This window comes from Tasmannia lanceolata, unplaced genomic scaffold (assembly GCF_043159265.1).
Source record: "Tasmannia lanceolata isolate RefF3 unplaced genomic scaffold, GAP_Taslan_0.1 ptg000002l, whole genome shotgun sequence".
In the NCBI taxonomy this organism is placed as follows: domain Eukaryota; kingdom Viridiplantae; phylum Streptophyta; class Magnoliopsida; order Canellales; family Winteraceae; genus Tasmannia; species Tasmannia lanceolata.
The window spans coordinates 41,925,066-41,990,625 of NW_027518679.1; the positions used below are offsets into that span (position 1 = coordinate 41,925,066).

A 65,560-nucleotide genomic window follows, 5' to 3' on the forward strand; every position below is an offset into this window, starting at 1 on the left:
GTATAAAAGACTGAGGAAATCATTTCGGTTCTGAATTTTACAAATCTGCTCTCTTCCATTTTCTTTAAATGCCTCTAATTTCTAATGATAACAGCAGATCCACATTTTGCCATATGCTTTTCTAATTCTCTTCGAATACATCCTACAGTCAAAATTGCATAAAAAAGAAGAAGCAATTCTGTACAGATCATTTGAAGATCAAATCTTTTGAATTGTTGGGTCAGAATTCAATCTGTAAGATGGAACTCTCCCTCTGGCTGGTTTGATACACATTACTTTACGTCTACTTCTACTTACCCTGCATTCAAACATATCCGTGTAGGATCCCACCTATGCCTTGCTTACATGATCGGATGCTTTCGTCCTAATGGAAACCATCAGGCCAACCAGATGCAGTTGAAATCGCCTTGATCAGATGGTCCTAAGCCGTCTATCCATCGAGCCTCGATTAAGCCTTGTTTAGTGTTCCACCAAGAAAATAGAAAATCTAAAATGTGATTTTCATTTTCCTCTATCACGCAGCGCTGTCCATCACAATGGGACCAAGCCTGGTTCTCTCGTGATGTAAGATTAATGGTCTTGATCTTGCATATGTACCCCTATGTTAGATTTTAATCGAACTTAAGCGGAAATCAATCATTACCTTTGGCCATGATGATCAGATGTAATTATGGATTTTGCTGGCGATGCGCCTAATCTATCATGGTTAGGGATGCTCATGGTTAGGGATTGGGGTTAGTTTTCTAATTGCATTAGACTTTTGCTAATCTTGGACTCTAGAGGAGAGTTAGAGTGATCTTTAGTTAGACAAAAAACCCACTTTTAGAAAACGTCTTACTTTTCCTAATTGACTAGCTTTGTAAATGTGGGTTACCCTAGACGTAACAAATTGCTCTGATACCAAATGACGTAGGGTCGAATAGAGGAAGCTAGGATATCAAATGTGAGGATATGGTAGCGAAAATTTAAGCTTAAATGATGATCTTTCAGGTTGAAAAGGGCTTGGTCAAAAATCTTTCTTGAAGGAGTTTCTTAGGGAATCCTAAGGGTAATAATGGAGGTTGGGTTAAGTTAGAATGGGTGTTGGAAGAAGGGTAGCCGGTTATCAAGAAGGTAGATGGGTTTTGGGTTAAAGAGTGGGCTGCTGGAGGAAGGGTGGTAAAAGGTGATATTCGGTTGGAAGTTCTTGAATGTTGAAAGGATCAAGGGGTTGAGTGTATTGGGTTTTGAAATAGTTAAAGAGAAGGTGGTTCTTTGAATCAACAAGATTCAAGAAACGGTTTTGGAGGTTAAGAAAGTTAGGGATCGGTGTTGTAGGGTTTCGGTCAACATGAAATAAAGTTTTGGGTTAGATAAGTGATGCAGGGAGCGTTGAGTGGCAACACAAGATGGAGATCAACAAAAGCAGCAACTAAAATAATCTCATGGGGGTTTGAAAAAAAAATAAACTTGAGGGTTTGAAAAAAAATAAACTTTATAAAATGTCTATTTCTTTCCTCATGCCATTACATTATCTAGAGAGCCAAAACCTAAGAATAGCAACCTTAAATACTTGCCTAATCATTATTCTCAATCTTCTAACTACAACAACATAAATAAAAAGTAGAAACATGACTAAAATATTACTAAAATAGTAATCCCGTAATCTAACTATACCATATCCGTAAAATGCCTAGCCAAATCAAGTCCGAATCGCTGGGCTCTTTAGATAGATAATCGAAAAACCTTTCTTAAAATTGTAAAATCAGGCAAACAGAACAAGATTTGATGCCCAAAAAAAAAATACTACAAATAAAATAACAAAAATAAAAAATAAAAACTTAATCTACGCCGCATGTTCTGCATCAATAAGGATTGCAAGGGTGTTGTGAATTGGTTTGAGGTATCAAGGAATGGTCGAGAATGAAGGGACGACTAATTTGGGAAGAAGTGAGCTGAGTTTTAATCGTAAATAGAACAGGTTGGCGGTTTTTCAAGGGGGTGAAAGTCAACTTTTAATTGAGTTAGGTTTTGGTTAAGAGATAATAGGAGGCTAAGTTTGGGTGCACTTTGGAGATGACTTGTGGCTGGTTAGGAAGGGTGTTATGGACTGAGATAAAAGGGTGGAACAAGGCTGAAATAAGGTAAGATAAGGGAATTAAGTTGGGTATCTTAAGGGGTTGAAACCAAGGCTGTTTGCAGGAGAACTTACGAAATAAATTGGTGTTCGATTGGGCTGAAATAAACGGGTTGGAAGAGGCTGTTTTGGGAAAAAAAGGGTGTAAAGTGACAGCAGTAGTATGGGAAGAAAAGGGCTAGCAAGAAGGTGCACAAATACCTATAACAAGAGGATTGATCGCGGTTAGCCGGCGAGCAGCAGGTGGCTTTCTCTGCAGTGGGACTCGGGGCGGGACAAATCCAAGTAACGATTCCAAGGGACTAAAATCTGAATTTTATTAATCAAAAGCTTTTCAATAGTTTACATTGCATGACCTTTTGTAGAGTTTGCTTTGGAAGATTCATACTCTATCTGATACTCCTAATCCTACCAAAACTAGAAAAGAAGACGAAAGAAAACTCTATCCAATAAATCCTAATTAAACTAGACTTTCATGGACCATTAGGAAATTAAAAACTTTTCAACAAAAAAAAAGAAAAAAGAAACTCTAATAAATCCAAGAATCTTAAGCATTGTGATCAACATGGCCAATTGATTTGGTCGTCGTCTGATATCTTCGGATCTTCGGATGACCGACCTCTAAAAAGCATGATCCGTCATTATTTAGGCCTTGATCGACGATCTTGATTATCGGATTGGTGATTAGAGGGTTCCGGACAGTCTGATCAAGGTTTTGACGATCTTGACCGTGCGGTGAGATGCACCTGCATCACACCCCAAATGGAAACATGTTTTCATCACCATATTCCCTTCTTGTAGGACTAAAAGAATGTCTTTTACCATTTATACTGAAAGCAACTTCGTCGTCGTCGTGAACACGAGAAAACCGAGCAGACTTAAGTGTGCTTAGTTCTCATTGGTGGGGACCAATGATCTGGGACCCGCCTATATTGTCATAGGTCCCTTTGATTGCACCAATGAGAGGACTATAGATCTTGAAATTGAGTTTTGAACACAATGAGTGCATCTTAATTATTAATCTACACCTAGTAAATTGTGGAGAACCATAATTTTGAATGTTGCTTTCACCTTTGTCATTTTACTTACTGTTTAACAGTTCATTATCAAATCAAGCTCTCGCTGCACTTAAATCAAAAGTTAATATTTAATCTCTAGTGCTTTAGCCAAGGCCCTGTTTGTTTCGGATTTTGAAAACTATTGTGAGTCCAAAACTAATTATTGGCCTTAGGCCCTTAGCCTACTGAAGCTGATGTTAAGGTCTATACAGCTTTCTTAAAGTCTTTCTTTGTAGGGGGTGGGAAGCCAATCGAGCAAGAGTATGACTGAAGAAAGAGGCTTCCTAATGTCCATCTGAAAAGAGCTTTATAATATTTCTCTAGCGGTCGGCACACTACCCTAAACCCTATGTGATGTCTCGTCATGGTTGTTGTTCTCGTGAACTTGCCTGCCAATGCTCTGATCGAATGATACTTCACTTTTTTTTTTTTTTTTTGGGTGACGTAGCCACTCTACAAAGTGGGGAATGACACTTAACTCTATCTATAATGCTCTGTTTGGATGCCGGGTTTTTTTTTTTTCCTGGGATTTATGTGAGTAAAGGTAGGAGACAAAAGAGGAGACAATCCATAATTAGAGAAAGATATTATGATGAGTGGAGAGAGAGGGTAGAGAGAGAAAGAGAGAACACCCTTTTCAAGATAAGATTTTGCTGATGTCAGCAAGAAAAAGCTGATGTGACTACTAAACCTTTACCCACATAAATCTTGGGAACAAAAAAAAACCCAGCAACCAAACAGAGCATTAAGGGTGCATTCTTAGGCTTTTCTATAAAACTTGGGAAATGCTATCAGCACTACTGTATTTTGACGAGGACACTCCTCACTTGATTAAAACTACGGAATGGCCCGCACCATAGGATGATCCAAACCGTCCATTAGATGGGCCACAGCCTAAATAGGTTGCGCCCCAAAAGTTATTTCCATAGGTTGATCCTAACCCTCTGATCTATAGAGGGTTAGGATCAACCCTCTAACATTCAGATCGGAGGGTTAGGATCAACCTATGGAAAAGATTTCTGGGGCACAACCTATTTAGGTTGTGGCCCATCTAATGGACGGTTTGGATCATCCTATGGTGCGGGCTATACCGTACTTTTAATAAAGTGAGGAATGCCCTCATCAAAATACAGTAGTGCTGATAACATTTCCCTAAAACTTTTATCCTAATTTGCTTCAAACATTTCCCTAAAACTTTTATCCTAATTTGCTTCAATGTTTACAAACTTGAACGCGAGCCAGATTGATGAGGTAAAAAGAAGTCAATTGGGGCTAGTAAATGACATGGTGCGGTCAACTTTTCATTAACATGGGCAAGTTGAAGAGTTTTTGACTGATTTAAAGTGAAAAAAAACTGGGACTAGGACAAGAACTCGGCCAAGGTAAAAAGGAGTCAACTCGGGGCAGTTTTTAAACAATATTTGCATACTAGGCTTGACACTCCTTTAATTAGCATGCTTGCTAATACTGATATGATTTGTGCTTGTGAAATCAAGGTGACCAACCACACACGCAGGAAAGGGAGGAACCTCTAAGCCAGCCCTCGACAGGGCATGACAGGGGAACAACTTTAAAGAAATCCCCATGAGGACTCTTGGACTCTTGCATAACATAAAGAACCATAGAAAACATACAACGACTCTTCAATTTTCAATTTTTGGTTTATCAAATTCAAACAAAGGCTATTGATTTTGATTTATCGAATTCCAACAAAGGCCTTGTTCTATATATGGAGAAATTATACAGTGTACACGCGTAGCTGCACGTAATGGGGTACGAAGTAGTTACTGCTCTTGGTGTTTGATCCAACGACAGCCTACTATAACCTCTTAGAAGGGTGACACCTTGATTATGCGCAGCTACATTTTTTTTTTGATTGGTAAGCTGGGATTAGGCGAGATCCCGACCAGATAATAGATATACTAATATGCGAAAAGAATTACAGATAAGGAGGGCTGTGCAGGCGACATAAACAAACGAGAAGCAAGGAACAAATAGATACCAAAAAGCAAAATATTAAAACCTGATATAATGCTCCCCAATTCTATCCTGGTGAAGGATATCCACTGGTTCCAGAATTGCCCCATCGAATTGGATATCATCACCTTTTAGAAGGCAGAGACGCAGAGTCGCTTCGATAATAAGTCCGCTGCAGCGTTAGCTTCTCTCCAACTATGAGATATCTTCAATATTGGGCTACAAGTAATCCAGCGCCCAATATTGAAGCTGTGAATATCAGCTTACTTCTGTGAATTCATATCATAAATCAGTTTCCAATATTGGGCTATCCAGTAATCCATTGATACGACAATCCTAACCATCAGATTAACAGGCTTTTCCATGAACATGTGCATGCAATCATCCCCGTGGTTTTAAATTTCGGCCGAAATCTGCGAGGACTGAAACCGAAACGTTCCAAAACTGAAATTGCCTAAATTTACCAAATTTCAGTCGAAATTTTGGAAATTTCGGCCAAATTTTTTATAAAATATTAAATTTTTATTTCTTTACAGAATTTCAGCTGAAATTTCAGCCCCAAAAACCTACATTTTGAGCCCCTTTACTGAATTTCAGCTAAAATTTCGGTTTCGGTGAGGACCGAAATTGCTAGAAACCGAAATTTAAAACCTTGATCATCCCAGCTAGTGAGACTCTTCTATAGTGTGCCACATGTACGGCATAGATTTCACGCATCCAGAGAATATTTCCTTCCTTAGGACTGCATTATATCGAAGGTTTTATGTGGGCCCCATTCATTGAAGCTGTCGCAGGTTTTTTGGGTGCCGATACCAAAAGGGGGAGCCGAAAGCACTACATGAACAGCTGGGAAGAAGGGTGTCCATAGAGGGTGGGGCCACACGTTCCGAGTGTTCCTATGCATACAAGCCAAGGCCCACATTTCACGTGAAGGCCTTCTATTTTAATTCTCTATTCTTCCTTCACCTCCTCCTCCTCCTCCTCCTCCTCCCTCCTCCTCTTTCTGTATTGGGTCTTTGATCATAAGAGACTCGTCCGCTTTGTACATCGACATGATAAGAAAGCATGGATTATTCTAGTTAAACAACTACTATTCTTGATTAATGGAGCTACAGTAATCATCCATGTCTCAATAAAGAAGAGATGCACTGATTACCCTTATACTTTTACTGATCACTTTGGTCAATGGATAACTCCAATAATTTCACTCTTAATCTCATTAATCAATCTAGACCCTCAATCTTAGATCAATGATTATACACTTAATGTCCAGTGGCAAGATTAATGTCTTTTATTGGCGTCTTTGTCCCTGGAACAATATCTACTTTTTTTTTTCTAGGAGTCTCTGTACCTGAATAACTGGGCTTAGCTTTTTGCTAAAGAGTTTTTTAAAGGCCTCCTCCTCCGGAGGGATTCGATCTTACAGTTGGGTCAAATATCAAGGGCGGCACCATGATTATGCACAACTACCATGTGTTTTTACATATAAACTCCGATCACCAAAAGTGATATCATATGTTTATTAGTGCCAATCCAATTTGGTTAAACTAAGAACCATAAACTTGACCAATTTCTTTGGGTTCGCTTTGGCACCATCTTTAATCGTACTTAATTAAAATCTAAATATACATAGGAATTGAGAAGTAGAGTAAGAAATAAATTGAAAGTCAAAATTGAATTTTCAACTACTTAACTTTCATGTCCGTTCCTAATTCACTAGTTTTGATGTATTATTTGTGAACTCGTATCTTTGGGCTAGCTATCCATCGATAATACAATCCAAACTATCAGATCAACAGACTTTAAGATGATTTTTTGTTTTGGTTAAGCTGGGATCAAACCTCCGAACTCAAGGTGGAAGGACAAAGCATTTACCATTGACAAAGACTTTAAGATGATCATGCATGCGAGCATCATGCTGGTGAGACTCAGTGTGCTATGTACCACGCAGCAGAGAGTACTTCCATCCTTTATGTTGAAGTATAAATGATTAGGGATTTGCTAGGGACCATCGTAAAAAGGCAGGTGGGCTGTTACATGTGAGAGCAGCAACACAGGCTCACTTTTCAGCAGATTTTGTCTTTCTCATTTAATTCAACTAAGGTGGCTGCTCTCACATGCAATAGCCCAACCGCGCAATGCCTTCTGCGGTGGTCCGTTGCAAATCCCAAATGATTAAATAACACCAACTCTAACACCTTAAGCTTTTGGAGTAATTGGTTGTCTCACAGGGTATCAGAGCTATTGCCTCGTGGCGGGTCTCGGGTTGAAAACCTATCCACTCTTTGACATTAACAAACCACATTTATGGTCAACCCAAAAGAGGGGCAAAATGTGCCACGTGTAAGGCCAACCTAAAAAAATGGAGGGCCATACATGAGGGGGAGTGTTGAAGTATATATGTTTAAATAACACCGACTCTTTAAGTGCTTAAGCTTTTGGAGCTATTCAAATTAAGGGAAATGAAAAACAGCTTAAGCTTTTGGAGTAATTGGTTGTTTCACACTTTAAGTAGACGTTGCTTGCAGATCGATCCACTCCTGTATATAGTAGGAACTGCGGACTGCATTATATGATCGTTACTTGTATTCCAATCGAGGTTCTTTCGTGTGGCAGAATCCACTACAAAGACGGCATCCCCAGCTTTGGTTTTTGGTAAGAAGAAAATGAAAGGGTTTATGTGGCCCCATCCCTTCAAGCTGATAGACATGGTTTTAAATTTCGACTGTCGAGAGCGAAGCCGAAATCGGGTATACCGGAAATGTTACAAAATTTCGACCGAAATTTCATTTTTCCCGATATTTCATCTGAAATTTACGCCACATATGGATACACACAAGATTTAGATTTGGATTTCTCACATCTGCAGTTGAGATTTAGAACTGGATCAGATCCTTAGATTTCCAAATCAGCTACAAAGGTGAAAAAAAATCCGATTTGCAAACCAGTTCTGCAAGACATTATTTAGAAATCAATATTTTTCGCAATTACATTTCACCCTCGCTGCTCCTCGATCTTGGAGTAGTAGCGAGACGTTCGTCCGTCCCTCTCTCTCTCTCATACAACACGAGCATGATGATGATTGATGTATTTTGTATCCAAAACTCAAATCCAAATCCAAATACAAAAAACATGAGGTATCCAAGTGCGGCCTTAAAGGAATTTCACTCAAAAATCTCGATTTTGTTCATTATTTAATATTTTCCCGAAATTTCGGCAGAAATTACCAAATTTTTTCAGTAATTTCGGCCGAAATGTTATGTGAGATAAAATACTATTTTAATTGATTTCAGCTGATTTCGGCCGAAATTTCAAAATTTCCAGTGAGGACCGAAATGCATTCTAAAACCAAAAATTGAAACCATGACTCTTGTTTTGGGCAGGGGATGAGCTACATGTAGCATAAGGGGGCAGCTGCACCTCTTGAGTTGGGTATTTCCAAAAAATTTCCCACCTTAACTTATAAAGTTCGGATAGGATTGCCCCCCTATTTTTTTTTTTGATGACGAAGAGTGTCCCCACCCCCTTCGGGCGTAGGACTATTCCCTACGGATGAACGCAGGCACCCACCTCCTTCAGGGGTAGGACTATTCCCTACGGATGCACGCAGGCACCCGTAGACCACGCACATCGGGTAAGCTTACCCGGGTGGGATTCGAACATTCATCTCCAGGGGCAAACCCGTGACTTTAGCCGAAGAGCCACACCCGTCCTGGTTCCCCCTTTTTTTCTCCTTTTTTTTTTTTTGCCAAAAAGCAAAGCAGATTTTAGGAAGGTTTTGTTGGACGAAAAGTTAGGCGCATAAGAGAAGGGACCAAAAATTTAGGATAAAGACAATTCTCCTTTAACTTTCTTGTAATTTATAAATTGCCATTATTTTTTAACAGTAACTACAAAATTGCCCTCCAAAGTCACTTTTTTATAAAGTGAGTACTGGATCATAAATAGAGTAGTGCTAATAACATTTCCCTTATTGCAATCAACGGTAGAAAAAAAAGGGTTTAAAGAGGGATAGACATGTACATGAAATCAAGACCATTGATCTTGTAAAAACATCATCCGGTGGCCCACATGGTCTTGGGAGCATCCTAAATGGATAACCAACAAATTTCGAAATTTGATTCGAGTCTAAAACTGATTATTGGACTCAGTTTTGGAATTTTTCCTATTGTCGAATATATTTTTCCACCTTATGCATAGCTTGGATGGGCCCCATCATTTCATACCATGTTCTCATCGTGTGTTGCCCACCAACCTTATGCATAGCTTGAATGGGCCCCATCATTTCCTACCATGTCTTCATCGTGTGTTGCCCACCATTTCCTCCCAAACCCATGTATGTAGTGGGGCATACTATTTAGTTACAATTTATTAAGAAGAATTAGTACATTGTACTAAGAATAGATATACGTGTTAAATGGAGAAATACGTGCAAATTTCTTAAGGGTGGTTATAAATTCACCCCATTCTAGGATGAATTCACCCCGTATTTTTCAAAATGGACTGTACAGCCTAATACCCCACACCAAAGGATGATCCAAACCGTCCATTTGACGGGCCACAACGTAAATGGGTTTGCCCCAAAAATCATTGCCATAGGATGATCCCAACCGTCCGATCTATATACGTTTCCATAATGTGAGTCCCTCATTAGACCGGAGGGTTAGAATCATCCTATGGAAATGATTTTTGGGGCACAACCTATTTACGTTGTGGCCCATCAAATGGGCGCGCAGTTTGGGTTATCCTTTGGTGTTGGAAGTACAGTCAATTTTGAAAAATATGGGATGAATTCATCCTACAAGCGGGGTGAATTTATCACTGTCCTTTTCTTAATACCCTTCAAACAACTTCATAAATATGTTTGAGGAGCATTCGTCTCACCTAATAATTCACAAATTTGATCCACATAACTATAATACATCAAAACATGAAAAATGGCCGAATAAAATTGAGAAAATTTTTTGTAGGCAAAAAAATATAAATGTTTTTTTACATTTAAAGCAATTTGAATTAAAATTTGTGTGAATTTAATTTTTTACTACATATTAATATTATGATTATTTATAACAACTATTTTTTGCCCCCCTTGAAGAAAATTCCTGGCTCCACCACTGGTTTTGGGTGCTAAGAACAGAAAGAGGGGAGGGGCAGCAAAAAACAACAGGGGTGCTGCGGGGCCACACATGCCAAGTGTTCCAATGCATGCAAGCGATGGCCCACATTTCACGTGAAGGTGGTGTCTAGTGTGGTAGGCGACTTTTACATAGAGAATAACAATTTGTAAATCTTCCTAATCCCCACTCAGCCAATAATTTCCTTTCTCCCACGTGCCTTCTCCTTCTTTTAATTCTCTTGTAGGCCCTCTCTCTTCTTCTTCTCTCTTTCTCTCTCCCTCTCTCGGTATTGGGTCTTTGATCATGGGAGACTCATCTGCTTCATACATCCACATGGTAAGAAAAACCCTTCTGGGTTTTCTTGATCAATCATTCTTCTGTATTTCTTGTTCATTGAATTTTGTTTTTTATGGAGATTAATGGCATTTTAGGTGCAACATCTGATTGAGAAGTGTATTCTCTTCAACATGACCAAAGAACAGTGCATGGAAGCTCTCTCTAAACATGCAAAAATCAATCCAATAATCACTTCTACCGGTGAGAGTCTTTCATTTCTTTAATTTATTCTTCATGAATCTGGGTACATAAGAGAATGATCTCTAATTTCTATTTATGGGGTTTTTCCCCTATGGTATACTTTTTCTAGTGTGGAAGGAGCTGGAGAAGGAGAACAAGGAGTTCTTTGAATCCTACTCTCGTATGAAAGAAGAGAAGGTTTCAGAGAATGAGACAAGGGAAAGAATCTTGAAGATGGTTTCGGCTTCCTCTACAGATTCCCACCACTAGAACTAAAGCGTCTCTCTCTCTCTCTCTCTCTAAAGATTCTCCTGGTCTCTTTGTTCTGTTTTTCTAATTTGATTTAGAGAAATGATATTTGCACCAACTTTTAAGTATATCTACCACTCTTACTTGTCTTTAATTTGAAATGGCTTCATTTCCGCTCTATCATATTTTTGTCTTTTGCAGGAAGTATAACTGAAAGGATAAATAAAGGGCGATGATAAATTCGCACCCCTGTAGGATATTTCGTACCCAATTAAACGAGGGTATGTGGCATTTTTTTTAACGTCAAACGGGTGCGAATTATCCTACAGGGTTGCGAATTTATCATTTCCCAAATAAAATGGGTTGTGGGTAGGGGTGGCAAAATTGGCCGAACCGGAACCGAGCCGAAACCGAACCGAAAATTCGGTTTCGGTTTGGTTAAACCAAACCTATTCAAATTTCGGTTTGGTTCGGTTTGGGTATCAAACCGAACCGAAACCGAATATTTGCAATTATTATGAGTAAAGGGTGGCAAAATTGGCAGAACCGAACCGAAACAGAACCGAAAATTCAGTTTTGGTTCGGTTTTGGTTTGGTAAAACCAAACCGATTCAAATTTCGGTTCGGTTCGGTTGGGGGTCAAACCGAACCGAAACCGAACCATTGCCACCCCTAGTTGTGGGGATGTCATTTCAGGTTTCATATATTTCTAATATTAATGGGGTCGGGGATTTCTTTTGATGTTGTCACCGTGTCGCCCTTTTTTTTAGTGTACAGTGTTTTTGGATATTTTTGTAATTTTGTAATTTTTATTAAAAATACCCTTAGCATATAGTTAACAACTAGTTTTAGGGTATTTTAACATATAATTAACTAGTAGTTGGGCGTAGTTTGGTAGGTTCAATAATTTTTACTAAAATATCCCTTCAACAAATATATATTGGGATTTGCTAGGGAACATGGCAGAAGGCATTTCGCAGACCGGCTGTTGCATTAGAAAGCCGCCACATAGGCTTAGATTTTGTCTCATTCCTTTAATTCATCTGAGATTGGGTGTATTTTGATAAGTTGGGGTATTCTGATAAGTTGAATAATTGGGATTTACTAGGTACCATCGCAGAAGGCATTTCATGGACTGGCTGTTGCATTAGAAAGCAGCCACATATGCTTCAAGGTGGCAATTGGGCTGTGCCGGGCGCTAGCACGGCATGACATGGGCTGTGTCGGCACGGCACGAAGACCTGGGCTGTGGGTTTAGTGGGCTGTGGGTTTAGGCATGAGGCACGAAACTGCACGACAAGCGGCACAGTCCTGCACGGCAAAATCAGTTAAAAAGTAAGCCTGTGCAGCTCGGCACGACATGGGCTGAGGGCCGTGCCGTGCCTGACCTCAACCTTTTTCGTGCCGGCCCGCGGGCCACGTTGGGCCGAGAAATATCATACCATGCTGGCACAGCACGGCCCATTTGCCACCTTGACGTATGCTCAGATGTTGTCTCTCTTAATTAATTAATCTGAGGTGGCTGCTTTCTCATGCAACAGCTGGTCCATGAAATGCCTTGTGCGCTGGTCCCCATTAATGTTTTGGGCGTAGTTTATAATTTTTAATTCTCAAATTGAACTTTGTAATAGTAATATTATTTCTCAAATCTTGATATTATTTGTAATTTTGTATACTTTATCATACAAGTTACTTTTAGGGCGATGATATTGTCACCCCCCCTGCGTACGCATTCGCCCCCCTTATTAATGCTTTTTGACGTCAAATCAAGCCAAAAGGGGAGCGAATGCATAATTTAGGGGGGGTGACAATATCATCGCCCTACTTTTATTGTCTACTTTTACTAGCCTACTCTCTTGAGACAAAGATTTGCACTTTTATGACAGTTTTTACAAGGCAAAAATTGGGATGGTAAGGAATGAGGGCTTAAATTTATGAGTTCAAGCCCAAAATTCAAAATGATAATTTCAAACATTTGACCTTAGTGGAATGCTAAATTAATTAAAGAACGCCCTTGCAAAACCGGCGCCTCCATTGGTGATGTGATCCAATGGAGGCATCCTTGCCGCTGTGTTTTGCCAGGGCGTCCTTCGGTTTAGCATTCCTCTTGATGTCCCAAGTAGCAAAATGGTTTTTTTCGCAATTTTTATGGTGTTTGGTAGCCAATTTAGCACCACAATCCCTAGAGATTACTAGTCAAGATTCAAAGGTCAAAGGTAATTACTGCTTGTCGGTGACGTTATACCAAGAAAATCCTACTTATCACTATTCTACCGAGAAAACCTGGATTTTAGGGGCCGTTTGGATACATATATTTTATAAAACCAGGATTGTAAAATCTAGGTTTTAGCTTATAAAGTCAAAGGTTTAACTTGTAAAATCCAAGATTTTATAATCCAGACATGTTGCTATTCTGTAGAGTCCACCTCTCATCGGAAGAGGAGAGTTATGGTGGTGGTTTCCAAAAATAGTGTCTTCATTTATCTTACTTTCAATTTTTTCTTTTTAAATGGTAAATCTCACTTTCAGTTCTTAACTATTAATCTTCTTTAAGTTCCTCAGTAGCTCCAATTTAGTAGATCGCTGAAGTTCTTTTCAATAAAAGTGTTTTATGATCTTCTCGTCAAGCTTTCTAATACTCCACCATGGAATAGGCAATATTTTGTTAGGAGTCGTGGATGAGGAACATAGTTTTTTCTCAGAGGATGGAGGTCGGTTAGGGTCGCGTCGGCGTAAACGCTAACCCAATCTGAAATTAAATCAGGTTGGTTTTTCCTAACCTAACCCAACCTAACCTAAAATTAAATCGTGTTGGATTTTCCCCAACCCAACCCAACCCAACCCGAGCCAAAATCAGGTTGAACTTGTCCAGTTCGGGTTGAGCCCAACTTGAGCCCGACCCAAGTTGCATCCCTAGCCTGGGTCTAAAAAAGGCTACTGATATTGGCACTACATTATTTTGATAATTGCACAAACTTAGTTTATCTGTTACTATTTAAACAGCTGCCGGAGGTTATCAGTTATCACAGCTCCCCAAAAGCTGTAAGGACCCAATTAAAAAAGGAAAAGTCAAGTTTAGTTTGTTATATATTAAAACATTGTAGTGCCAATATTTGTAATTCTTAAAAATTACAACAACCTCCATCACTGAACAAATCAATTTTCGGTTTGTATGCCATTTTCTTACTTACTGGCTAAACCGAACCCGGTTTGTTCGGTCTGATTTTCAGTAAACCGGTCCGGGTTTCTCAGGGTGTTTTAAGCCTTTCTGTGCCTTCTTTCGCTTTCTCAATCTCTGCAGCCGTCTTTTACTTCCCTTTATAATTGTAACAGAGCATAAAGAGAAACATACAAAAGGTAAAAAAAATGGAATCCATACCCAAAACCCATAACTCTCTCCTTCTATCCCTCCCCCACCCTCCTTTCTCAAAACCCAATATCTCTTCTCTCTTTTTTCTCAAAACCCATTTCTCAAAACCCCCAACAAAACTTAAAACCTCATTCAAATCCTTCCATCTCTCTCCAAAAACCCCATCTCCAAAACCCCTTAATAAACCCCTCCCTTTTCTCTTAAAATTCACCCCCATTGCCCTCACTGCAACTGCTCTTCTCTTCGCCCGCTTTCACAAACCCTCTCTAGCAATCCCCCTTACCCAACCCACTGTTGAATCCAAAACCCTAGAAGATGAAACCCTAACCGATACCCAAAAGGAGAAAACCCTCCAAGATTACTTGAATTCCAACCCAGATGATGAAAAATCCTTAGTAGCCCTAATGGGTGTCAAGATCAAATTGCAGAAGGTTACGGAGGCGATTGAAATCATTGATAGATTGATTCTTCTTCAGCCCTCGGAGAAGGAATGGGGTCTTCTCAAAGCCCATATTCATCTTTATGGTGGTGATGTTGAGAAGGCGAAATCTGGGTTTGAAGAGATAATTGATGCTGATCCTTTTTGTGTGGAAGCTTACCATGGTCTTGCAATGGCGATGGCGGAATCGGAGTCTGATAAATTAGAGGACTTGTTGAAGAGGATTGAGAGTGTGATGGAAAGGTGCAAGAAGGAGAAGAAGGAGGATTTGAGGGATTTCAAATTATTAGTCGCGCAGGTTGGTAGATATTTTCAAAAGAATTCATTTTTAGAGAGACTTCCTTTTGTGAAATGGTATTTCAACTAAAAAAGACACCTATGATTTTTGCTAGTTGAGTTTTAATTGAGCTATAGTTCATAAAGCTTTTATTTTACCCTCCCATTTGTTTGTAATGTCATGCGTGCCCGCATTTATAGCGAAGAGGAGGTTTGTTGGTCTTGGCATTTTTTGGGATCCTCACCCCCATTGGTATCCATGCCACATGCTCTTCCTTCTTTGTGGTGGTATGTGATGCAAAACGTGCGGCGAACAAATCTTTTATTATCTTCATGGGAGTGCACGTGTTTATGGATTGAACGAGATTCAAGCTTGGTTGAATTTGCCTGCGGTGTAAAGGAATATTATTGAATCTTGAGAATGAGGATGTAGGGATTGTTGTTTTTGGTAGTGATACCGCTATTAAAGGAGATACACAATGGATCTATTTTAGTCATTTTATTTGTAGCCTATTTTCTAGGCATTGAATCTTGTTGTTTTGGCTTGATTTTGGTATTCTTAAAAGGATTTTCGATTACCTATCTAAAGAGCCCAAGATAACGCTATTTGGACGTGATTTGATGAAGTTATGGACAATTTACGAATATGGTATAGGTCTATTATGGATTTTCTATTTAAATTTTAATCATGTTTCTAATTTTTATTTGTGTTTCTATTAATTGTTTAGGTCTTAAGTTAGCATTTAGGGATATTATTTTTGGGTTTTGGCTATCTATATAGTGTAATGACATGAGTAAAGAAATATATATATTTGAATTAAGTTAATTTTTGAAAAATCACTTGTGAAGAGAGCCTTGGCCCTTTCAGGTGGGTGAAGGAGATTGGCTCCTTTCACGTGCTATATTGGAGTATTTCTCCAAAACCGTGATATGAGTTTTTCAAACTCCCACGAGATGATTTAGTGCATGCTTGTGTGGTTGTCCGACGCTCCCGGTATGTGTCTAGGGCCTCTAGGCTAAAAGTTAGAAAATTTTGAGATTTTAAGTGAAATTTTTGAAAGTTTTTAGAAAACTAAAGGTGTTATTTTAATGAAAGGGTACTTTCATGTGAAATAATGCCTTTATGTCCTTTTACCTTCAATAAAAGAAGGCTTAGGGTCTCATTTTCAATGTGATTTTCTCCTTTTTTTAGTCTTCTCTTTTTTCTTTCAGTATGGGTAGACTGTTTGTCTTGAACTCAGGGTGAAACCCTTGTTCTCGATACTTATTTCCTGGTCTGCAAGAGAAAGTTTCGGCTTGCCTTGCCTACCTCCCATCTTTCAAACTCTCATTTCTAACTCTCTATTTATTTCTTAATTTGAATCTTGAAGTCAACTTGATCGAGTTAGTCGCCTACTCGATTAAGCGCGATGGTCCTCTTCTTGCATTGATATCCACGATCATATCCACCATATGGAGAAGTATTAAAGTCTATAAAAGAAAGCTTTGGCTTTCATTGCCTACCTCCCATCTTTCTAACTCTCATGTCTAACCCTCTTCGTGTTTCTTACTTTAATTATCTGCATCTCCACCATTTTGACCTTTCGCCGTACCAATTTGTCCCAACACAGGTGAGGGTGACTGAAGGGAAGTACGATGAAGCATTGAAGATGTACCAGCAGCTTGTTAAGGAAGAGCCGAGAGATTTTCGGCCTTATCTTTGTCAGGGGATTATTTATACACTGTTGAGGAAGATGGATGAGGCGGCGAAGGCGTTCCAGAAGTATAATCAGCTCGTGCCAAAGGGTCACCCATATGCACAGTATTTCAATGATAATGTGCTTGCAACAAAGGTTTTCTCACAAATGGCGGAGAACCAGAAAGCGGGTTCAAAGAGATGAGGGAAATGGGTCTAGAATCTCCAAGCAAGAGCTGCCAGTTTGGACATAGTAAGGGTAGTCCGTTAATGGGTATTTTGTTTATTTTCATTTTCACATAGGGTTACTATTAATAGAATCAAATTTTTGTTTCTTTATATTTTTCATATTGTAGATCCTTTGATTAATAATCTTTTTTAGTTACTTGTAGTGAATGTTAGACAAGGGCAGTTCACATTTCATATTCAGGTTATATGATTGTTCATGTCCTGAAATCTATGTGATCATCTGTTTGGCTAGTGAGAAGAGAGCAATTTGTTTGCTATTTCAACTCGGATATGGGAGGTTAATGTAGAATCTTCTTGTTTGACCGTGCCTGATTGAATCTCTCTACACTTCAATCACAAAACTTAGTCTTTCTTATTAGTTTGTATATTGGAATCAAGGTACATCCTTTCTCCTACATTCTACCACAGCTTGGGAACTTCAATCGCAAAACAATTTCAGTGAACCATACTAAAATTGGAACAAGGACAATCATAAGAATTTCTAGAATAGTCTATTCAATCTAATTCCAAGTCCAATCTTATACTAAGAGTATCACACCTAAGAAAAAGTGAACTTGCTGGCGTGGTAGCATTGCATGGCCATGATATATAGTATCATACCATGTAAAGCTTGTGTATCACACCCAAACAGAGAAAATTTGCATTCATTCATAAACTTGTCAAGATTTTAATGTTCCCAATTGGTTGAGGACATGCGAGCCACCTTGGAGCTTGGCCAAGTTTTTGGATCATGGCTAGTGTGCCACACCCTAGCTGCATTAGTGGAGTTAATTCTTCAATGACTAATTTATTTTCTTACACTATTTGTTTATTTAGCACTAATATAGGTTTCTTTTTTTAGTTAGGGACTTAGTGTTACATGTTATGACATGTTGCCATTAGTTGTAATTATCAAGTGTGTCTCCTTGTTTTGTGAGGTGTTGCAGTGATTAATCCTCATAGGATCTAGCCGGCAGTGTGTTAAGGAACATCCAAATTATATAGATTGCCTTGGTAATGCTTTGAGGAAGGATCCAGGAATCGAATACCATCAATTCCATTATGCACGACGTGGATTATCCTCCTAGAAAGTTCTTGATCTTGTTAGAACTTGTTGTGTTCTTTGAGCTTGAATATCTATTCTTGTTATATATATATATATATATATATATATATATATATATATATATATATATAGAGGAAACTATTGGTGAGCTTAAGCGCACCAAACTTATGGTGCGCTTAAGCTCCCCAATCACATGGGTCCCACATTTTCCTCAGTGATCCAAACCATTCATTTGCGGCCTTATGATAGATAGGGGGTGTACCAAAAATCAGCTCCATAGGATCATCCTAATCCCTCCATTTGTGGAGGACAAAAAATGGGCAGATTTGTGTCTGTCCATTTTTGTCCTTCACAAATGGAGGGGTTAGGATGATCCTATGGAGCTGATTTTTGGTACACCCCCCATCTATGTAAGGGACTTTCAAATGAATGCTTTGGATCATCCTAACAAAGTGGGCCCCCATGTGATTGGGCGCTTAAGCTCACCAACAGTTTCCTCATATATATATATATATATATATATATATATATATATAGAGGAAAAGGATTGTATGCTCGACTGTACCTAAGGTTAGGTACGGTAGAGTGCCAAATCACATGGGTCCCACATTTTTTTGGGTCATCTAAACCATTCATTTGTGGAGGGCAAAATGGACAGACACTGTTTGTCCACAAATATGCCCATTTTGCCCTCCAGTTTTGGAGGGGTTAGGATGATTCAATGGTGCTGATTTTTGGTACACACCCTATCTATGATGGGGCCTTGCAAATGAATGGTTTAGATGACCCAAAAAAATGTGGGACCCATGTGATTTGGCACTCTACTGTACCTAACCTTAGGTACGGTCGAGTGTACAATCCTTTTCCTCATATTATATATATATATATATATATATATATATATATATATATATATATATATATATGAGTAAACAGTTCCTGAGGTGGCGCTAGCGCTACCTTATATGAGGTGGCGGTTACAAAACATAGGGGCCCACTTTGTTTGGATCATCCAAAGCATTCATTTGATAGGCCCTCACATAGATAGGGTGCCCACAAAAAATTAGGTCCATAGGATCATCCTAACCCTTCCATTTGTGGAGGTTTATACCCATCCATTTTAACCCCCACAAATGGAAGGGTTAGGATGATCCTATGAAGTTGATTTTTTGTGGGCACCCTATCTATGTGAGGGCCTATCAAATGAATGCTTTGGATCATCCAAACAAAGTGGACCCCCTATGTTTTGTGAGCGCCACCTCATATAAGGTAGCGCTAGCGCCACCTCAGGAACCCCTCTCTCTCTCTCTAAAGTTATCTGCACATGAGTGCATGGACAGGGTGGGGGCTCACATTTTTTGGGGGATCAAAACCATTCATTTGGAAGGCCCATTCATGGATAGGTTGTGGCCCAAAAATCAGCCCCATTGGATCGTCCTACCGCTGCCATTTCTGAGGGAAAAAATGGGCAGAAACATGGACACACAGTATCTGTCCATTCCCCCCCACCCCCACACACACCCACCTACACACACACCTTTGATTGGGTTAGGACAATCCAATGGGCTGATTTTTGGGCCACACCCTAACCATGGAAAAGCCTTCGAAGTGAATGCTTTGGACCCCCAAAAAATGTGGGCCCCCACCCTGTTTCTGCACTCGTGTGCAGGAACAACATATATATATATATATATATATATATATATATATATAGAGAGAGAGAGAGAGAGAGAGAGAGAGAGAGAGAGAGAGAGAGAGAGAGAGAGAGAGAGAGAAGTGTAGCTAGTACAGGTAGCTAACTTAGCTACTCCGACGACTTAAAACACAGTGGGCCTACATTGTTTGGGTGATCCAAACCATTGTTGCTGGAAACTCCTTGGGCGGGTGGGAAACCCGTTTCCCCTAAAACGCGTTTCTCGTGGTTGGGAAACTCGTTTCCCCTAAAATGAGGGAAACACATTTCGGAAACATTTCCAAAATATGATACAAAATTGGAGAAATATTTCTGAAACACATGGGAAACATATGGAAAACTTATGTAAATAATGTGTAAACGCATGATAAATTTATGCAACATCCGTAGAAAACGCATATGAAACGTGTAGGAAACATGTGTGGAACTTACGAAAATCATTTTGGAAAAAACACATCATTTCCTAAGACGTTTCTTGTACGATTTTCTATTGTTTCTCGTTTCTCGTTTCCCCTGTATTTTTTTCATGCGTTTCCCGTTTCTGTTTCATGTGTCGTTTGCCGAATTCGTTTCCCACCCTGGTAACTATGATCCAAACCATTCATTTGATAGGCACTCACATTGATAGGGTGTGCCCAAATAATCAGCTCCATAGGATCATCACAACCCTACGATTTGTGGAGGCAAAAATGGACAGATTTGTAAAGGTTTTTACACGTCCATTTTTGCCTCCACAAATCGTAGGGTTTGGATGATCCTATGGAGCTGATTTTTTGGGCACACCCTATCTACATGAGGGCCCATCAAATGAATGGTTTGCATCACCGAAACAATGTAGGCCCCACTGTATTTTAAGCCGACAGAGTAGCTAAGTTGGTGGCTTGTTCAGTTTTTTGTTTGTTGATTTCGATTTGAAGATCCTTGTATTTACACCCTTTTAATCATTCCAGTAACTATAAGAATCTTGTCTTTTTACTCTCATCAATATAGTGACGTTCTGGGATTTCTATGTGGTTTTGGTTTGGATCTTAACAACTAGGTTGTGATCAATGACATATGGAGTTTCTATTTTTTGAATTGGTACATGGAGTTTCTATATTTTTGTGAACCAATCTTGAAGAAAGACACCATGAATATGGAGTTCCGAATTGAGCTGCGAACATTAGCTTTCATCATTGTTGAATTATTTCATAGAATAACACTGTGTCTGGACTCTGTTTCTTTTAGCAAGAAGAATATGAAACTCGCTTGGAACTGGGCAATCTATATGTTTTGACGAATTTCTATTGGTTACATCCAATTGAGTTCAGGTTATTAGATCACATCCATGATTTCTAGATTTCATATATCCATATAAGTTGGTGGCTTGTTCAGCTTTTTTATTGTTGGACATTTTGACTAGTTGCAGCAAATCAAGAACAATCTTGTTATTACCCCGGCCCCGCAGGTATAGGAGGTCTTTTATGGGGTGAGTGGGGGGGTCACTAGATGGTCTTTTTCGGGGCCTATTGGAATCACAGATTCCACTGAGGCTGAAGTGAGGGCACCAAGGAATTAGGTTGATTGATAGTATAGAAATGGATAGCTTAATAGTGGAAGGTGATTCTTGCACTGTCATAAGATGGTTGGAGGGTAGGACCCTCACCCATGGAGGTTTTTCCCTTTTATTGAGGAGATATTGGATCGAGTGGTGGCTTATGATGTTTCTTTTCAGCGCGTCAAAATTTCAGTTTATAGTGAGGCAGATAGTCTGGCTAGAGCAGGGGCCCATCTTTGTGTTCATTTTATGTGGTTCCCCTCTTTAGCTGTTTATATTTCCTTCCCCAACCTTCTCAGTCGGTTTGTTTGTATTTTGTTTGCTTCTTTAATATATTTGCCGCCATTCAAAAAAAATAAAAATATTCACATTGATTCAGATTGTGAGTTGGTTTGACTTGGTTATCATCTTTCTATGAATGGGTTTGACGATGTAGTTTATCTCTTTAGTTTTAGATATATATTGGGCTAATTGTATTGGAATTGGATTGCTGAAATCACATTCCAATAGCAAAGGAAACCAGGATAAGGTGAATAGCCCTAACAAGTGCCAACAAGAGAAACATGAAGGACAAATCTGGAACAATCCAAAAAATCGGGTATGGTAAAGATGTGCCCAAACAAACAGGGGAACACTGATGAAGGGGAAATGACAACTTAGTGGCAGGGTTAGAATGCAATTTTGGCAGTGCAGTTGGAACGTTTATCCTATTGCAGCTCAGGTTTAGCCCCTAGCTTGACAAGTGAATCTAGGATCCCTTTTTGAATATTTAGCTCAGGTAGTCCTCAGAATTGTGTAGAAGTTGAATTTGCCCAGAGCCTCCCAGATGGGGATAGGAAAATCTGATCAGTGGGATAAGAACACCCGATCCTAAATTTGTTTTATGCCCATTTTGGGTTGAAAGAAATGGGGCCTTAAATGAAAGGCTTGATCTATAAGTAGATTAAGAGAAAAAAGTGTAAATAAGGAGGGCTATCACAATCGAGTTGGGTCTTAGATCTGAATCCTGAGAAAAATACTAGTACATTAAATAGAATAGCATGGTGAACAGGGGAAAAATCTGAAAAAAGTGGAACAAAAAAGGGTGGACTGCATGCATGGCTTGACGACCTTAATTGGCAGATACATGACATTCATATGGGTCCATATAGTTTCAGCCGAAATTTTGAACCATGATACAAACCCACAATTAAATGATGCAGTTGCATAATGGTAGTCCAACTGGGTAGCCAAGTGACAGCCATGTGATGGTTCCATTTGTTATCCATGTGGAACATTCATATGGTTGGTCTTGAGTTGTTGTATGGGAATTTGGTTTAAGTAATAACTATGCCTAGTTAGTAGTGTTAGTTTGTTGAGTCTTTCTTTAATTCTTATTGAGACAATGTTAAGACTTATTATTGGTTTTTGTGTTTTGAATTTGATGACGGCCTAGGAGGAAATGGTAGTATCTCGGAAGTTGTCTTAGAAGTTATAGGGTCTTGAGAATAGGCATGGAAGTTATTGTTGAGCCATTTTAAACGTGTCTCGTAAACTACATTTGAATCCGTATAGACATCAATGAGAATGAGGCATAAGTTTCTGAACTTTTGATTGAAATTCTCTACAGCTAATTGCTATAATCTAGAGTTGAGTGATTCCTTTCAAGGGTTGAATGATTCCCCTTCGGCGTACATTGATTCCGGCTTGCTAGTACAGTGATTCCTGACATCTTACTCGACGTCGAGTGATTCCCCTACAATTCGATTGAGCAATTCCGGTTATATATTTCCTATTATTCTTGTTTGTTGGTCAATTCTTTTTGTGTTTTTATTTGTCGGCTACTTGAAAGAAAAAGAAGATCAAAAGCAAAGTTCTTTAGATTAGATAACACATAATTTTCATTTTTTGATACTCATGAGATCTCTTCGTACATAGAGAGTTCAATATCTAAAGAGTCTCATATAATTTTTGAACACACTAGTAGGAAAGATAGACTGTGAGCTCTAGGAGAGTCTCCACCCCATCTGTGGTATGTTGGTCAACCGCATGAACGGTCTTAATAGTGGCATAACCCTTAGCATTTGCATATTTTCCGGTGCCTCCGATGACCGCGACCTGACATTCAGAAGACACAGTGCGGTGGACGCCGAAGAAGCTGAGGGTGTCCGTATAACTTCCATTCTCGAACATGGCGGTGAATGCCATGGTCTGGCTGGTGCCGTCTTCGGAGCTAGCCACATAGAACCCTTGTGCCTTTCCTAGCACGGCTGACCCTAGTTCATGACCTTCAGTCAGTTCATCATCTATCACAGTTAGTGTCCCGAACAAAAGCTTTTGGAGTGTGGCCCCTGCGGGGAGCTGGCCTGCGGTGACGAATGGGAGCCCGTTGCCAACATTGACGTTATTGCCATTGTTTTGAATTACGGTTGTTGGTGATTGCCCGCCAAGGCCGGTGACGAAAGGCATGTTGTTGTTGTTATTGTTTATAATGCCGTTGTTACCATTAGTAAGGGGAACGCCGCCGTTGACAGGGAAGACACCACCATTGGACTTGGCGAATGGTAGTTGACCGTTGACAACCGAGTTGGATGTCATCCCGGTCACGACCCGGGCCGAGGGGTTCGACCCACCTAGCACATCGTGCATAAAGAAGGACAATGAGTGGTGGGTATCTACATTTGCCACGGTGGAGCCTCCGGTGGTGGCCCCACCGACACTTGGTTGGACGCCAGATGTTGGAGTGGATGGCAGGGGAGCGACGGCATTGGTGACAGGTGTGATAGACGTAGGAGTGGATAGCAGTGGAGCGACGGCATTGGTGACAGGTATGATAGACGTAGGAGTGGATAGCAGTGGAGCGGCGGCATTGGTGACAGGTGTCACAACCTGATTGGATGACTCAGGTGGGACGACAACGGGGGTGGAGGGAGGTAGCTCCTCATCTAGAATTCGAGCCGAGGAGACACAAGTGACGGCGAGGACTAGAAGTAAAAGCATGGTTGCTCCCTTGAGGGTGCAAGACATGGGTGTTTGGTTTTCCATTTGATTTGTGAGAAACAGGATAGAGAAATAAGGTTTTCCCTTGGCTTCTGCTCTCTTAGGATGGTGATTGTGGAGGTGAGAGTTTTCTGTATAAATAGAAGGGGATGGAACGACAAGAGAAATCAGGTTGGAAATGGAGTGGGAGGGTTGATTTGGTAGTGTTCTCATTTTGTGATTTGGGTTTTGGTTTAAGAAGGTTTGAAATGGAGTGGATGAGAGGGAGTTGTTAGTGGTTTTCCCTTTTATGATTTGGGTTTTTGTTTAAAAAGTGGTCACTACTGTAAGAATTGAGGGATGGTTGGGAGCATATAATAGCAATGGAGAGGAGATTTGTATATTCAATTCTATTTTCTTGATTACAACCACTTCAAATGATATGAGATGTTACTTTAGTTTAAGATACTGTTTTGTTATGGTGTTTCTCAGACTTTGTAAATGGAAGAAGTGTGTGCACTTGCGAAACGACTCAACGAGAACGTATGTTGTATGTGCACACAAGCACGTTTATGGGCCTCAGCCTTACTTTGGGTGTGTCAATTGATGTGAACTGAACGTGATTCCCTAAGCCCTGTTTGGATTGCCAGAAAAACATTTATGATGGAAAATATTTTCTTTGGAAAATTTGTTTATTTCCATGACTTACGGGAAATAATATGATTATGATTAATTTAAAGGGATATCATCATAAATTAAAGGTCCTTCTAAATAAAAATTGAATAGGATTGGTTCAAGTTATTTTTAGTGCCTTAAAAAGTAGGGGATTTTAGAAATATTTTTCCTTTCCAATCTTTCTTACTTTTCCAGAAAATTCATGCAGATTGCAAGAATTTCTAGAAAAGTTTGGAAAAAAAAATTTCCCAAAAATTCTTATTTTTCAGTTGTTTGATTACAAATGAAAATACTAACTTGAAGCACAACAGTTCAACTTTAATTTAGAGGGACCTTCGTTTTACAATGATATCCCTCTTTATGTACAAGTCACAACCATATCAATTCAGTCTAAATTGTGGACAAAAAAATTCTTAGGAAAAATAGTGCATGAGAAAAATATAGTTGTGTTTTAAATTGAAGGTCCCTGTATGTAACAACTTGAACTGTTGTGGTTTAGGCTACTCCTTTTAAAGTTGTAACCAAACAATGGATAATCAAGAAATTTTGGTAAAGTTATTCCTTTCCGAACATTTCTATGAGGTTCCTACAATTCAAACAGAGATTGGAAGAATTTCCTCATTCGAAGCAACGGACGAGTAAGAAAATTAGGGTTTAGGATTTAGGGTTTTGGGTTTAGGTATCCTATTATTAGCAATGCAATTAATAAAAAAACATTTAAAATCTGTCATTCTTATTGCATGGATTTCTGTCTCAGTGACTACACCACCGATGTCTTCCCGATCAACCTCAAGTCCTCAATTGATAACCAGATCTGGTTGATCGGATTGAAACGTAGACCTGGCAAACAGGTGGGCCGGGCCGGGCCGGGTTTCACCAGACCCGTACGGATCAGGGTCAAACGGTCCAGGTAAGAAATGACCCGGAAATTTACAGGTCACTAATTGGTTGACCCGGACCCTACTTGTGCGGGCCGGCCCGCGGGTCACACCTTTTTTTTAATGATTTTTTTCCTTTTTTTATGAAAATACCTTCCATTATTCATCTCTCAAGTCTCGAGCCACCCTTTTCTCTTCCTTCTCTAAATATTAACACTAAGTCTCTAATCCACTGTGCGGCCACTGCTCGCCACTCACCTTTGCTGTTGCTGCATAATATAATTCAAACAAATGTAGAGAACGAGTGAATATATATATATATATGCTATCATGAATACACTATTTGTTCATCATTTGGTCATTATTGAATTGTATTGTTGTGAAGGTTTTGAATTTCAGTTTCGGAAAGCGTTTCAGTCCTCCCTGAAGCCGAAATTTCGAAATTTCAGACGAAATCAAATGAAACCAATATAGTTGTATTTTATCTCATCCTAAAATTTCGGCGAGGATATTAAATAACGTTAAATTCCATGTTTATTTGGATTTTCCTTAAATTTCGGACCATTGTAACATTCCGAGTTTACACGATTTCGGTTTCGTTCTCCACCGAACCCGAAATTTAAAACCTTGATTGTTGTATGCTGTCATTAACTACACTATGTTCTAAGCACTATCTTTCGTATTTAGAACTTTAGATTAGACATAGGTAAAGGACTAAGTTATGTGAAATTGTATAGACACACACTGATAGTAGACTAAACATTCTAACTTCTTTAGAATTCTGTGTGATTTGAATCTGATGTGGCCCATAAGGGATTTGAATGGATCATGACTAATACATTATTATAGGTGGATCCAATCTGAAATAGATTCGTTGACACCCCTAAAGAAGCAGGGAAGAAGATTCTCCCTAGAAGAGGCGTGTGGAGTCGGCAGGAGGACAAAATTTCGTCATGCATGAAAGATAAATTTGGTCAGCGATCAAGGAGACAAAGGCCTATCAATTTCTTACATCCATAATTCTCATAGTCTCCAAACCTCAAGCATGAAACAAATCCAAGTTTCTTAGAATATTATGGATGTAAGAAATTGATAGGCCGAGACCTCCTAACAAGCAGAGATGATACTGGAAAATGATTCAGAGCCCTGGAAATTTCTAAATAAAGTTTTCAGGGATTACTGGAATTAGTCGTTGGAATTGGCATCCCATTCTGATTCCTCTTGATTCTGAGAAAAAATGAACATAATATGAATCAGATTCAGAATAGGATGCCGATTCTGATTTCTGTTTCAACTCAAAATCCAAAACAAACAGTACAAAAGAGGTATAAAAGAAAGGGACTACTGTATTTTGATGATCGCACTCCTCACTTTATTAAAAGTACGGTATGGCTATGGGCGACTCTAACATTCAAATCGGAGAGTTAGGATCAACCTATGGAAATCGATGAGGCAACATCTATCTATTCTATTACAAGGATTGGAGTTGAATAAATAAAAAACTAACGAGAAAAAAGGTCTCACCTCTCAGCTTCTACAGAGTCTCTGCTCTCTTTCGCCCACATGAGGGTCTGTGACATCTCTGCTCGTAAATCTCAGTCTCCTTGTGTTGAAGAAAGGGTCCCATATTTTCTTTCTGGAAATGTTATCAGCACTACTGTATTTTTATGATCGTCTCCTCACTTTATTAAAAGTACGGTATGGGCCGCACCATAGGATGATCCAAACTGTCCATTAGATGGGCCACAGGTCCCAAAAAATTATTTCCATAGGTTGATCCTAACCCTCCGATCTATAGATGGTTAAGATCAACACTCTAACATTCAGATCGAAGGGTTAGGATCAACCTATGGAAATGATTTTTGGGGCACACCGTATTTAGGCTGTGGCCCATCCAATGGACGGTTTGGATCATCCTATGGTGCGGGGCATATAGTACTTTTAATAAAGTGAGGAGTGACTAGTGCTGATAACATTTCCCTTTCTAATTTCTACCTCTTTTGTATTTCCCTTTCTAATTTCTACCTCTTTTGTACAGTTTGTTTTGGATTTTTAGTTGAATCAGAAATCAGAATCGGAATCCTATTCTGATTCATATTATGTTCATATTTTTCACAATCTGGAGGAATCAAAATGGGATGCTGATTCCAGAGACTAATTCCAGTAATCCCTGAAAACTTTATTCAGAAATTTAGGGTTTTCTGATCAACAGCAAAGAAAAACTGTTCTAAGAGGATGAAATATCAAATTTGATTACAATCTGAAAATTTTGCAGGCAGGCAGGTAATTTTCTACTTCTACTTTCCTTAATCTCATTGCTTTTTTTTTTTTTTCTCTCCTCTTTTTTTATTTTGCGATTCAATCTCTATGCCTTTGTTTTTCTTTCCCCTTTTACATTTCTCTTTCAATTTTTTCTCAAATTCACGCAGTTTGCCACTCTCTGTTAGCGATTTTTGTTGAAGGAGACACCCTATACCCTGTTTGGATTGCAAGATTTTTGTTTTTTGGGAAAGGAAAATATTTCTGAAATTTCCTAATTTTTTTACACAGGAAGAAAAGATAAACCTGAACCAACCCTATTCAATTTTTATTTAGAGGGACCTTCAGTTTATGATGATATCCTTCTAAATTGAAAAGAGTGGAAGCATGGCAGATTCATCAGTTAACAGTCCCAGAAGAATGCTGAGTTTATCAAAAGAGAGAGCGAAAGTCTCCCTCTTGGATTTGGATTCAGATGAAAAGATTTCGGGATATGCCGTCGCATCAGAGGAGCAGGGCCCAAAATCTTCAGAAGTTTATGGTTTTGTCGGTTCCATTACGACTGTCATTACCACAGGTCCACTTAAATTGTTTCTATATCAAGCCTTTTAGTGTTTCAATTAGCAAAACCAGAATAATGTGGTACAGTTTCAAAAGAAGACTTTCTTTTGTATTTTTTTTAATGGTAAAAGAAGACTTTCTTATGAGAAGGGTAGGACTCAATTTGTTTGTGCAATGACCTGGATTTTCGAAAGCTCGAAACCCGTTTTACAGTTTGCAATTTTTCTGATTGAATTTCTTCTGATGAAGGTATAGTATCATAATTTGGATCATATGGGAAAATACCCATTTCAGGTGTAGGATAATACTTTTTCTGAGAAGTACCTTAGAATTCGGCGAACAACCTCTAGATGTAGAGCCTATAGGCATGTGTGAACTGACTTACCACACTCACTACATAAGAAAGATTAGGGATCATAATTGTGAGTTACATCAGCTTTCCTAAATAAAAAGAAAAAAAATCCAGTAAGTGCTGTACCTCAATCCATGAAGTGTCAAATTTATGACTGTATGTTTGTCTGTATGTAAGTACCTTATCCTTAACCAATCTTCCTCTAACATTACCCTAAGAAACCTGGGTTTTGAAAATAAACTCTTTCTCAAACCTAACCATCAGTGCATTTGAATTCTCCTAACCTTGAATATTGAAGCCCTGTAAATAAGTTCGAAAATTTGCACTTTTTGTGGGCTGGTTTTCCGTTATATACCTGCATTGTCATTCATTAGAGAACACTGATGAATTTATTGGATGGGTTCATTTCTTTCAGTATATGTTTGTCAAACGGTGAGAAATTGATCTCATACTATGTATCTAGTTGAGCTGTTTTGTTGTAATCTTTGTTTGATTCTTATTTTACTCAGCAATACGTATACAAATTATGGTAATGAATGAAGCAAACTTTTATCCTATATAGCTCAATCATGGAGCTTTAACCTTTGCCTTTCATTGGTCAGACCATTTTAATTGAAATTTACTTGTAGGTTTGTGTATCTTGTAGTTCTACTTCTAATTCTGTTGAAAGAACTGATGTGCCTCCATTACCTGTTACAGTTATTTACTTGATTTGGGCATATACTCCCGAGCCATGGCTACACTTTTTAGGAATCACTTACTATCCTAGCAGGTCAGTAAGTGTAGTCTTTTGTGGTTGCTTTGTACATTTCTAAAGACCTTGTTTTGTATTCGTAGCAGATCCAGATAAGATATTTTGCTGTTTTTACCTGGAAGTGCTTTTCTTTTTTAAAAAAAAATATGGCGTACTTCAAACGAGTTAGTTTTCTAACTGCAATATCTGCATCGCTTTCATCCTTTTAGTTATGTAGCCACGGAAATTGTTTTGAAACTTCTGTGGCATTTTCCAAAGTTCAGTTCACAGAAGAGCGATTTAAGGTGACTTTCATGCTAGTAAGATATGCTTGCGAGGTTACATAATGACTTTTACTGCGCACAAGGCTTATTTCCTGTTGCTAACATGTTATATGGTAGATATGTAGAAGTTCTTTCCTGTGCATTCAATCATATAAATGTGGATGCTAGATAACCAATGCCATTTTGGCTGATATTAATCCTTTTAAAAATGCTAATACAGTATTTTGGGTCCCACGTGCCATCTTGATGTGATCGGATCTGTTGCTCAGATCAGCAACCACAAATCCAAACCATTTCCTTTGACTCCACCTTGATCGGATGATCCTAGCCCCTTTATCCAGCAAGACTCGCTTAGGTTTCCGCCTATACTATGATTTGGCCGACAGTTTGAATTTATTGCTGAGACACTTGCCCTGCCGTGTCCGACGACACGACACGCGTGTCCACACTCGTCGACACTCCTTTGGACACTTCTAAATGTATTGCTAGGAATTTTAGATTTAATGTGGGTGTGAGGACACATATTTGTTTAATAATCAATAATTTTATGTGTATGTATGTGTCACCATTTCTAGATTTTAGATCTTGCCATGTAAGACAACTCATATCCGTGTCGAAACTCAACACAAAAATCCATATCGACAAATTATGATGATATATACTTTTTCGTTTTAGCTGTGTCCCCTTTTCTAAATTTTGGGGGTTTGCCTTGTCCGACACTCGGTGTCAGTGTCGACACACGACACTCGTGTCCGTGTCTACAAATCATAGCGCCTAGATAATTTAAACCTTTAATTTCTGTATTCCTTTAGGCCACGTTTGCATACCCACTAGATTTAGATTTGGATTTCTCACATTTGGCAGTTGAGATTTGGATCTGGATCAAATACTTAAATTTCCAAATCAGCTACAACAGTGAAAAATGATCTGATTTTCAAATCTGTTCTGCAAGACATTATTTGGAAATCCATATTTGTGGCAAGTACCTTCACCCTTTCTGCTCCTCGACCTTGCTGCAGCAGCAGCAAGACGTCCCTCCCTCCCTCCCTCCCTCCCTCCCTCTCTCATACAACATGAGCATGAAGATGATTGATGTATTTTATATCCAAAACTCAAATCCAAATCCAAATATAAAAACATGACGTATCCAAACGTGGCCTTATCTTCCTGATGGGATTTCCATTCGGAATGGTCCCAGCCCCATTTGAGTCACCTATGGTGGCCTACAATATCATCTTCTCGAATACATGTGTCTTCATGTGCAACCCAATAACTGATCATTAGGATTGATCTTGACGGTCCCTGTAACCTAGTTGGAATGTTGTCCTTTTCTGTAGAATAACCCCACTGTTTTTCCCTGGCAATATAGAATAGTAGCATTTGCATCTACATCTCTCTTGCAGAATTGATCTATTTGCATGGCCATGCCTACCAATCCAAGAATAAAAATAAGGCCTTGCCTTGTGCTTTGTGTGTTCAAGACAACATTGAGGAAGAACCGAAGAATTAGGCTGCTCCTATGTGATCTTTGTATTATCAATACATTGAATATTGCTAGGAATCTTGCCATAGAGTATCTACTTAACCTGCGTGTTAATGATAAATTTTTCATTATTTTGGGGAATTAACCAAATTTGAAAATTCTTCGACAAATAAAATCAGTTTTATGAGTTTGTATTTGACAAAAGGCTCATGATAGATTAAATCTTTGTCTGAAACTCAAGTAGCTATTCCAGAATTATAATGCTACTTCCATGGTATTGGGGTCGTTGTAACTTACATATTCTAGTTACGTCACTCGCCACTAATAATTTGTACATTAAAAAGGTGATGCACAAAGATATTTAGACTACATATAGTCATATACTAAAATAAACATTTAAAATCATATTGGTTGTGCAAATAAACTCTACATATATTAGTTTCTTCATATATTAATGTATAACCGATTTCCCCCCTTTTAGTTTATAGGTTCTCGCATATGCACCTTGTGTGGTGGCAGGAATTACCTATGGTTGCATAGGTGAAAGTACAACCTTTCATCCACATGCCAAATATATAGTGGAAATTTGTTTTCCCTTAAATTTAGGTGGTCTTGTGAGGTACCATTCTTCTTTCGATTTTCCCCATTATGAATGTATGATGTTGAATCTGAGGTAGTTTCCACAACAATCCTGAAAGAGAAATAAAAAAAGAACGAAAAAAAAATTATGTATTGAGATTTAAAGTAGACAGGAAGGACTATCCTAGTGTCCGTATATTCGTGCATTCGTCGGTCAAAATCATTGTGAGTCTGTGACAATAATCAATGGTGGTCAGAAGACTCAAAACTATAAATCAGAATTCTTAGATTATTAGTTGCAAAAGCATATCATTAGATTATTAGTTGCAAAAGCATATTGTTATATGATATCTTTTCATTTAGGAGGCCTATGCTTGCAAGAGATAAGTTAATTAGTTAAGAACCTCACAGGTGTAATGCAGGAATTATTATATCTTTTCAATTGGGATGTCTTGACAATGTTCTGATGATAACATGAAGGCTCAACTGTGCATATAATTGTAATCAGATCCCAATTGGATGAGTATTTGTTCAGTGAACAGAAAGAGAAGACATTATAAATATTCGAATTCAAAAGCTTTTCATGTAGAGCTAGCAGTTTGAACAGAGACGAAAAATGCTTATATACAACTGGAGAAATAAATTTCAGGGCAATAGGAATATACCTTAAATGGGAAGAAGCAGCTTTATCTTCAATGGAGGCTATTATTCTAGCCATGGTAGGGTAGTTCACATGATTGTTTAGTGTATCCTCCACTTTTGTTCTATTTTCATCATGTACCCCCTGCCACTCTTCGATTGACATCTAAATGTAGCTTTTTCCTTTCTTTTATGCTACGGTTAGACCACTATGGTGGAGAGCTTATGTGGTATAGTTCTAATGAAATAATGGATACTCTCGATTCCATAAAATGTTTCACAGAAATATTTATATGACAAAAATCCTCATTTTCCCTCCTATTTCTAGAGTATAGACTATAGACTCTCCCCTATATGCAGAAATCCAGAAATGTGAGGCACCTATGTTCATTCCCTAGACCAAGATATATGTTTGTGTCCATCGATAATAAGAATGTGCAAGTTAGATTAAAGATGAGAAAGGTTTCATTTGGTGCTTTGTGGATTCAATTGAGGAGATATTGATATTATTGATGGCTACAAGACTTCATTAAAGAACATTTACTGTTTTGCCAACGGCGAGGTTCATTGGCTTGCCCGCAACAGCACAATGTGGATTGATTTGGAAGTGTTTGATCATCTCCCCCATTAAGTGGTTGCTGTATGCCTTCACTGGTCTTTGATGGTGTCCCTTCACCATCTTGGTCAGTGGTGATGCAGATATTAGGATTTATTTTCGTATTATTTAGTTTCTAGTATTTTTACTTCCATGTTATTAGTTTCTAGGATTTTATCCATGTTATTTAGAATTAAGAAGTTTAGTCTTTTAGGGAATTCTTGTTTTAGAAGGTTTCTATTTCTTAGGTTGCTTATTTGCCTATATATAGGCCTCTTTACAACTTATTTTGTAACTTTTGATGATTAATAAAGATTGATTCTCCCCTCTACTGTTTTCTTCTTCTTCTTCTCTTCTCATATTCTTCTCTTCTCCCCTAATTTTGTCTCTTCTTCTCTTCTTATTCTTCTTCTATTCTCTTCTTCTTCTTCTATCCTCTTTCGTTTATTTCTCTCCCCTTTCTTCTATTTCCCTTCATGGTGCTGCATCAATTTGGTATCAGAACAAAAATCCAAGTTTTCGAAGATTGGTTTTCGAAGATCGAGCCGTGAATCGCCCTTGAATTCAGGTTATTTTCTGCTCAAAATTGGCCTACGATTTCAACACGAAAGTTGAAGTATTTGATTAGTAGAGCACATCCATATCACTTTCAGCAACAATCAGTGAGTTTCGGCACAGTTTCAGGAGCAATCTCAGCCGTCGATTATGTGCCCTTATCCGGTTTGAGATCCGAGACAGGCATTGTGTTCCTTTCGACATGCCAGACAGATCAAACATTTGATTTCAGTTTTCGCCACAGATCCCTATGGCTCCACCAGCTGCTCCATATTGCAATAGATACGATCCTCAATATTCTTATGCACCACAGGTTCCATATTTCTATGGTTATGATGACTGCACCTATCCCTATGGAGATGTCGAGGATGCGTGTTTAAACTGGATCCAGGCACTTAATGCATACCATAGGTACTGTGGTTATGATCACCAAATAACAATTCGCAAAGTCACGGATACTGTGTGCCGCGAAGCCAAGTCGAAATGGAATTTCTTCATTAACGAGCGCTGTGAGTTTTGTAAGCCTCCATTTCGTCGATGGGAGGATGTTCGTTATGAGTTTACATACCACTATCAAAATCGACAGAGATTGAAACATGAGCGAGCAACGTATGACCAAAGATTGATGCCCGAAGAAGCCGCTCGGCGTGAACGACAAGCCGCAGCACGTCGTGCACGAGATGCTGAAATTGTAGCCGAAAATCGATATTTCGAGCGTCGCATGCACGAGTCATATTTGCAGAGTCGCTTCACTACTTCATTCGTCCCACCTAACGTTGTTGATATTCTTACAGAGTCCGATGCTAGTATTGATGAGATCATCAATATTGAGCCTTTGATTCCATCAGATTTAGAATATGAGATGGACGATCCAGAGCCAGAGACTTTGTTGATTTCTGAGGTCGACATCATTGAGCATGACGATTTCGGGATTTCTGCCGCACCGATTGCAGAGTATCCAGCGAGCCAGCTTCATTCTTCTGAGGCAGATATTGTGGCAGATCCACGTGAGGCTGATCCATTACCTGAGTCTGAGCTGAGTGACCAGATCGTTGAGGCATTACCAGAGCATGCACAACACGAGCTGATCATTGAGGATTCCGATTCCACATTATTACATGCGCACGTTGATAGCATTGCTTCTCCTGTAGATGCCCCGATCAAGATGATTATGGAGGTCGCGCCCGCCGATTTCAGTGCACAAGATGACCATCTTGATGCTGATCGTGAATTGATACTGCCCATAGCTGTTTTTCTGATCCCGGAGGAGTACGTTGCGATCTTCCCAGCTTGTTTACTTCTCCAGCGCAGATTCTGTTCGCATGAGTCTACATGGGCACTTTCTTCCCTCTTCTTCCGCCGACCTTGCAGATGCTTCTCCCGATTGTCTCGAGCGTTAAACATCATTGCTTCCCCCGGATTACGCGTTCTACTACTTCAGTGGATTGTTTACATCTTTGACCGAGGTGGACTAGAATTCGAGGGCGAGTTCTTTTTCAAGCGGGGGAGAATGATGCAGATATTAGGATTTATTTTCGTATTATTTAGTTTCTAGTATTTTTATTTCCATGTTATTAGTTTCTAGGATTTTATCCATGTTATTTAGAATTAAGAAGTTTAGTCTTTTAGGGAATTCTTGTTTTAGAAGGTTTCTATTTCTTAGGTTGCTTATTTGCCTATATATAGGCCTCTTTACAACTTATTTTGTAACTTCTGATGATTAATAAAGATTGATTCTCCCCTCTACTGTTTTCTTCTTCTTCTTCTCTTCTCATATTCTTCTCTTCTCCCCTAATTTCGTCTCTTCTTCTCTTCTTATTCTTCTTCTATTCTCTTCTTCTTCTATCCTCTTTCTTCTATTTCTCTCCCCTTTCTTCTATTTACCTTCACGGTGCTGCATCAAGTGGGTTTTACTTTTCTTTTACTAAATTCTCCATCATGAGCCTCTGGTCAAGGCTTTGTTCTCAACCTTGAAGTCGAGGTTCAAAAAAAAAAAAAACTTCATCATTCAAAGAAAAATGTGCAAGTTAGATTTTGACCAGATTGCTTATAGAATTTACTGTGTCATTCCTCTTGTTCGTGTCTGTTATTCTAAGCCTTATCTGTTCTGGATTTAGTAAAATGGAGTTTGGATTATTGTTTCTTGACCAAACTGATGGGTTGCTAATCATTCTTTCAGGTATTGGGCATTGGCAGTGCCCGCTTTTGCCATGATGACAGTAGTTTTAGCCATGGGATTCTATGTTGGACTGAACTTCATGGCCACTCCACCTCCAACTTCCTTAAACACAATATTTGGTAAGCCTCATCTAGCTTGACAACACTTGAACCAGTGTTTAAAATTAGTAACTCATTCTGAATACCACTCTTGAACTTAGTTATTGATTCCGTTTTGTTTGCCGTTTCGTTTTAGGCAGTGGAATGGAACGTTTCGGTGTTTTGGCTGTTTCGGCATTTCGTTTCGGAAAAGATGCTACAACCGGATAATTTTTTTAATAGTTAAAATTTTTTAAAAATCTAAGAAAATAGAAAATTGCTAGAAAAATATAAGAAACTATTATACGAACTAAATTTAACTAAAAAAACACATTTTATTCCTTAAACATTAAATTTATTGCGATATATCCATAAAACAAAGAAAATTAATAGGGTTTAGATGAGTTTATATAGAGTTTAGGTGGGTTTGTATATGGTTTTTCATGTTTTGGGAGGAAAAAGGATGAAAAATACCATTCAAACAGCCATAAAATGGTAAAAAAGGTTTAAACTAAGGGTAAAACAAAAAAAAAAGTCGTTAATGGGGCGAACTATATATATTTTTTTTCAAAAAATGAGTATTTCTGCCGAAAAAAGGACAAAACAGAATGAAATGGGACGAAATGGGCCGAAACCGAGTGAAATTCTGGCCGAAACAGAAAAAAAGTTGTTTCTGTTCTGTTTTTCAGACTGGAATGAAACATTTCAGCCGAAATGAAGTGAAACGAAATTAATAACTTAGCTCTTGGAATTAATATACTCAAGCATTCTGTTATTTCTCAATGTCCTCAAATCACCTTTCTAGCAGTATTGAATATGGTGTAGAACTATAGTCTAGAGTATAATGTTGGTTGGGTTTATATTATGAATTAAACTTCTGTTTGACAGATGAGTACAGTAGAGAGCGTTCGGTCGTTGTGGCTTCAGGGGAAGGGGAAGAGCAGCCCATTGAACCCATCTCTGATATTTCCATCAGCCAAATAAATGATCTCATGTTTGGGTGAGCATTGTAACCACAAAAGGCTAAAGATAACTGCTAATTGTACAAGCTAAATGGGGCCCTCCTTAAACAGATGCAGGGACTTTCATCCTTCATCATTGCCCACAATTGAAATGCACAAAAACTTAGAGAGAAAAATGGGGTAAGAATGGCTCTCCCTGTCTTTATTTACACTTCTGTAATTCTTTGTTGAAGGCCATACAATCCCCAAAAAGCTATTAACAATCAATCAGATGAGTATTTTAATAAAGAGATGCCCTTGTCAAAAGAATGCAGTGCTAATATCATTTCCTAAAAAATGTAGACAAATACATAGTAGATATGAATTCCTTCTTTCTGTAAGTGAAGGAGTTGAGGTCAATTTATATAGGGAAATTCAGAATTTCTTCTTTCTACGAGTGAAGGATTTGAGCTGCTGTTATATAGGGAAATGATTCCCGCACCCCTGTTTTGATAATGATACTCCATACTTTTAAGGGATTTGCTAGGGTCCATGGCAAAAGGCATTTCGCAGCTGCACTGTCGCATCTCAGACCAGCCATCTCGTGAATGAAGACAACAGCTTTTGTCTCCATTCATGAGGTGGGTGGTCTGACATGCGACAGACCAGCCGCGAAATGCCTTTTGCGATGGACGCTAGCAGTTCCCTACTTTTAATGATCACTTTTCTAATTGACTAATCAAAGCATCTTGAGAATTGCAACAAACCTTCACAGGAAAATTGGAAAAAATGTAAAGATTGGAGTGCCATTTTTCAAACAAGGGTGTGTGGATATCAATTCCCTGTAATATATTGTCCATTACTAATGGGAAAAAGTACTGATGGGTGACCTTTGTTTGATGGTCCAAGGCTTTCATCTGCACTTTGGTTAGGCCATCCCTAGAAATCTCCCTTATCAGATGATCTGATTCAGAATGTGGCCCTGATCAAGTGATCATCACATCTAGGAGTCATGTTGTGGGCCTTCAACTAGAGAAGCATACTCCTGCAGTGAAGAAATGGGTCTTAAATTTTCATTTGAAAGAATTTTATTATTACTTGAGTCAGACTAAGCAGGCAATAACATTGGTTCTCTTGTTTCGATGTCCAAGTAATCCCGACTGTTGATTAGTGGATCATTGTGGGGAGACCCCCATGATCATCGTACCATGGCGAATACAAAGATTAAGCAAGATTAAGGCCTACAAAAACCAGATGCTTTAGCTTCTAAGTTAAATGTGATTAGTTGAAAATTGATTATGAAGTTTAAGTATGATTATTTGCCAATCATAGTTGTAATAGTTTTAGAGATGATATGCTTAGTGGGAGATTTTGTATTATGTTTGTGTACGCTTGTGTGTAATTTCTAAAAATCATCTCCAAAGGAGGTACATAGTTGAAACTTTATAGATCAGAGGGTTAGGATCACCCTCCGGAGATGATTATGTTGTGGCGATCCAAATCATGCACTGAGATCATGCAAAAACCCACTTATAATTGATTCTAAAGAGGTTTTAATGTCATGTTTGTAAATAAGATTATATTAGAATTAGAATATAATCTTACTTGCAAAAAAGAAAAGTAAAAGAAAATAAAAAATCCATTTTTCCTGTGAGGCATCTCTTGACATCTCTTCTTTTCCTACTATCCATTCCCCCCTTCACCTTTACCCATGTTGGGCATATTTTCTATCATTAAAAACTGTAACATGACCAGCTCTTTTGCTTGTCATTTAAGCTTGGAATCACCACTTGCTTATGCTCCATTGTTGAAGGTTCTTCACATTCTCTTTTCCCAGGTGGGAAGCAAAAGAAAAATCCTTTACTTGAGAATAAACTGAATGTCAAAGATCCTAAAAATATGTCATACTCTCACAATTCAACTTTTGTTTAATCAGCTTTTACAGTAGACCATAGTTAATTTGTTGATTACCTCAAAGAACATCTGACGAGATCTTTTAATCGTTTTTAATGGACCCAGACGGCCTGATGGATCCAAAGTATCTAAACGTTAATGGACAGGATTTGGGCACAACAATTGGGTCCATCCTGTGTCCGTTGGATCCATATCTTATGGTCCAAAATTACTTCAGATCGTGACCCAGACAAAGTCATAAAACTAGGTTGAGCATCCTAGATCTAGATGAAGACACACATGCACGGAAATTCCCTTCATAGTTTTATTCATTTATGTCCATTGGGTGTTTTTGTGTAATTAAAAATCCTACTCCAAATGATGAAATATCTCCTCTCAAGTTTCTTCCCTCTTCCCTACCCTAACCATAAGCCCTAATGATGAAATATCTCCTCTCAAGTTTCTTCCCTCTTCCCTACCCTAACCATAAGCCCTAACTGTGTACAATGTAAGTATAGGCAGTCTGATTTGAAATGGACCATGAACCAGACTCAGAAAGTAGGATCGAAAAGCACTGCACCACATAAAGGACCCGGCCAACTTGCTTCAACACTCCTAAGTATACCGATGTACTAATTTAGGGCTTTGTTGGATACCCTTTAACATTATGTGCATATAATATATGCAAATGGTTTCGAAGTTCAATATGAATTGTTATTAGTCGTAGAAATGATACAGTTAAAGACTTCCTAAGAGGCCTTAATGTCCCGTTTGCATACAAGATTAAATTAAAATAATATTATTTGCAAATAAAGACCAATTTTGATGACCTACAAAGTGGCCATTAAACGTTGGTTCAAGTTATCTATGAGAGGATGTTACGAGGGTAGAAGCTCAGGTTTTCATGACCTCAAAATTCTTAGCATCCACAGCAAAAAGGTGTATGATCCTTCACTAACAATTTATATTTCTCCTTAGGAATTTATTCTATAACATCCTTTTAAAACTAGGCCCACGAAAGAATCTCCACTCTTCAACTATATAAAGGACCCAAGAGAAATAATGCATGAATTATGTGAAATCTCTCTCTCTCTCTCTCTCTCTCTCTCTCTCTCTCTCTCTCTCTCTCTCTCTCTCTCTCTCTCTCAGTTGACGGGAATGTCGTCTGGTTCTAAGCCATTCATAGCAAGAACACATCATGCGAATGATTTCGGACCAGGCTTCATTCCTCTCAACAAGTAGAATTCTGACTGCAGCCTCGACAATCTGATGAGCGTCACCCTTTCTTTTCCTCCATAATCTTTTTACACAATGATCAGCATCTTATCCTTGAGCCAACTTAAGCTTAAGTGTTGTGAAAAATCCCTCAATAGTAATCTGCGATTTCAATGGCAAATCATAATGAAAGAACAAACACAGGCAATTGCACAATGACGCAAAGATTTACGTGGTTCGGCAGAGCCTACCCCAGGATAGAGGCGATTAGAAAATACAGTGTAGAAATAGGAGATCACAAGAGAAGATCAGTGTCTCTCACCAAAAACCCCAAGAAACCCTAGCACACCCTTTCCCCCCTTTTGAGCTCCCAACCCTCTTCTTTTTTTTACAAGAATACGTAATAAGCAAATAAAATCTCTTCCCCGAAAAAAAAAAGGGTGTAGCTCATCTTCTTCGTTTTTTCAAAGTTAATCAAAACCAGAAAAGAATCGAAGGTATCTTCATCTCTATAGCCATTGAAAAGGTCTCATATTTCAGACCCCAACCAGGTTGAATTCAAGACACCCAACTCAACATTAAGTTGTTTAACAGGTTAATATAAAATACATAGTTGCCAAAAACTGCTTGTTTGATGTGAAGCCTACTTTCACAAAAGCTCACTTCAGAAGCTAGATTCTTCTCATTTAAAGTTTTGGAAATACATGGTTCTTTGACATTCTCCTAATTAAGAGTACGCTTCTTATTTATGTGATTTTTTTTTTAAAAGGAATATTTTCTCTTTTGTTTTTGTTTTTTTTGGAAAATGCTAAAGTAGTTTATTTAAAACATAAATTCTCATCTTATTTTTTAATTAAAACTTGAATGGATCTTTTCTCAAAAACCTAACAGTACGTAAATGCAAACAAATAAAACATGAAAAATTATAAATCCCTAAAACTTGTAATTCTAATCAGTTGTCCTCTTTTCTAATTGTAATCCTATCCTACGTTAACCCTTCCTCCATGACCTACTTTAGCACCTTCAATTTCTATACACTTCGTGTTCATTTATTACGAGACTTCATGTTGATTTTTAGTGATGATTTCCACATGTTTTCTATTTATTTTTCTTAAACATACCTGCTTCTCGTTTTTCTCATTTCTTTTTTAGATCATCGCTCCTCGCACTCGCTTTCAATGCTTGCCACTCAGACAACTATGGTAAAATCTCTCTCGTTCCTTCTTATCAATCCTATATTGACTTTTTCTTTCTATAAAGGGACGATTAGAAAGCACCAGAAACTCACAAGTGACCCAAGGGCGAATAATGGTATACGTGATTCCGGGCAATCGGGGCATCGGACTGAATGTTTTGGTGGCACAAAAAATTCATAAGTGACTCAAAAGACAATAATGGTACTCGGGCATCGGACTGAATATTTCATTAGCGAATCTCTTTCTCTGTTTTTACCATATTATGGGTTGACAAAAAGAGAAGGTTCAGTGTGAAACACTATAAATTAAAGTTTGTCTACTTTTAATTTATCTGTGCATGTAGGACCTTGGACTTGGTTTTAGCACCTTGGGTTTGCTTTCAAAATGGTACAAAGAATATAACACATGATAGGAACTTTCTCTTTTATGTCAAACATGATAAAGGGGTTTCTTGAAGAGTGCCCATGAAGCGAGATATTTATTATTTTAGCAGAGAATGATCAAGCACTTACACCAAATTTTCAGTGTACGTAAATGGGATAAGCATTTAGACTAAATTTACCTTAATAAGCTTACTGATTTGCATAACTTCATATGCATTGGTTAAAGTAAGAATAAGCAAAACAGTGGCACTGAGAACATAGAGCAGCAGAAGAATGTAAGCTCAAATTCTAATGAAATCTCTATGGAAAATGTATCAAATGCCCTATTTAATTCAATTGATTAAGGGACAGAGGAAGATGGCCACACACTCTGGCGACAAACAACCAGAAGTTGAGGAAGAGAAAGAGAAACAAGAAGCTGCGTACGAAGTGTTGGGTATATAGAATAGCCCTATATATGTTCGATCTAATATAAGCCCAATAAGATAATGAACCGGTGTAGTGGGCCTACATGGGCTAGAGTCTATTAACCAGTCAATAACCTTAGTGTATCTCTATATATAGGGGCTGGAGGCAACAAACTAGGCAATCCAGACTAGATACCTAGGGTGTAATGCTTCAAGCACTCTTTGCTTGAATTAACAAGAAGGTGGTAGGCCTCCTCCCACTGAGGGCAAACCACCAAAAATAGAGGTCAAACCACTGAGAACAAACCAATAGAAGTTGAGGAAGATCAAAAGAAACTGGTAGTTGAATCGGAAGATGATAAACCTCCTGGAACATTAGGGGCATCAAGTTCACTGAAGCTATCTACCTAGATTGGCGTTTCCATGCTCCCTAGTTAGTTCAATTAAGGGACAGAGGAAGATGGCCACACCCACTATGGGAACAAACAACCAGAAGTTGAGGAAGAGCCAGAGAAACAAGAAGCTTGGTCAGAATATGGTAGGCTTTCTCCCATTGAGGACAAACCACCAAAAACAGAGGTCAAACAACCGAGAACAAACCACCAAAAATTGAGGAAGATCAAAGAAATGGGTAGTTGAGTCAGAAGATGATAGACCTCTTGGAACATTAGGGGCATCAAGTTCACTCAAGCTATCTGTCCAGATTGGCGTTTCCATGCTAAGGAAAAGAGGTGTAGCTGGCTCCTTTCGGATCTAAAAATAATCCGCACCAGAATCATTAATCACGAAGGATAGCAGGAAGATGATCTCGATGAGCTTGAAATATGTTTCTTCGCCATCAATTTGCTAATAGCTCAATAGTATTTCTGGATCATTTGAGTCCTTTGTTTTCCTATCTAGTGTGTCTCAAAGATAGAGATGCTGGTTTTCATACAATCATACTTAAATGTATCATCTTTCTTTTCATTTAGTAAACCGGTAGGTAGGGGTGCAACTCAAGTCGGGTTGGGTCGGGTTGAGGCCAACCCTAACCCAACCCAAAATAGCATTCCCTCAACCCTAACCCAACCCAATCCGAGCCTCGGGTTGAGATCGTCAACCCTAACCCAACCGGCTTGCAAATCGGGTTGGGTTGAGTCGGGTTAAGTCGGGTTAGGGTCGGCTTCATCTATGGCCAAACAAGAAAATAAAAGACAAAAAACATAATCCTAAGAAAATCATGATGAAATTAGAAAATGGAGGTCAGGTTTGGGTCGGGTTGCCAAAGCCTCAACCCTAACCCAACTCGAAATTAAATCGGGTTGGCTTTTCCCAACTCAACCCGAGCCAAAATCGTGTTGAACCCATCAGGTTCGGGTGGAGCCCGACCCAAGTTGCACCCTTACCGGTAGGGTCCCTGCCAAAAAAATGTATTGCACTTGAAGCTTATGACTGCAAATTCAGAAGGAAGATGATATATATTTGAACTCCTTATTATAATATTGACACCCTCTTTGATTTAAATTTCGCGGCTGTTGAGAAAACCGATTGAAATAAACAGGTGTGCCAATATCAATATAGGATCGTGCATCAGTATCCTAAGGGGCTGTTAATTGGATATAGGGGATTTTTTTAATTTTTTTTTTTTTTTCCCACTGAAAACAATTTTCCCAGTATTATGAACCGAGTTGTGCAGCACAAACCCAGCTCCAAAAATATAAGCATGGAATTGCATGGAGATCTCTAGGCCAGCAAGTTCTTAATAGACTGTGAGGACATATACGGGAAGGGGGTGAAATTACTAAAAAAGGGTTCCAAATTTAGGACTGCTTGAATGGGATTGGCATGATTTTTATAGGATTTTGCCTCATTGGCAAATTTAGGAATGTCTGATTATGAAATTTAGGGTTGCCTTACTGACCTGATAACTTTTACGTTCGGTTGCTTGGTTTTTAAAATAAAATCTTCTGAATCTTCTGGTGGATACACTTTGAGCGTATTTCATGGCTAAAATTTTTGATAATATGGACATTTGATCTTCCATATCTTGTGTCATCAATGTTCCTATTGTATTTTTTTCTTAGTAAAACTTGTACAGAAAGTTGCATGGGAGAAGTGTGAGAATAAGGTGGAATGGAAACAGATGTAGCATCCGAAGAAGAAAGGTATTTGAGACTTATTTATGCCATGAATATAAATCTTCTTTGTCCTTTTATTGTTTATACTGAGATCGATGATTTTTAGTTTAGTAATGGAGATATTTTACAGAGATGAAAGCTTAAATAATGGCTGCTGTGGATGTGTTTGTACCCAAGGTATGCTTCTCCCTTTGGTGGTTTGAGAGATGAAAAAAACGTTTCTTTTTTATAAATAATAAAGGCTACTGATACTGTTACTACCATGTTTTGATAATTATTATTTAACTATCTGTCAAAAGCTATTACGATTCCCAAAAGAGTATTGCTAGCGAGCCAAACAAATGGGTTCTCGAACCACCGCAACATTACAAGTGATGTAAGCCAGCCAGCCCACTTTTCTACTGCTTATTGGGCTGTCGGTTCCCTGTCAGTTACCAGGTATGTCTGCCGTTTCTATGAGAAATAGCCCGAAAAGTGGGTTATTTCACACGTAATACTATCTCTCTGTTACTCTTTTGTATTGGCTTTACCTGGGTTTTACAATCCTGTCCCTTCCCTACGATTTACTTGCCCAAATGATGTCCAAGCATCCAAACATAACTTTAGGTTTAGGAAAATTAAAGAAAAAGTAGATTTTTTTTGCACACATGGGCACATTCTCATTGTTCGGCTCTCCCATCGGTCTTGCTCTTGATCACGATATCATTTTCCTTCCCAAGAAACGCTAGCGAGACCGAGAGTACGACTGAGCAACAAATGAGTTCACCATCCCCGCCTCAAGGAAAATTTCCCGCCCCGCCCTGCACACTAAAAGGCAAAAGGCCAAATGGCAGATTTGGAATTTTAAAACTATAATTTTTTTAATAATGCGAATTATGTATTAATAATGGCATAATGCAAGTTATTGAATCAGCGTGGGCCCAGAGCGCCATCTGTATCCCCGGTCTGGTAATTTTTTAAATCATCATCCCCATCCCCGCGCAAATCGGGGAATCCCTGACTGGGGCGGGGCGGATACACTGCCCAATTCACAAAGTCGAATATAGATAGTCAAAATCTCAAAAATAATGTCATCGAATGATCTTGATCATTCAATCAAGAACCTATGAATTGATGGCGAATAACGCATTACAAGTTCTAGGTAAGACCATCCAATTAGAATAATTTATGAACTACAATTCAGAATGACGATCACCTTGATGGAAGATTGAGATTAACTGCGGGCTCTATGAACTCTTACCTCAAGGCTCAAGTGCTTTAGATCTTTGGATCCAGATAGAACTCACCCTTAAAAGCTAGCTATTAAAGGGAGGGTGCTCAAGCCCTTATAAGCCCGTTCACATCCATTCACTTTTCCTATGTGGGATATTTGCTTTCACGTGGAACTCCCCAACAATCTCCCCCTTCACATGGAAGCTACGTGAGTCTCCATCCCGAGGGATTTCTTCCATTTTCGGGGCTACACAGGGGTTACCGAGATCTTCCCCGAGGGAATTGTAGACGGAAAGAAGAGATTAGCGAATAAAAATAAAATAGCAAGCAATAGGTAAGGAACGGACCATCGTTGCAAAATATGATAAAGAGGAGGAGATAACGGGCGAAGTATATTCATGAGATTCGGTTGGATCTTTATTCGCTCCGTTCGCGAAACGATATACTGAAAGGTACGACCAAGAGATTTTCGTCCATCCGCGAGGGCACATAACAGTTACCACGCCCGGCTCTGATACCAATTGATGAAACCGGGGTAGAACTCACCTTTAAAAGCTAGCCGTTAAGAGGAGGTTGCCTAAGCCCTTATAAGCCCATCCACATCTCTTTACTTTTTCGATGTGGATGCATTGTGGACAAACTTGCCCCTCCACGCAAGAGCAACGTGGGAACTACGAGATCTTGCTCGAGGTATTTTGTCCGTCCTCAAGGGTACATTGTGGTTACCGAGATCTTCCTCAAGGGATTTTTTCCATCCTCGAGGGCACACAGGACTTACCAAGCCCCGGCTCTGATACGACTTGTTGGGACCCGTGTAGAACTCATCCTTGAAAGCTAGCCATTAAGGGAAGGGTGCCCAAGCCCTTATAATTCTAATTCTAAGGCCATCAACGTCCATTCACTTTTCCATTGTGGGATATTTGGTTTACCGGAGAAAGCCCCGCCAGTAGAATACATTATTAGGGTTTAATTTACATGCATCTCCTTCTAAATAGAAATTAGAAAGCACACGGGACAAAAAAAACAAGGGATGTGCGTGTGCACTCTCTAGTTTTGTAGTTCACACCTTATAAATGTATATTTACTAAATATATCTAAAAGCAATCCTTAGTTTTGATTTTATTAGCTATAGAAAGATTCGAATTGAACTGTTACCTTTACTTTATGACAGCACAAAATGCCACGCCCTCGCTCCCCCCCCCCGGGTCTCTCTCGCAACACCCCCACACACACACTGCCACGCACCCACGCACGCACCACCACCCACACACCCCCACGCCACCCCAAAAGACAATGTGGATTTCACTATCATTTTAAATTGCGAATAATATATACATATCTAATTAAAAATAATAATCATTAATTAATTAAAAAATAATGGTTACTCGAGAAGTAGGATTAGGTAAATATATAGGCTGAATGAAGTGGATGTTTTAAAGTTGATTTTCAAAAGATTTCCCTAACAATCAAGCCGTTTCCCACGTCGGCATGGCGCAAAGACAACGTTCTACCAAATACACGCAAATGGTTATATATTATTTTGCTAATTTACGTGCAAGTAGAATGCGATAAGAGAAGGGAAATGATACATTCGTCCCTTTTTTACCGTGGGACGGCCCCCTCTAATGTAAAAGAGTCGTCATAAATGCACTAAAGGGCGCTGTCCCAAGTAAAAAAAGCGTGAATATATCACTTCCCTAATAGAAATACTAGCCGAGGACGCAAGATTTGTAGATGCATTTCAAACATGTAGACACGTATCTAACAATAAACAATTTAGATGTTTTGTCGCGTATTTGTTATAGAGACCATATCACAAATGAGGTATCGGATCAGGCAAAAAACTCGTTGGCGGCATCGATCGAAATTCCATGACGGTGTCGTTTAGTTGTCGCCGTATTTTATGAAATAATTTCTTATTAAGGGTAATAATAAGCATAGATAATTAGACATATTAAAGTAATTAGCATAATAATCATAGATGATTAGACATATCAAAGTAATTAGGGTTGCTTATCTGTTATAAGGTGCATGTGGCAAAACATTGGAGAATATTCTAGTCTATATTTAGTAAAAAGATAGATATGGTTGCATGCTTTCTTAGTTAAATATGACAAACACTTTTGGCATTTTCTCTGTCTCTCTTTCTGCAAGGTTTTGTAGCTTCTCAAAACTCCAAAGATCTCAAGGACCCTTTTTCTCTATAGATCTTGAAGACCCTTTTCTCCTTTTGCTCATCTGATAGAAAGGAAAGAGGGGCCTTGGAATTATAGCTCATGGACAGGTATGTTTCTCTAACGAATAGAAAAAAAACATTTTTAAGTCACATGAAGTTGATCAAGTTTGTTCTGGATCTTGAACAAAAGTCTGGTTCATTACCGTTGATCCCACCATGATCAGATCTAGCCCCTTGATCTATAAGGCCTCATGGACCATGTGGGTCACCTCATGATGGACCACTAAATCAATGGTCCCAATTACATGCATGTGTGATCGATCGTTAGGATTTAATCCTGAGGACGATTACCCTTGTACTCGCTCTTTCTTATGGGCTTCACAAATCCTATTCCCCTAATGGCTTCCAACATAATCTCTAATTAGTACATAAGCATGTTGCTTAGATGCTCCTAACTATTTTACCAAGAACCGAGAAATGAATATTACACACAAATTCTTATTCAGTGGCCAAAAATACATTTAATTGGATAATTAATTGGCGTCATTTTTGGGTCATTGGAGATCCAAGGCGCGGCGCACAATTTAAATATTTAATCGTGTTCGTTAATGAATTCGATTATTTATATATTTTAGTCAGTAGATTTTACTCTATGATTCTTATTATTATTTTACCTGTAGGCTTTACTCTATGATCATTTCTTTCTTCTAAGGATCGAACGAGCATTCCATCCTTAGCTAATACATACTCTTAGAAATATTCTTACTGGTTTGATAAAATGAAAGGGAAATGATGTCAGCACTACCATGCTTTGATATTTCCACTAAAGCATCTTGTCTTTTAGTATTTAAAAAGCTGTCAAAAGGTCATTACAGTTCCTAAAAAGTTCTCACAAGCATATTAAAAACGAAAAGACAAGCTGGACCTGGAGTGGAAACCATTAAAACACGGTTGTGCTGATATCATTTCCCAAATGAAAACATTTTGGTCATGATGAAAATGCTCTTATTCTTTTTGACACACGTGGCAACATTAAGGTGGTTGTTTGAGGAGAGATTTTATATGGTGTAAGCCCTTATAGTCCAGTATTTTTCAAAGAGTATTGTACGGACCTCATCATAGGATGATCCATGGAACACCGACATAAATAGGTTGTTCTCCAAAAATCATTTCTCTATGATCCCAACCCTCCGATCTATAGAGGAACTGCATATTATGGAAACCTCTGTAGATCGAGGGCTAGGTTCATCCAATAGAAATGATTTTTGGGGAACAACCTATTTATGTTGTGTTCCAACTTATGGATGGTTTGGATCATCCTATGATGTGGTCCATACAGTACATACTTTTAGAAAAGTACGGGACTATAAGGGCTTAGACCATATAAAATCTTGTTTGAGGCAATCTCAAAATGCAACAATGGTAGGCTTGTTCTGGACATTAAGGTGGTCTTCATATTGTGTTTTTTCCTCTTAATTAAGGCCATGTTTCGCAGCCATATATGAAAGTTTTTTCAAGGGAATGAGAGGGCATGAGTGAGGAGGGGGAGAAGTGGCTGAAAAAGAGGGAAAAGTAAAACCCTATCCAAAATAGGGTTTTATTTTTCCTTAATTTTCTGCCACTTGGCATCATCTCCTCACTCATGCCCTCTCAATTCTCTTTCCCTCCCACCAACTTTCTCCCTCTTCAAATGATTTTTTTCCGTCAACCATTTAAACACTTCATGTGAAGGGTTGAAGCCGGTTTCCATTGTATTTGGTTAACTCATTTCCTAAGAATTTTTTAAAATATATATTTCCATCATTTTTTTTAGTAAAACTACAATTTTACTTGACCTTGGATTTGTTTTTTCCCATGGAATAATTTTTCCATAATTTTCAATGATTGTTTGGAAAATCTTAAAAATTGAGAATGTGTAGGGAAAAAATCTCTTCCAATTTTTAAACAAGAGTATAGTTTTTTAATATATTTATCCTTGTGGGAGGATTTTAATTGCTTAGGCCATGTCCTGCTATGATGAAAAAATATTACAGGAATACTTTGATGGAGAGACTTGAGAGGGTGAGAGTGAGGCAGCATGGAAAGCTCCTAAAAACTAAGAAAACTTAAAAATGAATTCTAAATAGGTATTTTCTTTTCAGTAGTTTTTAGGGATTTTTAAACAGTCTCTACTCCCACCCACCCAATTCTCTACCTTTCCTTAGTTCTCTGCCCCTCTCATATAGTTGGGCCAATGAATATTCCATGGAATAGTTTTTTTATGGTTGCCAAACATGGCCATAGTGTAATCTTTACGTAAATGACATGGATGATTCATCTCGATCGTACATCAAGTCGGTCCACTGTGTGTTGTTAAAGCTCAATTCAGAAGCTATCCTTAAGTATAGTTTGCGAGAGCTCAATTCATAAGCTAAATTCTTCTTACTTCTCAAAGTCGACGGAAGCACACTTCCTACACACCTCCTCTTAATAAATAATATGCTATACATTTAGGTGATTATTTTTTTCTAAAACGATGTTTGCCCCTTTTAGTGATCAAATGAGTTTATTTAAAACTTCACTAGTCTTAATTTTCATAATTTTTGTTTAAAACCTTATGCATGAAATCAACATATATAAATAAAATATTAAGCTTATAAAACTAAAAACATCTAAAACTTATAATTCTAATCAATTGAATCAAGTTATCTTCAATTACTTGTAACCCTAATGTATATTAAACCTTCCTCGCTGATTACCTTATGCTTATTTCTTTCTATAGCTCTTCGTTTTATTCTAATGAAGCTTATTACATGCTTCATGTTTACTTTTCTTGTTGCGGCATCTTTACTTTCCTCATATTTCTCAGCTTTTGGTATTTTCATTTTTTAGACCCTTGCTTTGCTTCTGCTTTCTATATTTTTTAATAATAATAACAATTAAAATAATAATGACTTGGGAAGTGGAATTGGGAGACTATAAAGGCTAAATGGCCGATTGAAGATGTTTTTGAGGTGATTTTCGAAGATTTCCCTTACGATCAAGCCTTTTCCGATATTGCCTTGGGGGCAAAGACAATGTTTCTAGCAAATACATGCAAATAGCTATAGATTATTTGGCTAATTCATGTGCACGTAGAATGGACGACCATAACGCTAGAAGAAATACTCACTAAAGACTCATGATCTGTTGATGAATCCCAAACATGTATACGGTTCGAGTATGAGAGATCTCATCGTTGGATCATTTATGTTTGGGTGCTAGATTAGGTAGTTAGGCAAGATTAGGAAATTAGGCTAGATTAGGAAACTATGGTTAGGATGGTAACTAAGATTAAGAAAATCTATTTCAATAGTAATTTTTGTCTTTCTTTGTTTATCTCTTAAGTGCTCTACATAAACACAGTTACAATCGATTGTAATTAGCCAAGATTAATTAGTGGAAATCTTCTTTCCTTACTATGTATAGAGCAGTCGATCCGATTGACCTAGCCCTGAGCACATCACCTGTCTCGTCGTTCTCCAGTGGACGGCCCATATAGTCAGACAACTCCCCTTTTCTTATCTAACTTGTCTAATTATAAACAATTTAGATATATCGTGGCATACTTGTTAGGAATTATCATAAATGAGGTATTGGATTAGGCGAAAGCTCATAGGCGGCATCGATCGAAATTCGGTGTCGTTTAGTTTTCGCCGCTTTATATGAAATAATTTCTTATTAAGGATAATAATCACAGATGATTGGACATATTAAAGTAATTAGGATAATAATCATAGATAATTAGACATATTAAAGTAATTAGGGTTCCTTACTTGTCATAAGGTCCATGTGGCAAAACAGTAAAGGACATGATGACATGTTAAAATTAACCATGGAATATGCAGGTCTATATTTAGTAAATTGATAGATATGGCTGTATGTTTTTCTCAGTTAAATATGACAAACCCTTTTGGCTTTTTCTCATTATCTCTTTCCTTCTAGGTTTTGAAGCTACTCCAAACTCCAAAGATCTCAAGTCTCCAAGGTTTTGAAGCTACTTTTGGACAGGTACGTTAATCTAATGAAAAGAAAAACACATTTTAATCAGTTTATATGAATACATAATAAAAATTGAAGCATTTTTCAAGTGAAAATGGAGAATCTCATGAAGGATGCAGTGGGTTTATTTGATTTTTAGCATTTTTTATTGTTTTTCTTGAATTTTTTCCTTTTTGATGTTTCCTATGTTTGAAAAATATAGCAGAGAAAGATATTATTTTTGAGTAAAAGATATGCATGAATTTTTTGGTAGTTGAGTTGAGAGTAATAGAGAATGAGATGATATAGCCTTAGTCTTACAATCGGGATGTTCATTCGGTTAGGGACCATGATTATGTGGGTCACCTCATCTTGGACCACTAAAGCAATGGTCCCCATTACATGCATGTGTCCTATGTGGGACCCAATGTTGATCTTTAGATTTCAATCCTCACAATGATCCCTCGTGTAATCGGATTCTTTCTTGAGTATCTTAGGGCTTTACATATCTTATTTCCCTGGTGGGTCTCATGTTGAACCGAGAAATCAATGGCTAATAAATTATACATTGATAAGCAATCGTATTTAGTGGCCAAAAATACATTTAATTGCGTAGATAGGATTACTTGATCATCCTGATTTTCGGACTCCTGAAGATCCAAGGTAATCCTTACCAAGTGGAAGGCCCGGATCGACCAGGTGTGTGGCCCACTATCTCACGGTTTTTGCAAGTTTCTAAAAGAAACGTCAACAGAAAAATCAGAGCCCTCTCAGCTTGGAAAGATATAAATAACAGAAATTTCTCCTCTTTTTTACACCAATCAATGTCGTCCTCTTTACAAAAATAACCTAAATAATAATCTTTGATTTGGCTGACACTTTGAATTTATTCCTGACACCCGTATCGTGTCGTGTCCGACATGACACCAGTGTCCACACGTGTCGACACTCCTTTAGACACTTTGAAATGTACTGCTGGAAGTGTCAGTAACTTCTTTATTTTTTTAAAAATAAAAGTGTCAGTAACTTTATATGTATGTACGCGTATGAGTATGCCATTATTTCTAGATTTTTAAGGGTTTCCATGTCAGATATACACCTCCTATGCGTGTCACGAATCTAGCTATGTCCACACATCATGATTCTAAGTACTTTCTATTTTAGCCGTGTCCCCGTTTCTAAATTTTGGGAGTTTGCCATGTCCGACACTCCGTGTCTGTGTCGACATGTGTCCACAAATCATAGATAATAACAATCTAAATTGGAAAGTCCCTCTACTTCACTAGTTGCTACCTATTACAAAAGAAACAAAAAAAATATCATTATAGAAAGCTACGATCTTCCCTTCTTCATGACATAGAATCCCTCCTAGAATATCCCCTAACATATGAAGTTTTCCCTTTGTACATTACATATAGCATTACATATATTTTTTACATATAGCTAGTACAAATATGGACTGCCCTGATTGACGAATTACTTTGTTTTTCACACATGGGTGCTGCTCTACTTAGTAACAATGGATTCCATCTAAAGGAGGTTTCCAGAAATTTGCCTTTCACATCTACTGTCCTGTGGAACCAGATCCGGGACGGGCGTGAGGGGACGGGCCCCCGCGCGAGTCTCTCTAGATCGTCCACGTGAAGGAGAGCCCCACCAAGGAACTCTCGAAAGAGTGCCCCTCACAGCATGAGCGGCGATGTAAAGTGAGATACCTCTCGATTCGGGGACTAGCCCAGATTCGAGGCGTATCTTAAACAAAGAAGAGTCGCCATCCAAGGAAGTGGGCCCTGGATCCCATGCTGTGCTCTGTTGCAACGGATAACCAGAGATATAAAATAGGGTTCGTGCCTGATGACGAATGGGGAAGGGATTAGGCGCCCCCAATTCGCCCAAGTGCTAGCACCTGGTCTCTTATGCCATTTATTATTAATTTTGAAGAGTTTTGGGAGAAAATCATGCGAAATGGGAACGAATATCCCCGAGATAACGTCTAGCTAATCATGCACGTCTCGGAGATGAATAAGAAACACACATAAAAGAAGTGAAAGATATGTCGCCTAAGAATAGCTAGGTTATGAGTGACATGCCTAATTGGTGTCTAAGTTCTGGTGGACAAGCACATGCATGTTACAGCTAAAGGTATATGATCTGTACATAAAAATAAGAAAACACAGCAAAACACACAACACAACACGACTCGACACACGACCCGACACGACAAACCCTAGACTCTAATGCAATACTTGACTCGGACCAGGATGGCCATCCATCCTAGCTGCACTACGTATCCCGGCCTCGGGAAGAATCAGAGCCAACGTAGTTCGGTGCCCTATTCTAAACTACGATGCCTAAAACTCTAGGACCGCTATCCTAGACTCGATCCACTAGACTCGACTGATGTTTAAAGCTTTTTGTGCGATTGCTTAAATTCAAGTGGATTATAATTTTTAGGACTCTATATGCCCTAACTAATGCAAGTTGATTAGCCTTAAGCTAATGCAGGTGAGCCCTATATCCTATGTGTATCTAGGCTGTGCAACATAAAGAAAACCATGGGCTGACTATATGCTTCCTAGTCTAGCCATCGGTTCGACTAAGTGTCTGACCGATCGACTCGCGGCCTCCTAACTCTAGGGACACTCACACGACAGGACACACCATATCAATACAAATCAGGACCGACTCCTAACTCTAAAACACCCTAAATATCTAGGACAGACTCCTAACTCTAGGGGAAGATCTTTTTGAAAAGGTTTTGAAGTTTTTTGTATTTTGAGAATATTTGAAATGTTTATTTTTAAAGGTTTGGCTGGACCTGGGATGTGGATCCCAAGCTGCACTACGTACCCTGTTGAAAGGGATCAAGCCAACGTAGTTCGGACGGAAAGGTGAGAAATATTTGTAAAGTGGTGTAAAAAGAGTGAAAGTGAAAATGGTGTGTAAAAAAATGGTGACTGCACTCAGGATGCCAGCAGCACGCCTGAGCTGCCTACGTACCCCTCAGCTAGGGATCAAGCCATCCGTAGTTCGGACCAGAATTCCTAACTACTCTGCACATGACTCAAGATTTTTTTTGAAATTTTGATTTTTAAAATGTTTTTGGATTTTGAATTGTTTTTGAGATGTTTTTGAATTTTCAAGTGTTTTTTGGAATGTTTTTGTTGTTTTCAAGTATTTTTGAAATGTTTTTATTGTTTTTTGACACCAGAGAATAAAATCCTATCATCATACGGGTAGGGAGACTTCTGGAATCCCGCAAAGGTTGGATAGCATCCTATGCTTTGCGGGGGAACGAACAGGAAAATAACTCGGCAAGGGTTGGACAGCATCCTATACCTTGCAGGAGCGGGTAAAGATCACGACTTGATGAGAGGATGGACAGAATCCTAACCCCTATGATGATAGGAAAAACTCCTGGACTGACTGAAGGACTGACTCCTGTGCTGAAGACTGTTATAATTACTATTTATAATTACTATACAAGATTACTATTCAAAAATACTATTAATAATTACTATTTATAGGTACTATTCAAAACTACTATTCATAATTACTATTTATAAGTACTATTCAAAACTACTATTCATAATTACTATTTATAAGTACTATCCAAAACTACTATTCATAGTAGGACTCGTTGATGTGGGACCCGCTGTTGTGGGACCCGCTGTTGTGGGACCCGCTGCGGGACCCGCTGTTGTGGGACCCGTTGATGTGGGACCCGCTGATGTGGGACCCGCTGATGTGGGACCCACTGCTGTGGGACCCACTGTTGTGGGACCCGTTGTGGGACCCGCTGTTGTGGGACCCGCTGTGACCCGCTGGGACCCGCTGTGGGACCTACTGATGTGGGACCCGCTGTAGGACCCGTTGTGGGACCCGCTTTGGGACCCGCGGATGTGGGACCCGCTGTGGGACCTACTGATGTGGGACCCGCTGTGGGACCCGCGGATGTGGGACCCCCTGTGGGACCCGCTTGTGGGACCCGCTGTGGGACCTACTGATGTGGGACCCGCTGTGGGACCCGCGGATGTGGGACCCGCAGATGTGGGACCCTCTGTGGGACCCGCTTTGGGACCCGCTGTGGGACCCGCGGATGTGGGACCCGCTGTGGGACCCGCTGTGGGACCCGTGTGTGTAGTGCAAAGAATGAATAATTAAAAAATAATAAAAAAAAATGAACTTACGCCACAAGAGATCCAGGAAGGTGTTGACAGAGTCGTGCTTGTGTGGGGCCCGCTGATGTGGGACCCGCTGATGTGGGACCCGCTGGAGGTGGGGCCCGCTGGAGGTGGGGTGGAGGAGATGTGGATGCCGGTGGAGCTCCGGTGGTTGGTTGGGAGGATGTCGGAGAAGGTGGCCGGAATCCGGTTGGGTTGCCGGAGGAGAAGACTCTCTCTCTCTCTCCCTCTCTCTCTCTACAGATCTCTCCTCTCTCTCTCTCTCTCCCCTCTGCAGATCTCTCTCTCTCTCTCCCTCTCCCTTTCTCTTTTTTCCTCTGGTTTTTCCTTTCTTTTCTTCCTCTGGTTTTTCTTTTTTCTCTTCCTCTGGTTTTTCTTTTTTTCTCTTTTTTTTTTCTCTCTTCCCCCCCTCTGGTTTCTCCTCGCGAGAGAGAAGAAAACCATCATGAGTCATCATGAGGGGGAGAGAAAGTGAGAGTGGTTGTCCCCCTCATGTCCCCCATTTTCTTAATTTTTTTTTTTTAAAAAAAAATAAAAAATCATTACATGCATAGGATACCAAAAGAAAACAAAAAACATAATCATTGCTTACAAATTTTAAAAATCAAAAGAAAATGATGATGTCCCCTTTCTTCTTTCTTTGAATATAATCGGATCCCACATCAACGGGTCCCACACAAACGGGTCCCACACCAGCGGGCCCCACACAAGCGGGCCCCACACAAGCGGGTCCCACACAAGTGGGCCCCACACAAGCGGGTCCCACATTATATATATATATATATATATATATTTTTTTTATTTTATAAAAACAGGGTGGTGATATTGACACTACCAATATTGATGGGCGCACTATTGGCGGAAAAATTGATGGACGCACCATCCAATCGTGTCTTATTCGAAATCTGCTCTGCACCGTTCCAGGATAATTCACCCCCCTTTTCTGGTTTACACTACGGTCCTTTCTCTGCTCGTTCGCTAGGCAAATGTACTCGGATTTTGACGAAATTTTGCGGGGACCTAGCTGGGACCCAAAGCTAGCCTAGGGTTAAGTTTGGGACCCTAGATCATTGATCTGATGGGGTTTTGCACAAAATTGGAAGGTTTAGGGCACGGTCAAAATGGGGTGTCTACAGATGCCCCTCTTTGGCAGAGCGTGCTTGTCGCGCGAATGTCAAAGCTGAACAGACAACACATTTTGACTGGCCCAAAATCAGAGGTTTTTTTTTTTTTTTTTTTTTTTGATTTTTGAAAATGATACTCACAAAGATAACATGGTGAAATAGCCTTTCACCGGACTCTGACTCTACAAACGCTGGTGAGATAGCCTCTCTTGAACTCGTAACTCAATAATGGATGTATGGATGAGATAGCCTCTCTTGCAGAACCTTAAAAGATTGATTTGGCTGCGAGAGAGCCGGGAAAGATATTGGCATGGTTGCGATTGAACCAGAAGCCTAGAATTGACTTGATTGCGAATGAGTCGGAAGGTCAAAAATTTGCTTGGTTGCGAGCGAACCGAGAAGCGAAGGGTTGACTTGACTGCAAATGAGCAAAAATCAGGGATACTGGCCGAGTTGCGAATGAACTATGAGACCGAATAATTGACTTGGTTGCGAATGAACCAGAAAGTCAGGGATTGACTCGACTGCGAATGAGTCAGAGTTAGGGAGATTAGCTTGATTGCGAATGAATCAAGAAATCAGCAAGAAACTCGGCAGCGAATGAGCCGAAGAGTCTAAGATTTTAGCTTGGTTGCGAATGAACCAAAAGACTGGAATTTGATTTGAGCTGCGAATGAGTTAAGAATTGGAAGATTGACTCGACTGCGAAGGAGTCGAAGTCAGGGAGATTATCTTGATTGCGAATGAATCAAGAAATCAGCGAGAACTTGGCAGCGAATGTGCCGAAGAGTCCGAGATTTTGACCCGGTTGCGAATGAACCAAAAGGCCAGAATTATGACTTGGCTGCGAACGAACCGAAGTCAAAGAGATTAACTTGACTGCGAATGAGTCAAGAAATTAGAAAACAGGCCTGACTGCGAATGAGTCGGAAACCTAAGATTTTGACCCGGTTGCGAATGAACCAAAAGGTCGAGGATATGAGCGAGACTGCGAATGAGTCAAAACTCAAAGGATTGACCTGGTTGCGAATGAACCGAAAGGTCGAAGATATGCAAACCTGAATTTGGATCTGAGAAGATAGCATCTTGGCAGATGATCAGGGCGGAATGATTAGACAGTTATCATGATCAAACCTATGACCTGGTTGCGAATGAACCGAAAGGTCGAGGATATGAGCGAGACTGCGAATGAGTCAAAACTCAAAGGATTGACCTGGTTGCGAATGAACCGAAAGGTCGAAGATATGCAAGCCTGAATTTGGATCTGAGAAGATAGCATCTTGGCAGATGATCAGGGCGGAATGATTAGACAGTTATCATGATCAAACCTATGACCTGGTTGCGAATGAACCGAAAGGCCGAGGATATGAGCGAGACTGCGAATGAGTCATAACTCAAGGATTGACCTGGTTGCGAATGAACCGAAAGGTCGAAGATATGCAAACCTGAATTTGGATCTGAGAAGATAGCATCTTGGCAGATGATCAGGGCGGAATGATTAGACAGCTATCATGATCAAACCTAAATTGGGATCTGGGAAGATAGCATCTTGACAGATCAACATGGTGGAATGATTAGACAGCTATCATGATCAAACCTAAATTGGGATCTGGGAAGATAGCATCTTGACAGATCACCATGGCGGAATGATTAGACAGCTATCATGATCAAACCTAAATTGGGATCTGGGAAGATAGCATCTTGACAGATCAACACGGCGGAATGATTAGACAGCTATCATGATCAAACCTAAATTGGGATCTGGGAAGATAGCATCTTGACAGATCAACACGGCGGAATGATTAGACAGCTATCATGATCAAACCGAAATTGGGATCTGGGAAGATAGCATCTTGACAGATCAACAGGGCGGAATGATTAGACAGTTATCATGATCAAACCTAAATTGGGATCTGGGAAGATAGCATCTAGACAGATCACCATGGCGGAATGATTAGACAGCTATCATGATCATACCTAAATTGGGATATGGGAAGATAGCATCTTGACAGATCAACATGGCGGAATGATTAGACAGCTATCATGATCAAACCACTCTAAGAATCAAGAGCACGAAACTCAAGGAGGAACAATTTTGATTCAAGAAATCGAGATTTCGATCGATTCCATTACATGATTGATTGTCTCTTGCCGAGAACGTTAGGAGTGCGCGATCTCTGCTGAGAACCAGACACAGGTAACTTGCTGAGGTTTTGAGTATTGACCATTTTTCTGATTTTGCCGGGGATTGAAGGCTGAGGGAGCAAATTCTAGACTCTGCTTGGGAAACTGATTTTCTGGGGAAGTAGACCTTTTAGATAGTGCACTCGTCTGAGAAGTTTGAAGTTTGGCTCGAGATATACTCGTACATCTCTTATCTCAAATTACTGAAGACATTGGCACTGATTGCCTTTTGTGCTTGATATCTTTTATGACGCAAGTCATAAAAGATGCCCCTAGTATATTGTGTTTCCATGACAGGAGTTTTAAGGAGGCAGGGCAATGATGGTTGAAGAAAAGATGCTTCGTTTCATGAAGGCTCGAGGATGCAAAGTTCTTTTGTATGGAGAGAATAGGACAATAACCATGATGGCTGAGTCTGGAAATCTCTTCTTTCGCATGGCTCACTTTTGGAGGCTTAAGGTCTCGGGTAGGTTTGAACAAGATGTCTCCCGCCCCTTCTGATACCTAAACCAGGATTTACTCTGAATTTTCTTCGCAATTTGGAGGACACGCTCCCATTCTTCTAGCACCCGACAGTTTGGACTTTGCAAGGAAAGGGAACACAAATATGAAGGAGGAATAGATTTCCAAGGACTCGGTCAAAGAAGATTCTTGTTGTTCGGAGGACTCGACTCGCTTTCGACTCACTCTTGGATCTGATGTGTTATTTTTCAAGGGTATGGCTTAGCCACTCTTAGAGTATTTCGAAGACCGTGTCAAGAGGCACTATTCTCCTTTTTCGGTGTTTATGTCATGATTATTATCCCTTTCGGATTGCTCGGTTTCAATGCCCCTAGTTTAGATGAATGTTAAAGTAAGCTTGCTGGCACTACTTGGACTCCAAGATTTTACCCTGGTTGAAGACTGTTTCTCCACCTCAATGATTCGCTTTTTCGTTGGAAGTCATTGCCATTGACCAGATTGCCTTGTCAGGTTTTCAATCTGGCGGACCGCTTGCCCTAACTTTTGCCTGGTTCGCCCTTTCGGGTTTTCAATCCAGCGGGCTCGATACCCTAACTTTTGCCTAAGCTGAATTTTCAGTTGTCAACTTAGCGGGTAAATGACCCTAAATTTTGCCTAGACCGCCCTCCCGGGTTTTCAACCTAGCGGGTCTTCAAACTCCATCATTTTTTCTTCTTGACTTTGAACCTCTGCTTGTTCACCAGAAGGACTTTCTAGGCGGGCTTGGGTTCAAAAGGGTTAGATATCGGAAGTTCAAACGATTTGGATCGAATCTGGTCTTGCCAGACTACCTACGTACCCCAAAAATGGAAGATCAGATCCGCGTAGTTCGCTTTGGGTTTAACAAAGAATGGTTTAGCTTTTTAGCTTCAAAAGTTTGAAAAGGGGATGATTTAGCTTTTATCCCCAAGGATTTGACCGAACCTGAGTTGATCAGGTTGCCTACGTACCCCCGAAGAGTTGGGGATCAGGTCCGCGTAGTTCGGGTGCATAAAATGCCCCTGGTTTATAATGTGGTTGGAAGAAATATTTGGTTTTAAAACATTGGCTCAAAAGGCTCACAAAAGGATTTTTTTTTTTTTTTTTTAAACGTTGGGATTTTGGCTATAAAGGTTCAAACGTCCAATGATGGCCTCCTGGTGTTTTGACATGCAAGCTTTTTTGAAGAATAAGGTCCAACGACTTTGAATGTTTTCATCGAGGAGTCTGGCGGTATTTGCAAGCAAGACTTCAACCACGGTGCCTCATTTGAACTTGTGCGATTCTCGAATATCTTGAATTTATGCTCCAGGTTATGCAGCTCTCGATAGTCTCCAAATGTTGGAGACAATTTTGATATTCAATCTATCTCATAGACTCCATCACTTGGGTCTTTGATTTTTCTAAGGAGTTGTCTTAGGGACACATTCCCTTCTCTTTTCCCAGGCTCTTGTTTCTTCTAGATGTACTCTTTCTTTTGGACATAAGAATTGTCCCAACTATATGAATATAATGACTTGAAATCCCACCAAGATGTACAACTCGAATGTTCTTCTTGTGGATCAAGTTCTATGAATACAACTTCGCATCTGAACCTTCTCTCAATGTTCTCATCAACTTCACTTGATGTCTGATGTTTCCTTCTTTTGAATTTTGCTTTACAACTGATATCTAAAGCCGATGGAGTCTGGCTTTGCACAGGGCGTTCGCCCGGTTTATCCTTATAGGATCAAACAAGACTACCTCAAACCCTTATAAACAGGTTTATCAAATCCTCGCTCTCCTCAGAAGATAAAATTTTGCCAATCCATCTTTCCCGAGTTTCGGATTTCAATACCACTATCAACGGCTTTGATTTCTTCTTTGAGTGACTATGCTCGACGCTCTTCCTCCTGTTTGACCATGTTTCAGATCTCGAGGGGAATTTCGTCTGCATTCTCACCCGAGAAGGGTGTCTTTAGTTATTTTAAACATTAGATCCAAGAGTGAATCATAAAACATTGAAGATATTGAAATCAAACTTTATTGAATTGAAAACTTTCAAGTACATCAATAGTTCTCAACACGCCTCAGTGGGCTCTTCATCAGACTTGACAGAAAATAAAACACCGACTCTAAATGAAAAGACTGACAAACAGGACACCCCCTTCTTTTTTTTTCTCTCTTTTTTTTGACATTGACACTATGACTCACCAACTTTCAACACAAGAGTTGGTATACACTCGATAGAAGTTAAATCTTGAAACATGACATTTCGAACACCTCACTTGAAACACGACACTTGGACGCGGACAAGGACTAGGCACTGAAGTTCAGAAGTACAGGTCTTCCTCCATGATGTTGTCGGCTAGTGGTTTCGGTCCTGGTATAGGAATCTCGGAAGAGGCGGTCCCATGCAGTTTTGTCGACCTGGCCCAAACTGCCCTTGAAAACCTGCTGGTGGCATCATGCTCTCTGCCCTGACATTCTTCGGAGGCTCACATTCTGACATTTTTTCTTTCCCTTTCGGTTCATCCCTCTGCTTTGATGCAGCATAAACAGAGGTGGTGGAACCTTTGAAGGGTTGAATAGGTCTAACCGGTGCATAATTCATGAAAGCACAGAGTTCAGGAAGAAGGGAAGAGTCTCCATCTATCTCGTCCTGAATTTTGTGTTTCAATGCCAGGCACTTTTCTGTTGTATGACCAATACCTCTATGGTACTCGCAATACTGATCTCTTCTCCAGTGCTTGGGGAGTGGGTTAGGAATAAGCTTCGGATCTAAAAGTGTCAAACGACCTTCGCTGACCCATTTCTTCATGATAACTTCCTGAGAACATGGTAGCTGAGCGCATTCTCTCCTCAGTCTCTGACCCATCCTCTCTTCCACTTCTATGATTGGCTTCTTAAAAGGTTGACGATAAGGTTCAACATTCTGAACTTCACTGGGAACAAATACAGGCTTCGTCCCACTATGCAAATCAACGTATCTGTCAAGAATTAAACTCTGAACTGATGTTTCTTCTGTCATAGTACCCATATCGGCAAACTGCTTAGGAGCTGAATCATATCCGGTAGACAGATATCGTATCTGAGTTTTCATCTCCCTCACTTCTTCAGTTAACATGGCCATCTGACCAAAGAGTTTAACCATCCAGTTTTCCATTCGGATGAGGGCCGACCTTTCAAAAGATTCCTCCATTGGTCGAAGGCTTGATGGAACAGGTGGCATTTCTGAGATAGGACGAATAAGGGATGCAGGATCCAATAATGGTTCATCCGTAGAGATAGCTCCTACCATCGGTAAAGGGCCAACTGATCTTTGCACTGGTTTTTTGGTAGCCCCGGGTTCTCCAACAACTACCTTACCACCCTTGATAAGTTTTAGGATCTTATGTTTCAGGGCTTGGCAACTGTTGGATGAATGTCCATGAACTCGATGATATTCACAGAAATCTTGTTCATAAAATTTGCTAGGAAGAGGATTTGGAGGAGAAGAAGGTTCAGGAAGTTCAAGTTTACCCACTTCGACCAATTCTCTCAAAGCTTTTTCAAGATTCTTCGGCAATGGAGGAATCTCTTCTTGTAACCTCTGAATAGGCTTGTTTCCTTTCTGAACCACCTTCTTGAAAGGTTGACGAGAGGTCTCCACATTACTGACTTCTTCAGCTGCTACCATAGTCCTCTTTCCGTCTCTAACATCAGTTGAGGTCCTTGTCTTTAGGCCTTTAGCCAGTGCATCCTCTACTTGGGTTCCCGTCTTGATGAGGTGATTGAAATCGAGAAAGTATTGGATAGCCATATGATGATAATACTGTGGAGACAGGTTCTTAACTACAATCTTGATCTGATCTTCATCGGACAATCTGTGGGTCATCTGAGCAGCTTTTCTCCTCCATCTTCGGATGAAGGAAGTGAAAGTTTCATTATGCCCCTGTTTCAACATTTTCAGATCCCTTTTGGTTACCTCTATCCCTTCCTCCATGGAAAATTGTTCCACAAACTTGTTAGCAATGTCTTCTAAGGTTCGGATCTCTTCAGACTTCAGACTCAAAAACCATTTCTTTGCAGTTCCGACTAGAGACCTGGGGAATAGGAAAGCAATCTGCTCTGGAGAGAGTCCATGTTGCTGTAGAAGAGGAATGACAGATTTCAGATGACTGGTGGGGCATCCCGTCCCATCATACTTGTCAAGATCAGGTACTGTGAACTTAGGAGGAAGAACAACTCCCGGGACTGTCATGAAGTCGGACATGTTCAACTTCTTAGGGCCTTGGAACTTCATGCTTTCCATTTCTCGGGTTAGCTTATCCAATCTATTTGTTATCGCTCTGCCCTCATTGGCTCTCTCCAGATGAGGGAAACAATTATCTTCTGCATACTGCTCATCCTCGACATCGTCTTCGACATTCAAAACAGCAAGCCTGGCCATTGCAGGATGTGGGGGAGGTATAAGTGGAATTTGCCGGGGTACAGGTTCTTCAGAAGTAGAACCTCTATCACTTTTCAGACGGACTATCTCCTCACTCATATTATTCATCTGTTGGAGCATAGACTTCATCAACTCATTCATCTCGGCCAGAGTATTTCCAGATTCAGCCATAGGTTCTGGTGTGGGTTGAATAGAAATAGGTACTGCAAATGAGTGAGGTCAATAAGGTCAGATTCCCGCCATGGAATGGACAAACACTATAGCTCAATATAGGGTAATCAAATGAAAATCCCATACACAAGCTGAGACAAAAGATGATACGAGTATATCCTCCCATGGATAAAATCCGGCAGCATAACATCTATGCAAGAAATGTGGTAAGATAAGCACATGGTTTGTCAACGAACCAGAAAAGATAATGATTACGCTCAAGGTTTCTAAAAAAAAAATCGGCAGCATGACGGCTATACTAGGAGATATGGTACGGTAAGCACATGGTTTGTCAACAAGCCTAAAAAGATAGTGACCACACTCAAGGTATTTAGGAAAAATCCGGCAGCATGACGGCTGTAGTAGGAGAGACTCAGCAACTAAACATGAAGAGTATGCCGTCATGGTCAAGATAAAGCAGGGCTCTCAGCAAGAACACACACTCCGGTACTGATGATGGCAAGATAGACTCATAATCGACATGCGGAGTGATCTGATCAGGATCGATCAAATGATCAGGCTCACGGAAAACAGATCATGACTAAAAGAGCCAAGAATCTTATGATAATCCATAGAATGGATAGATGGGGAAAAATTGATTAGATTAGAAGGAAACCTAACTAAGAAGCAAGCCCTAATCTAATAATAAATATATACATATATATACATCCTAACCAGGGGCACCAACCCTAGTCTAATCTAGCGGAGTCAAGGAAGTCTCGACTCAAGACAGACTGATGAGTGTACTAGGACCGCGTTGTAGCCACACAAGGTGAGCTACCCTAGTCTACAAATCGGACAAGGCTCCTAACTCTAGGCTTCACATGTGTAAGCAACATATGTTCGTCCTATATGAGTACATATATATAGTGTCCTAGCAAGGGTTCCCTAATTTTGGTTCTAAAGGGAGCAACTAATATATATACATAATATAATGAAATGAAAGTAGGGCCCAGGCATTTCTGCAGGGTACTATGCCTATGACCATACCCTTGATGTATAACGCCAGCACACCCAGCATTATACAGAGTATGTTCATTGCTCATCGGCTGCTGTAGAACACCAGCACACCCAGTGTCTACGGCTGCAGCTCCGGCGCATAGCTAGGAAATAGATACAACGGCTCCCATCTGGTGCGCGTCATATCTATTCCCTGAGGCCAATAAGGAAAATAATGAAAGAAATAAAGAATATGACAATGCATGATGTGCAGTGTGTGAATCCCTTGTTTTATTTACGCACCTACTTGGTGCCCCTGGATTTCTAACGATAAAGTTCTCATTTAACTTGGTTTTGACCCAAAT

At 39.4% G+C, this 65,560-nt stretch overlaps 4 protein-coding genes across 9 annotated transcripts; 3 read left to right on the forward strand and 1 right to left on the reverse strand.

Annotated features, from left to right (window-relative positions):
• Positions 1–10,446: 10,446 nt before the first annotated feature.
• On the forward strand, positions 10,447–11,213 carry LOC143884996 (uncharacterized). Its single transcript, XM_077388927.1, has 3 exons — positions 10,447–10,604; positions 10,700–10,805; positions 10,915–11,213. Exons 1-3 carry the CDS (start codon positions 10,572–10,574, stop codon positions 11,052–11,054), a joined length of 279 nt encoding a protein of 92 aa, XP_077245042.1. The 5' UTR covers positions 10,447–10,571; the 3' UTR covers positions 11,055–11,213.
• A 3,144-nt stretch (positions 11,214–14,357) lies between these two features.
• LOC143873273 (protein SLOW GREEN 1, chloroplastic-like) lies at positions 14,358–17,273 on the forward strand. Its single transcript, XM_077376800.1, has 2 exons — positions 14,358–15,140; positions 16,729–17,273. Exons 1-2 carry the CDS (start codon positions 14,400–14,402, stop codon positions 16,996–16,998), a joined length of 1,011 nt encoding a protein of 336 aa, XP_077232915.1. The 5' UTR covers positions 14,358–14,399; the 3' UTR covers positions 16,999–17,273.
• Positions 17,274–23,276: 6,003 nt separating this feature from the next.
• LOC143885004 (dirigent protein 10-like) lies at positions 23,277–24,341 on the reverse strand. Of its 4 annotated transcripts, none has more exons than XM_077388965.1 (2): positions 24,196–24,341; positions 23,277–24,039 (listed from the first exon to the last, which is right to left on the reverse strand). In XM_077388965.1, exons 1-2 carry the CDS (start codon positions 24,339–24,341, stop codon positions 23,277–23,279), a joined length of 909 nt encoding a protein of 302 aa, XP_077245080.1. The 4 variants fall into 4 exon arrangements, with proteins under 4 accessions (XP_077245080.1, XP_077245054.1, XP_077245063.1 ...); XM_077388939.1 differs by having other exon boundaries at positions 23,277–24,015; positions 24,085–24,341; XM_077388948.1 differs by having other exon boundaries at positions 23,277–24,063; positions 24,169–24,333.
• Positions 24,342–27,811: 3,470 nt separating this feature from the next.
• LOC143885025 (Phosphatidylinositol N-acetylglucosaminyltransferase, GPI19/PIG-P subunit) lies at positions 27,812–37,376 on the forward strand. 3 transcript variants are annotated; one of them, XM_077388975.1, is made up of 6 exons: positions 27,812–28,111; positions 28,379–28,664; positions 29,700–29,772; positions 36,048–36,166; positions 37,013–37,124; positions 37,198–37,376. In XM_077388975.1, exons 2-6 carry the CDS (start codon positions 28,475–28,477, stop codon positions 37,268–37,270), a joined length of 567 nt encoding a protein of 188 aa, XP_077245090.1. In that variant the 5' UTR covers positions 27,812–28,111; positions 28,379–28,474; the 3' UTR covers positions 37,271–37,376. The 3 variants fall into 3 exon arrangements, with proteins under 3 accessions (XP_077245090.1, XP_077245098.1, XP_077245103.1); XM_077388983.1 differs by having other exon boundaries at positions 28,383–28,664; XM_077388988.1 differs by lacking the exons at positions 37,013–37,124; positions 37,198–37,376 and adding an exon at positions 36,282–36,370.
• Positions 37,377–65,560: the final 28,184 nt, after the last annotated feature.

Excerpts from the sequence above, each read along its gene's own strand:
- LOC143884996 (XM_077388927.1), top strand. The coding sequence starts at position 10,572 with ATGGGAGACTCATCTGCTTCATACATCCACATG. Across the intron at positions 10,605-10,699 it reads CTGCTTCATACATCCACATG|GTGCAACATCTGATTGAGAA; the intron begins GTAAGAAAAACC and ends ATGGCATTTTAG. Across the intron at positions 10,806-10,914 it reads TCCAATAATCACTTCTACCG|TGTGGAAGGAGCTGGAGAAG; the intron begins GTGAGAGTCTTT and ends TACTTTTTCTAG.
- LOC143885025 (XM_077388975.1), top strand. The coding sequence starts at position 28,475 with ATGGCAGATTCATCAGTTAACAGTCCCAGAAGAATGCTGAGTTTATCA. Across the intron at positions 29,773-36,047 it reads ATCACTTACTATCCTAGCAG|GTATTGGGCATTGGCAGTGC; the intron begins GTCAGTAAGTGT and ends TCATTCTTTCAG. Across the intron at positions 37,125-37,197 it reads ATAAATGATCTCATGTTTGG|ATGCAGGGACTTTCATCCTT; the intron begins GTGAGCATTGTA and ends CTCCTTAAACAG.
- LOC143885004 (XM_077388939.1), bottom strand. The coding sequence starts at position 24,341 with ATGGAAAACCAAACACCCATGTCTTGCACCCTCAAGGGAGCAACCATG. Across the intron at positions 24,016-24,084 it reads CCACTGCTATCCACTCCTAC|TGTCGGTGGGGCCACCACCG; the intron begins GTCTATCACACC and ends CGTCCAACCAAG.
- LOC143873273 (XM_077376800.1), top strand. The coding sequence starts at position 14,400 with ATGGAATCCATACCCAAAACCCATAACTCTCTCCTTCTATCCCTCCCC. Across the intron at positions 15,141-16,728 it reads TCAAATTATTAGTCGCGCAG|GTGAGGGTGACTGAAGGGAA; the intron begins GTTGGTAGATAT and ends GTCCCAACACAG.